The sequence below is a fragment of the Vicugna pacos genome, unplaced genomic scaffold (assembly GCF_048564905.1).
Source record: "Vicugna pacos unplaced genomic scaffold, VicPac4 scaffold_19, whole genome shotgun sequence".
Taxonomy (NCBI): domain Eukaryota; kingdom Metazoa; phylum Chordata; class Mammalia; order Artiodactyla; family Camelidae; genus Vicugna; species Vicugna pacos.
The window spans coordinates 14,184,264-14,256,352 of NW_027328740.1; the positions used below are offsets into that span (position 1 = coordinate 14,184,264).

Below are 72,089 nucleotides of genomic sequence, written 5' to 3' on the forward strand. Positions count from 1 at the left end.
GGAGGGGCTGCATCCGACGAGAGGTTCCTAAGGTAAATGTGATTCTACCCACTAGCGTCCCATGGGCCTTTCTTCTTCCCTCTTTCCTTTTGTTCAGAGCTCTATGCACCGTACCAATGGAGGGAAGTGTGTCCCTTTTCAGTTGATGGTTTCACACGTCTTTAAACTTTCTAACAGTTCACAGTACACAGGGACCCACTAAAGGAGACTTATGTTCCTATAATATCCGTACACCCGGAATACATATGCGTCGCCTGATTTCTGCTGAAACACCCACACTCTCAGGACATGGATCCATTGGATTCATGGGGGCTGAAATTCCAAGAAATGAAACCAACCCCAATGTGCACTTTGCTGTCGGTCTCTTTTGCACTTAGTACACTTTGGCAGAGCTACTTGCCTTTGTTATAGGCTTCTTACATTTCTTCTCTACGTAGCCTAGAATATGGCATTCCTTCATCCTGTTGGAAGACATACAAGTCTACATCACGGACTAGGAATCCATTTGATTCCAAATCGGCATTAGTGTTAGGTCACGATATGCTCTTATGAATCAAAATTTACGAATATGAATGCACGCTTCTGATTTCCGAATACAAGTGTGCTGAGTACATGCAAGCCACGATACTGGGTCGATGCGTTCTGAATGACCCTTGACCTCACCTTGAGTATTTTCTTTTGAATAATCATGGTTCCCTTTGTATATGTCAGCCAACCATACCATTTTGGTGCTTGTTTGTTGGTTTGATTCTTTGTTGGTCTTCTTCTCGCTTGTTTTGCAAACACGTCAGGCCATGCATCTCTCCTTTCGCTTCAAACAGAGTCAAATAAGCTGATTCACTTAAGAGAGTGCTTCCAATCACCTATGATTTCCTGCTTCCCTCTCCCATCTTTAGGGTTTTGATGTCCTCCTTAAGTTCTTCTTCTTTCTTCTCTGCCACACATGCTCTTCTTGCATTTCCAATAATGGTTTCTTCTTTCCATTCCATCTTGCTGCTTTTCTATTCAGGGGAGTTTTCTCAACCTTTCTTTTAGAAAAACTTTTGAACTGCTGAATTCTTTTAAGATTTGCCGGTCTGTAGAATTCTCTAGCTCTGCCGTTATTTGAAATGGTGTTCATGTGGCATAGGCTACCCTAGGTGGCAGCATTTGGCCATTCAGGATATGGTCTGTGTCCTGGCACTCCTCCCTGTCCTGCAATATTGCTGCCGAGATATCAGCTGAAACCCCTCTGGAGGTTTCCTTGTGACTATGTTGTTTCCTCCAGGTGCATTTTAAATCACTCGGATATTCGTGAACTTTGTTGATTTGAATCATACAGCTGCTGGTAGGTCTATTGGGATTCCACCTCCTTCGGATGCTGTGTAATTCCTGAATTCGCATAGATGATTCTTTCTTGGCTTTCAGCAAGTTTCAGTCTGATTTTTCTACAGATAAATTTTCAGACACTTTTTGTTACTTTATCTCTTGCTTTTCCATCTGGGACTCATGATTTCTATTCTTTCATGCCCTGTCTTAACCCAGGGTTCAACTGCAATGTTTTCATTTGTTTGCACTTGCTTTCCTATGTCTGCTTCTGACCGAGGTTTTTCTCTTCCCCTGTCTTCACAGTCATTCACGCGTCCCTCTGCATTATCTAGTCTGCTAAGGACTGAATTTTAGCCCTGATATTATCACAACCATTGAGTTTCCTGATATTTTTGGCTCGTGTTGAGACTTTCTCTTCCCCTTTTCTGGTATTCTGCCTTTTGTGATTCTGAGACACTGGTGTTCTTCAGTGTTTTCCTGACCTTCATTTTCAACACTTGTTCTGGATAGCGTTTTGCAGACTAGTTGTTTGAAAGCTTATCTTTTGCGCCTTCAATATCTTTGGAACTGAAAATGGTACTTCCTGTTTCTTTTACTGTTCTTCTTCATCTCTACTGGTCAGGTAATATCAGGTATCTAATGTAGACTTCTAGGGCTTTGTTAATTGAAAATTTTAGACTCTTGTCTCTACGCAATTCCATGGGATTTCTGTGAGGACAATTTCTCCTAGGCATTGATGCCATAACCTGTACCTGTGTGTGTTGTTTGGTATATCTCCAATTGCTGGTGTTGCATTAGTTGTGATGAACAACCCATACTACTTCGATTAGCATAACTTCATTTTGATTATACTTATCTCACACTTCTGAAAGTGCACAGGACACTTCCTCTTGTGGAAATGAAGCTTCTAAAAGTTCTCAGCTCTGCATTCTTCTCTATGTCATTTTGGAGTGTTTCCAAAACAGCAAACTGAGAGTGCTCTTCTGCTTTTTATTGCCACGGGAATGTCCCAATGAAATCAGTTCTTTCCAGAGCTTCTCTGTCTACAGAAACACCAGTGGAAGCATATCTATGGATGTCACATATCAGGGCCTGCTGGAATGATCCCGCAGACCTTCCTTGTTGTCCTAGGTGCCGTACCGTGCCGGTGCCATCCAAAATGTAGCATCCGCTTTTGGGAGATAGTGCTGAAGGGAATGCTTCCTCTTCTCGCGCTGTGGACTTGGACCACTCTTCCTTGTCCTCTCATCCTTGTGGCACGGGTGCACGAAGGCAACCACAGAGTTTTTGCGCATCCTGTGACTCAAACCAAACCATAATCCCAGCCCAGGTTATGAATGTAGCATATCCTAAGGCTTTTCATTCTGATTTCAAATTCAAGGCCTCCTGGATCCCTCAGACCAGATGCACGATATCTCTGATTCAGCCCCACACGTGCTCTATTGGCAAAATTCCCAATTGGTCCCTGGTCCTGCAGATGTACTGGGTGTGGCCATGGGACATATCGGTAATCGCAACCGCGCGACCAGTGTGGTTGATTTATTATTGGTACACAGTTCGGTTTGCTCTCTTGATTCGACCCACCACATCCCACAACGCACTCCAGATCCCTGAGACTCAGCGTGTGCCATCATCCGTAGCTCTATGCCTCACTGACCATTGCCTCTGCTACCTCAAATTTGGCAGCTTGGATCTTGGTCTCAGAATTAACTGTGGGGATATTTTGCGCTGGTTTCTTTGAGTTCTCTCAGCCAAGCATCTGCTGTGCACTCTTGTAAATCTCAGCACATCACCTTCAAACCCATGTCTCCTGTCCGCTTGAGAGTGTGCGTCCAAGTTAAACAGAGTTTCACCCTTGTTGCTCCATCACCAGGGGTCCGAACCTGCACTGGTTTCCATTCCCTGCTTTGCCTTCTCCTGCTTCCAGGTGTCCTGAGGCCTCATCCTGTCTTTGGGAGTAACAGACCTCTCTTCAGCCAGTGTCCTATGCTAAGGGCTGGGTGAGTGGATGTTTCCATTGCTCTGTACATGGGAGCGAGTGAGTGCAGGTTGCACTTCTTCTCTGCCAACTGGGCATCGATGAATCAACACTATCCAGATACATTTCACAGAAATGTGATATTTGCTTAGCTCTTTGTTTCTATACAGCCGTGGTGGGAGGGATTGTCCGAAGACAACTATTTTGACATTGTGTTGATATCCCATTTGCAGACTTTAAGAAGTTTAACAGAACTCATTTACATGTTTTGGGAGTTATACGAAAATGGAGTTATTTTTTGAAACACACTAAATCGACCTAGAAGCCAGACTTGTCAATTTTGGTAACATTTTGTCAGCTCTACGGAAAAGCTAGACAGATAGAATGCAAACTAGCAGTCCAAACTGTTCAAGGGGTCATGTCAGCTCTTTAAGGTTGATGCCTCCGAAACCAACAGGAACCATGAAATAACTTTTGGAAACATGGAATAACCCCCAACCTTGGATACACTTGTGCATGTGGTGCCCTGTATCCCAATGACACCTACTGGCCAATGTTGGCATTTCAAGGGGTAACATCCCTCTCTAGGAAAATACAAGAGGAAACAAACCAAATATATACATTTAGGTTTGAATCCAAAAGCACCTAGAGGCATTCTAGCTAGGAGAATCCTGCTGCAGTTATGCTAGTCTATTGAGAACCAGGTGTTTTTCTATCAGTGTTGAGAACGCTTAATCATCCGATCCTGTAGTTTAAAGCCATTTAACGCAACCAAGTCTGCACCCCCATGATATAGTGCCCCCGGGGGCTTGACTCAAGTGAAAGACCATCCACATAAGCTGTGTCTTTAATGTCATTGGCGACTTTTACAGTTCAGTTCACTTTCTGACTTGTACTATTTACCTTCACTGTCTTGAAAAACTGAAGCCTAATACAGATTCATGTTCAGTCAAAGATTCCCCTCACTTACCACACTCCCTTCACCCCAGGGAAGACATAAACACAACATTTGCTGAATCTAGCGGAAGGACATCGTTTCTAGGTGTGAGCTAAGTATTCAGTTTTATCTATTACAGCCGAGACTATTTGACCTTTAAGGTGTTCACTGTTGTTCACAGAGAGTGAAGCTGGAGGAACTCTGATTCTAGGAGGGGCTTGCTCTTCTCGTAATGGCTTCATTGCAGCTCAGGTACTGATCCTTCAAAATGGATGCCTGAGTGGAGGGGAGGCAAGGGCAAGTGCTCACTAGCTAGGCCCAAACCTGGGAAAAGGCTTACCTGGGCTTGTTGAATTTTGGTCTGAATGGCTTGGGAATGCCCCTTGGGACGTGTGGATTCTCACGACCTCTTCCAAGAACAGGAGCGTTTTGATCATCTCTGCCATTTCTTCTCCTTCAGACGTCAGGGACCTTGGACCCGTTATTGGAGAAGAGAATTGAGGAACTTCCTCAAGTCCACGTTGGCACTCCGTATGTTTCTGCCTGTATCAGTGAGTTTCAATATGTCTCATGAATGTCTTTTGAGCCTGGTATCCTCTACAGCTGTCTCCACGCCAGTATTCTCCATTGTAGCAGAACATCTCTCATCCATGTGTTCGCATCTCTCCTCAATCCGTGCAGCCAGCTTATCGGCCAGCTTCTCTTCGTGTCTCCCCTAAAGTCGACTTCACCAGGACTGGGCAAGTCTGAAAGTACCTCGGAGCCTGACCAGTAAGCTGATGACAGGCAGATCTTCCACTGTCTGCCCTTTCAGGTTCTGGAAACTGACCTGTGACCTCAGGTCTTTGGGCAGCAGCAGTATCTCGAACTGACACAGCTTCCCGGACCAAAGACCTAAGCCAAGCTCCACAGAGGGCGGCAGCCCCTCCATCACACTGATCCACCCACAGAACTCTGCCCGGTTACCTAGGATCCAACAGCCACAACAAGCCTCGCGGTAAACACCAACATTCCACCTGGAATCCAACCGCTAACTGCCATCCCCAATGGCTGCTGCATCTTGTCAGTGTTGGGGGAGGGGCTGCATCCGACGAGAGGTTCCTAAGGTAAATGTGATTCTACCCACTAGCGTCCCATGGGCCTTTCTTCTTCCCTCTTTCCTTTTGTTCAGAGCTCTATGCACCGTACCAATGGAGGGAAGTGTGTCCCTTTTCAGTTGATGGTTTCACACGTCTTTAAACTTTCTAACAGTTCACAGTACACAGGGACCCACTAAAGGAGACTTATGTTCCTATAATATCCGTACACCCGGAATACATATGCGTCGCCTGATTTCTGCTGAAACACCCACACTCTCAGGACATGGATCCATTGGATTCATGGGGGCTGAAATTCCAAGAAATGAAACCAACCCCAATGTGCACTTTGCTGTCGGTCTCTTTTGCACTTAGTACACTTTGGCAGAGCTACTTGCCTTTGTTATAGGCTTCTTACATTTCTTCTCTACGTAGCCTAGAATATGGCATTCCTTCATCCTGTTGGAAGACATACAAGTCTACATCACGGACTAGGAATCCATTTGATTCCAAATCGGCATTAGTGTTAGGTCACGATATGCTCTTATGAATCAAAATTTACGAATATGAATGCACGCTTCTGATTTCCGAATACAAGTGTGCTGAGTACATGCAAGCCACGATACTGGGTCGATGCGTTCTGAATGACCCTTGACCTCACCTTGAGTATTTTCTTTTGAATAATCATGGTTCCTTTGTATATGTCAGCCAACCATACCATTTTGGTGCTTGTTTTTTGGTTTGATTCTTTGTTGGTCTTCTTCTCGCTTGTTTTGCAAACACGTCAGGCCATGCATCTCTCCTTTCGCTTCAAACAGAGTCAAATAAGCTGATTCACTTAAGAGAGTGCTTCCAATCACCTATGATTTCCTGCTTCCCTCTCCCATCTTTAGGGTTTTGATGTCCTCCTTAAGTTCTTCTTCTTTCTTCTCTGCCACACATGCTCTTCTTGCATTTCCAATAATGGTTTCTTCTTTCCATTCCATCTTGCTGCTTTTCTATTCAGGGGAGTTTTCTCAACCTTTCTTTTAGAAAAACTTTTGAACTGCTGAATTCTTTTAAGATTTGCCGGTCTGTAGAATTCTCTAGCTCTGCCGTTATTTGAAATGGTGTTCATGTGGCATAGGCTACCCTAGGTGGCAGCATTTGGCCATTCAGGATATGGTCTGTGTCCTGGCACTCCTCCCTGTCCTGCAATATTGCTGCCGAGATATCAGCTGAAACCCCTCTGGAGGTTTCCTTGTGACTATGTTGTTTCCTCCAGGTGCATTTTAAATCACTCGGATATTCGTGAACTTTGTTGATTTGAATCATACAGCTGCTGGTAGGTCTATTGGGATTCCACCTCCTTCGGATGCTGTGTAATTCCTGAATTCGCATAGATGATTCTTTCTTGGCTTTCAGCAAGTTTCAGTCTGATTTTTCTACAGATAAATTTTCAGACACTTTTTGTTACTTTATCTCTTGCTTTTCCATCTGGGACTCATGATTTCTATTCTTTCATGCCCTGTCTTAACCCAGGGTTCAACTGCAATGTTTTCATTTGTTTGCACTTGCTTTCCTATGTCTGCTTCTGACCGAGGTTTTTCTCTTCCCCTGTCTTCACAGTCATTCACGCGTCCCTCTGCATTATCTAGTCTGCTAAGGACTGAATTTTAGCCCTGATATTATCACAACCATTGAGTTTCCTGATATTTTTGGCTCGTGTTGAGACTTTCTCTTCCCCTTTTCTGGTATTCTGCCTTTTGTGATTCTGAGACACTGGTGTTCTTCAGTGTTTTCCTGACCTTCATTTTCAACACTTGTTCTGGATAGCGTTTTGCAGACTAGTTGTTTGAAAGCTTATCTTTTGCGCCTTCAATATCTTTGGAACTGAAAATGGTACTTCCTGTTTCTTTTACTGTTCTTCTTCATCTCTACTGGTCAGGTAATATCAGGTATCTAATGTAGACTTCTAGGGCTTTGTTAATTGAAAATTTTAGACTCTTGTCTCTACGCAATTCCATGGGATTTCTGTGAGGACAATTTCTCCTAGGCATTGATGCCATAACCTGTACCTGTGTGTGTTGTTTGGTATATCTCCAATTGCTGGTGTTGCATTAGTTGTGATGAACAACCCATACTACTTCGATTAGCATAACTTCATTTTGATTATACTTATCTCACACTTCTGAAAGTGCACAGGACACTTCCTCTTGTGGAAATGAATCTTCTAAAAGTTCTCAGCTCTGCATTCTTCTCTATGTCATTTTGGAGTGTTTCCAAAACAGCAAACTGAGAGTGCTCTTCTGCTTTTTATTGCCACGGGAATGTCCCAATGAAATGAGTTCTTTCCAGAGCTTCTCTGTCTACAGAAACACCAGTGGAAGCATATCTATGGATGTCACATATCAGGGCCTGCTGGAATGATCCCGCAGACCTTCCTTGTTGTCCTAGGTGCCGTACCGTGCCGGTGCCATCCAAAATGTAGCATCCGCTTTTGGGAGATAGTGCTGAAGGGAATGCTTCCTCTTCTCGCGCTGTGGACTTGGACCACTCTTCCTTGTCCTCTCATCCTTGTGGCACGGGTGCACGAAGGCAACCACAGAGTTGTTGCGCATCCTGTGACTCAAACCAAACCATAATCCCAGCCCAGGTTATGAATGTAGCATATCCTAAGGCTTTTCATTCTGATTTCAAATTCAAGGCCCCCTGGATCCCTCAGACCAGATGCACGATATCTCTGATTCAGCCCCACACGTGCTCTATTGGCAAAATTCCCAATTGGTCCCTGGTCCTGCAGATGTACTGGGTGTGGCCATGGGACATATCGGTAATCGCAACCGCGCGACCAGTGTGCTTGATTTATTATTGGTACACAGTTCGGCTTGCTCTCTTGATTCGACCCACCACATCCCACAACGCACTCCAGATCCCTGAGACTCAGCGTGTGCCATCATCCGTAGCTCTATGCCTCACTGACCATTGCCTCTGCTACCTCAAATTTGGCAGCTTGGATCTTGGTCTCAGAATTAACTGTGGGGATATTTTGCGCTGGTTTCTTTGAGTTCTCTCAGCCAAGCATCTGCTGTGCACTCTTGTAAATCTCAGCACATCACCTTCAAACCCATGTCTCCTGTCCGCTTGAGAGTGTGCGTCCAAGTTAAACAGAGTTTCACCCTTGTTGCTCCATCACCAGGGGTCCGAACCTGCACTGGTTTCCATTCCCGGCTTTGCCTTCTCCTGCTTCCTGGTGTCCTGAGGCCTCATCCTGTCTTTGGGAGTAACAGACCTCTCTTCGGCCAGTGTCCTATGCTAAGGGCTGGGTGAGTGGATGTTTCCATTGCTCTGTACATGGGAGCGAGTGAGTGCAGGTTGCACTTCTTCTCTGCCAACTGGGCATCGATGAATCAACACTATCCAGATACATTTCACAGAAATGTGATATTTGCTTAGCTCTTTGTTTCTATACAGCCGTGGTGGGAGGGATTGTCCGAAGACAACTATTTTGACATTGTGTTGATATCCCATTTGCAGTCTTTAAGAAGTTTAACAGAACTCATTTACATGTTTTGGGAGTTATACGAAAATGGAGTTATTTTTTGAAACACACTAAATCGACCTAGAAGCCAGACTTGTCAATTTTGGTAACATTTTGTCAGCTCTACGGAAAAGCTAGACAGATAGAATGCAAACTAGCAGTCCTAACTGTTCAAGGGGTCATGTCAGCTCTTTAAGGTTGAAGCCTCCGAAACCAACAGGAACCATGAAATAACTTTTGGAAACATGGAATAACCCCCAACCTTGTATACACTTGTGCATGTGGTGCCCTGTATCCCAATGACACCTACTGGCCAATGTTGGCATTTCAAGGGGTAACATCCCTCTCTAGGAAAATACAAGAGGAAACAAACCAAATATATACATTTAGGTTTGAATCCAAAAGCACCTAGAGGCATTCTAGCTAGGAGAATCCTGCTGCAGTTATGCTAGTCTATTGAGAACCAGGTGTTTTTCTATCAGTGTTGAGAACGCTTAATCATCCGATCCTGTAGTTTAAAGCCATTTAACGCAACCAAGTCTGCACCCCCATGATATAGTGCCCCCGGGGGCTTGACTCAAGTGAAAGACCATCCACATAAGCTGTGTCTTTAATGTCATTGGCGACTTTTACAGTTCAGTTCACTTTCTGACTTGTACTATTTACCTTCACTGTCTTGAAAAACTGAAGCCTAATACAGATTCATGTTCAGTCAAAGATTCCCCTCACTTACCACACTCCCTTCACCCCAGGGAAGACATAAACACAACATTTGCTGAATCTAGCGGAAGGACATCGTTTCTAGGTGTGAGCTAAGTATTCAATTTTATCTATTACAGCCGAGACTATTTGACCTTTAAGGTGTTCACTGTTGTTCACAGAGAGTGAAGCTGGAGGAACTCTGATTCTAGGAGGGGCTTGCTCTTCTCGTAATGGCTTCATTGCAGCTCAGGTACTGATCCTTCAAAATGGATGCCTGAGTGGAGGGGAGGCAAGGGCAAGTGCTCACTAGCTAGGCCCAAACCTGGGAAAAGGCTTACCTGGGCTTGTTGAATTTTGGTCTGAATGGCTTGGGAATGCCCCTTGGGACGTGTGGATTCTCACGACCTCTTCCAAGAACAGGAGCGTTTTGATCATCTCTGCCATTTCTTCTCCTTCAGACGTCAGGGACCTTGGACCCGTTATTGGAGAAGAGAATTGAGGAACTTCCTCAAGTCCACGTTGGCACTCCGTATGTTTCTGCCTGTATCAGTGAGTTTCAATATGTCTCATGAATGTCTTTTGAGCCTGGTATCCTCTACAGCTGTCTCCACGCCAGTATTCTCCATTGTAGCAGAACATCTCTCATCCATGTGTTCGCATCTCTCCTCAATCCGTGCAGCCAGCTTATCGGCCAGCTTCTCTTCGTGTCTCCCCTAAAGTCGACTTCACCAGGACTGGGCAAGTCTGAAAGTACCTCGGAGCCTGACCAGTAAGCTGATGACAGGCAGATCTTCCACTGTCTGCCCTTTCAGGTTCTGGAAACTGACCTGTGACCTCAGGTCTTTGGGCAGCAGCAGTATCTCGAACTGACACAGCTTCCCGGACCAAAGACCTAAGCCAAGCTCCACAGAGGGCGGCAGCCCCTCCATCACACTGATCCACCCACAGAACTCTGCCCGGTTACCTAGGATCCAACAGCCACAACAAGCCTCGCGGTAAACACCAACATTCCACCTGGAATCCAACCGCTAACTGCCATCCCCAATGGCTGCTGCATCTTGTCAGTGTTGGGGGAGGGGCTGCATCCGACGAGAGGTTCCTAAGGTAAATGTGATTCTACCCACTAGCGTCCCATGGGCCTTTCTTCTTCCCTCTTTCCTTTTGTTCAGAGCTCTATGCACCGTACCAATGGAGGGAAGTGTGTCCCTTTTCAGTTGATGGTTTCACACGTCTTTAAACTTTCTAACAGTTCACAGTACACAGGGACCCACTAAAGGAGACTTATGTTCCTATAATATCCGTACACCCGGAATACATATGCGTCGCCTGATTTCTGCTGAAACACCCACACTCTCAGGACATGGATCCATTGGATTCATGGGGGCTGAAATTCCAAGAAATGAAACCAACCCCAATGTGCACTTTGCTGTCGGTCTCTTTTGCACTTAGTACACTTTGGCAGAGCTACTTGCCTTTGTTATAGGCTTCTTACATTTCTTCTCTACGTAGCCTAGAATATGGCATTCCTTCATCCTGTTGGAAGACATACAAGTCTACATCACGGACTAGGAATCCATTTGATTCCAAATCGGCATTAGTGTTAGGTCACGATATGCTCTTATGAATCAAAATTTACGAATATGAATGCACGCTTCTGATTTCCGAATACAAGTGTGCTGAGTACATGCAAGCCACGATACTGGGTCGATGCGTTCTGAATGACCCTTGACCTCACCTTGAGTATTTTCTTTTGAATAATCATGGTTCCCTTTGTATATGTCAGCCAACCATACCATTTTGGTGCTTGTTTGTTGGTTTGATTCTTTGTTGGTCTTCTTCTCGCTTGTTTTGCAAACACGTCAGGCCATGCATCTCTCCTTTCGCTTCAAACAGAGTCAAATAAGCTGATTCACTTAAGAGAGTGCTTCCAATCACCTATGATTTCCTGCTTCCCTCTCCCATCTTTAGGGTTTTGATGTCCTCCTTAAGTTCTTCTTCTTTCTTCTCTGCCACACATGCTCTTCTTGCATTTCCAATAATGGTTTCTTCTTTCCATTCCATCTTGCTGCTTTTCTATTCAGGGGAGTTTTCTCAACCTTTCTTTTAGAAAAACTTTTGAACTGCTGAATTCTTTTAAGATTTGCCGGTCTGTAGAATTCTCTAGCTCTGCCGTTATTTGAAATGGTGTTCATGTGGCATAGGCTACCCTAGGTGGCAGCATTTGGCCATTCAGGATATGGTCTGTGTCCTGGCACTCCTCCCTGTCCTGCAATATTGCTGCCGAGATATCAGCTGAAACCCCTCTGGAGGTTTCCTTGTGACTATGTTGTTTCCTCCAGGTGCATTTTAAATCACTCGGATATTCGTGAACTTTGTTGATTTGAATCATACAGCTGCTGGTAGGTCTATTGGGATTCCACCTCCTTCGGATGCTGTGTAATTCCTGAATTCGCATAGATGATTCTTTCTTGGCTTTCAGCAAGTTTCAGTCTGATTTTTCTACAGATAAATTTTCAGACACTTTTTGTTACTTTATCTCTTGCTTTTCCATCTGGGACTCATGATTTCTATTCTTTCATGCCCTGTCTTAACCCAGGGTTCAACTGCAATGTTTTCATTTGTTTGCACTTGCTTTCCTATGTCTGCTTCTGACCGAGGTTTTTCTCTTCCCCTGTCTTCACAGTCATTCACGCGTCCCTCTGCATTATCTAGTCTGCTAAGGACTGAATTTTAGCCCTGATATTATCACAACCATTGAGTTTCCTGATATTTTTGGCTCGTGTTGAGACTTTCTCTTCCCCTTTTCTGGTATTCTGCCTTTTGTGATTCTGAGACACTGGTGTTCTTCAGTGTTTTCCTGACCTTCATTTTCAACACTTGTTCTGGATAGCGTTTTGCAGACTAGTTGTTTGAAAGCTTATCTTTTGCGCCTTCAATATCTTTGGAACTGAAAATGGTACTTCCTGTTTCTTTTACTGTTCTTCTTCATCTCTACTGGTCAGGTAATATCAGGTATCTAATGTAGACTTCTAGGGCTTTGTTAATTGAAAATTTTAGACTCTTGTCTCTACGCAATTCCATGGGATTTCTGTGAGGACAATTTCTCCTAGGCATTGATGCCATAACCTGTACCTGTGTGTGTTGTTTGGTATATCTCCAATTGCTGGTGTTGCATTAGTTGTGATGAACAACCCATACTACTTCGATTAGCATAACTTCATTTTGATTATACTTATCTCACACTTCTGAAAGTGCACAGGACACTTCCTCTTGTGGAAATGAATCTTCTAAAAGTTCTCAGCTCTGCATTCTTCTCTATGTCATTTTGGAGTGTTTCCAAAACAGCAAACTGAGAGTGCTCTTCTGCTTTTTATTGCCACGGGAATGTCCCAATGAAATGAGTTCTTTCCAGAGCTTCTCTGTCTACAGAAACACCAGTGGAAGCATATCTATGGATGTCACATATCAGGGCCTGCTGGAATGATCCCGCAGACCTTCCTTGTTGTCCTAGGTGCCGTACCGTGCCGGTGCCATCCAAAATGTAGCATCCGCTTTTGGGAGATAGTGCTGAAGGGAATGCTTCCTCTTCTCGCGCTGTGGACTTGGACCACTCTTCCTTGTCCTCTCATCCTTGTGGCACGGGTGCACGAAGGCAACCACAGAGTTGTTGCGCATCCTGTGACTCAAACCAAACCATAATCCCAGCCCAGGTTATGAATGTAGCATATCCTAAGGCTTTTCATTCTGATTTCAAATTCAAGGCCCCCTGGATCCCTCAGACCAGATGCACGATATCTCTGATTCAGCCCCACACGTGCTCTATTGGCAAAATTCCCAATTGGTCCCTGGTCCTGCAGATGTACTGGGTGTGGCCATGGGACATATCGGTAATCGCAACCGCGCGACCAGTGTGCTTGATTTATTATTGGTACACAGTTCGGCTTGCTCTCTTGATTCGACCCACCACATCCCACAACGCACTCCAGATCCCTGAGACTCAGCGTGTGCCATCATCCGTAGCTCTATGCCTCACTGACCATTGCCTCTGCTACCTCAAATTTGGCAGCTTGGATCTTGGTCTCAGAATTAACTGTGGGGATATTTTGCGCTGGTTTCTTTGAGTTCTCTCAGCCAAGCATCTGCTGTGCACTCTTGTAAATCTCAGCACATCACCTTCAAACCCATGTCTCCTGTCCGCTTGAGAGTGTGCGTCCAAGTTAAACAGAGTTTCACCCTTGTTGCTCCATCACCAGGGGTCCGAACCTGCACTGGTTTCCATTCCCGGCTTTGCCTTCTCCTGCTTCCTGGTGTCCTGAGGCCTCATCCTGTCTTTGGGAGTAACAGACCTCTCTTCGGCCAGTGTCCTATGCTAAGGGCTGGGTGAGTGGATGTTTCCATTGCTCTGTACATGGGAGCGAGTGAGTGCAGGTTGCACTTCTTCTCTGCCAACTGGGCATCGATGAATCAACACTATCCAGATACATTTCACAGAAATGTGATATTTGCTTAGCTCTTTGTTTCTATACAGCCGTGGTGGGAGGGATTGTCCGAAGACAACTATTTTGACATTGTGTTGATATCCCATTTGCAGTCTTTAAGAAGTTTAACAGAACTCATTTACATGTTTTGGGAGTTATACGAAAATGGAGTTATTTTTTGAAACACACTAAATCGACCTAGAAGCCAGACTTGTCAATTTTGGTAACATTTTGTCAGCTCTACGGAAAAGCTAGACAGATAGAATGCAAACTAGCAGTCCTAACTGTTCAAGGGGTCATGTCAGCTCTTTAAGGTTGAAGCCTCCGAAACCAACAGGAACCATGAAATAACTTTTGGAAACATGGAATAACCCCCAACCTTGTATACACTTGTGCATGTGGTGCCCTGTATCCCAATGACACCTACTGGCCAATGTTGGCATTTCAAGGGGTAACATCCCTCTCTAGGAAAATACAAGAGGAAACAAACCAAATATATACATTTAGGTTTGAATCCAAAAGCACCTAGAGGCATTCTAGCTAGGAGAATCCTGCTGCAGTTATGCTAGTCTATTGAGAACCAGGTGTTTTTCTATCAGTGTTGAGAACGCTTAATCATCCGATCCTGTAGTTTAAAGCCATTTAACGCAACCAAGTCTGCACCCCCATGATATAGTGCCCCCGGGGGCTTGACTCAAGTGAAAGACCATCCACATAAGCTGTGTCTTTAATGTCATTGGCGACTTTTACAGTTCAGTTCACTTTCTGACTTGTACTATTTACCTTCACTGTCTTGAAAAACTGAAGCCTAATACAGATTCATGTTCAGTCAAAGATTCCCCTCACTTACCACACTCCCTTCACCCCAGGGAAGACATAAACACAACATTTGCTGAATCTAGCGGAAGGACATCGTTTCTAGGTGTGAGCTAAGTATTCAATTTTATCTATTACAGCCGAGACTATTTGACCTTTAAGGTGTTCACTGTTGTTCACAGAGAGTGAAGCTGGAGGAACTCTGATTCTAGGAGGGGCTTGCTCTTCTCGTAATGGCTTCATTGCAGCTCAGGTACTGATCCTTCAAAATGGATGCCTGAGTGGAGGGGAGGCAAGGGCAAGTGCTCACTAGCTAGGCCCAAACCTGGGAAAAGGCTTACCTGGGCTTGTTGAATTTTGGTCTGAATGGCTTGGGAATGCCCCTTGGGACGTGTGGATTCTCACGACCTCTTCCAAGAACAGGAGCGTTTTGATCATCTCTGCCATTTCTTCTCCTTCAGACGTCAGGGACCTTGGACCCGTTATTGGAGAAGAGAATTGAGGAACTTCCTCAAGTCCACGTTGGCACTCCGTATGTTTCTGCCTGTATCAGTGAGTTTCAATATGTCTCATGAATGTCTTTTGAGCCTGGTATCCTCTACAGCTGTCTCCACGCCAGTATTCTCCATTGTAGCAGAACATCTCTCATCCATGTGTTCGCATCTCTCCTCAATCCGTGCAGCCAGCTTATCGGCCAGCTTCTCTTCGTGTCTCCCCTAAAGTCGACTTCACCAGGACTGGGCAAGTCTGAAAGTACCTCGGAGCCTGACCAGTAAGCTGATGACAGGCAGATCTTCCACTGTCTGCCCTTTCAGGTTCTGGAAACTGACCTGTGACCTCAGGTCTTTGGGCAGCAGCAGTATCTCGAACTGACACAGCTTCCCGGACCAAAGACCTAAGCCAAGCTCCACAGAGGGCGGCAGCCCCTCCATCACACTGATCCACCCACAGAACTCTGCCCGGTTACCTAGGATCCAACAGCCACAACAAGCCTCGCGGTAAACACCAACATTCCACCTGGAATCCAACCGCTAACTGCCATCCCCAATGGCTGCTGCATCTTGTCAGTGTTGGGGGAGGGGCTGCATCCGACGAGAGGTTCCTAAGGTAAATGTGATTCTACCCACTAGCGTCCCATGGGCCTTTCTTCTTCCCTCTTTCCTTTTGTTCAGAGCTCTATGCACCGTACCAATGGAGGGAAGTGTGTCCCTTTTCAGTTGATGGTTTCACACGTCTTTAAACTTTCTAACAGTTCACAGTACACAGGGACCCACTAAAGGAGACTTATGTTCCTATAATATCCGTACACCCGGAATACATATGCGTCGCCTGATTTCTGCTGAAACACCCACACTCTCAGGACATGGATCCATTGGATTCATGGGGGCTGAAATTCCAAGAAATGAAACCAACCCCAATGTGCACTTTGCTGTCGGTCTCTTTTGCACTTAGTACACTTTGGCAGAGCTACTTGCCTTTGTTATAGGCTTCTTACATTTCTTCTCTACGTAGCCTAGAATATGGCATTCCTTCATCCTGTTGGAAGACATACAAGTCTACATCACGGACTAGGAATCCATTTGATTCCAAATCGGCATTAGTGTTAGGTCACGATATGCTCTTATGAATCAAAATTTACGAATATGAATGCACGCTTCTGATTTCCGAATACAAGTGTGCTGAGTACATGCAAGCCACGATACTGGGTCGATGCGTTCTGAATGACCCTTGACCTCACCTTGAGTATTTTCTTTTGAATAATCATGGTTCCCTTTGTATATGTCAGCCAACCATACCATTTTGGTGCTTGTTTGTTGGTTTGATTCTTTGTTGGTCTTCTTCTCGCTTGTTTTGCAAACACGTCAGGCCATGCATCTCTCCTTTCGCTTCAAACAGAGTCAAATAAGCTGATTCACTTAAGAGAGTGCTTCCAATCACCTATGATTTCCTGCTTCCCTCTCCCATCTTTAGGGTTTTGATGTCCTCCTTAAGTTCTTCTTCTTTCTTCTCTGCCACACATGCTCTTCTTGCATTTCCAATAATGGTTTCTTCTTTCCATTCCATCTTGCTGCTTTTCTATTCAGGGGAGTTTTCTCAACCTTTCTTTTAGAAAAACTTTTGAACTGCTGAATTCTTTTAAGATTTGCCGGTCTGTAGAATTCTCTAGCTCTGCCGTTATTTGAAATGGTGTTCATGTGGCATAGGCTACCCTAGGTGGCAGCATTTGGCCATTCAGGATATGGTCTGTGTCCTGGCACTCCTCCCTGTCCTGCAATATTGCTGCCGAGATATCAGCTGAAACCCCTCTGGAGGTTTCCTTGTGACTATGTTGTTTCCTCCAGGTGCATTTTAAATCACTCGGATATTCGTGAACTTTGTTGATTTGAATCATACAGCTGCTGGTAGGTCTATTGGGATTCCACCTCCTTCGGATGCTGTGTAATTCCCGAATTCGCATAGATGATTCTTTCTTGGCTTTCAGCAAGTTTCAGTCTGATTTTTCTACAGATAAATTTTCAGACACTTTTTGTTACTTTATCTCTTGCTTTTCCATCTGGGACTCATGATTTCTATTCTTTCATGCCCTGTCTTAACCCAGGGTTCAACTGCAATGTTTTCATTTGTTTGCACTTGCTTTCCTATGTCTGCTTCTGACCGAGGTTTTTCTCTTCCCCTGTCTTCACAGTCATTCACGCGTCCCTCTGCATTATCTAGTCTGCTAAGGACTGAATTTTAGCCCTGATATTATCACAACCATTGAGTTTCCTGATATTTTTGGCTCGTGTTGAGACTTTCTCTTCCCCTTTTCTGGTATTCTGCCTTTTGTGATTCTGAGACACTGGTGTTCTTCAGTGTTTTCCTGACCTTCATTTTCAACACTTGTTCTGGATAGCGTTTTGCAGACTAGTTGTTTGAAAGCTTATCTTTTGCGCCTTCAATATCTTTGGAACTGAAAATGGTACTTCCTGTTTCTTTTACTGTTCTTCTTCATCTCTACTGGTCAGGTAATATCAGGTATCTAATGTAGACTTCTAGGGCTTTGTTAATTGAAAATTTTAGACTCTTGTCTCTACGCAATTCCATGGGATTTCTGTGAGGACAATTTCTCCTAGGCATTGATGCCATAACCTGTACCTGTGTGTGTTGTTTGGTATATCTCCAATTGCTGGTGTTGCATTAGTTGTGATGAACAACCCATACTACTTCGATTAGCATAACTTCATTTTGATTATACTTATCTCACACTTCTGAAAGTGCACAGGACACTTCCTCTTGTGGAAATGAAGCTTCTAAAAGTTCTCAGCTCTGCATTCTTCTCTATGTCATTTTGGAGTGTTTCCAAAACAGCAAACTGAGAGTGCTCTTCTGCTTTATATTGCCACGGGAATGTCCCAATGAAATCAGTTCTTTCCAGAGCTTCTCTGTCTACAGAAACACCAGTGGAAGCATATCTATGGATGTCACATATCAGGGCCTGCTGGAATGATCCCGCAGACCTTCCTTGTTGTCCTAGGTGCCGTACCGTGCCGGTGCCATCCAAAATGTAGCATCCGCTTTTGGGAGATAGTGCTGAAGGGAATGCTTCCTCTTCTCGCGCTGTGGACTTGGACCACTCTTCCTTGTCCTCTCATCCTTGTGGCACGGGTGCACGAAGGCAACCACAGAGTTGTTGCGCATCCTGTGACTCAAACCAAACCATAATCCCAGCCCAGGTTATGAATGTAGCATATCCTAAGGCTTTTCATTCTGATTTCAAATTCAAGGCCCCCTGGATCCCTCAGACCAGATGCACGATATCTCTGATTCAGCCCCACACGTGCTCTATTGGCAAAATTCCCAATTGGTCCCTGGTCCTGCAGATGTACTGGGTGTGGCCATGGGACATATCGGTAATCGCAACCGCGCGACCAGTGTGGTTGGTTTATTATTGGTACACAGTTCGGCTTGCTCTCTTGATTCGACCCACCACATCCCACAACGCACTCCAGATCCCTGAGACTCAGCGTGTGCCATCATCCGTAGCTCTATGCCTCACTGACCATTGCCTCTGCTACCTCAAATTTGGCAGCTTGGATCTTGGTCTCAGAATTAACTGTGGGGATATTTTGCGCTGGTTTCTTTGAGTTCTCTCAGCCAAGCATCTGCTGGGCACTCTTGTAAATCTCAGCACATCACCTTCAAACCCATGTCTCCTGTCCGCTTGAGAGTGTGCGTCCAAGATAAACAGAGTTTCACCCTTGTTGCTCCATCACCAGGGGTCCGAACCTGCACTGGTTTCCATTCCCGGCTTTGCCTTCTCCTGCTTCCTGGTGTCCTGAGGCCTCATCCTGTCTTTGGGAGTAACAGACCTCTCTTCGGCCAGTGTCCTATGCTAAGGGCTGGGTGAGTGGATGTTTCCATTGCTCTGTACATGGGAGCGAGTGAGTGCAGGTTGCACTTCTTCTCTGCCAACTGGGCATCGATGAATCAACACTATCCAGATACATTTCACAGAAATGTGATATTTGCTTAGCTCTTTGTTTCTATACAGCCGTGGTGGGAGGGATTGTCCGAAGACAACTATTTTGACATTGTGTTGATATCCCATTTGCAGTCTTTAAGAAGTTTAACAGAACTCATTTACATGTTTTGGGAGTTATACGAAAATGGAGTTATTTTTTGAAACACACTAAATCGACCTAGAAGCCAGACTTGTCAATTTTGGTAACATTTTGTCAGCTCTACGGAAAAGCTAGACAGATAGAATGCAAACTAGCAGTCCTAACTGTTCAAGGGGTCATGTCAGCTCTTTAAGGTTGAAGCCTCCGAAACCAACAGGAACCATGAAATAACTTTTGGAAACATGGAATAACCCCCAACCTTGGATACACTTGTGCATGTGGTGCCCTGTATCCCAATGACACCTACTGGCCAATGTTGGCATTTCAAGGGGTAACATCCCTCTCTAGGAAAATACAAGAGGAAACAAACCAAATATATACATTTAGGTTTGAATCCAAAAGCACCTAGAGGCATTCTAGCTAGGAGAATCCTGCTGCAGTTATGCTAGTCTATTGAGAACCAGGTGTTTTTCTATCAGTGTTGAGAACGCTTAATCATCCGATCCTGTAGTTTAAGGCCATTTAACGCAACCAAGTCTGCACCCCCATGATATAGTGCCCCCGGGGGCTTGACTCAAGTGAAAGACCATCCACATAAGCTGTGTCTTTAATGTCATTGGCGACTTTTACAGTTCAGTTCACTTTCTGACTTGTACTATTTACCTTCACTGTCTTGAAAAACTGAAGCCTAATACAGATTCATGTTCAGTCAAAGATTCCCCTCACTTACCACACTCCCTTCACCCCAGGGAAGACATAAACACAACATTTGCTGAATCTAGCGGAAGGACATCGTTTCTAGGTGTGAGCTAAGTATTCAATTTTATCTATTACAGCCGAGACTATTTGACCTTTAAGGTGTTCACTGTTGTTCACAGAGAGTGAAGCTGGAGGAACTCTGATTCTAGGAGGGGCTTGCTCTTCTCGTAATGGCTTCATTGCAGCTCAGGTACTGATCCTTCAAAATGGATGCCTGAGTGGAGGGGAGGCAAGGGCAAGTGCTCACTAGCTAGGCCCAAACCTGGGAAAAGGCTTACCTGGGCTTGTTGAATTTTGGTCTGAATGGCTTGGGAATGCCCCTTGGGACGTGTGGATTCTCACGACCTCTTCCAAGAACAGGAGCGTTTTGATCATCTCTGCCATTTCTTCTCCTTCAGACGTCAGGGACCTTGGACCCGTTATTGGAGAAGAGAATTGAGGAACTTCCTCAAGTCCACGTTGGCACTCCGTATGTTTCTGCCTGTATCAGTGAGTTTCAATATGTCTCATGAATGTCTTTTGAGCCTGGTATCCTCTACAGCTGTCTCCACGCCAGTATTCTCCATTGTAGCAGAACATCTCTCATCCATGTGTTCGCATCTCTCCTCAATCCGTGCAGCCAGCTTATCGGCCAGCTTCTCTTCGTGTCTCCCCTAAAGTCGACTTCACCAGGACTGGGCAAGTCTGAAAGTACCTCGGAGCCTGACCAGTAAGCTGATGACAGGCAGATCTTCCACTGTCTGCCCTTTCAGGTTCTGGAAACTGACCTGTGACCTCAGGTCTTTGGGCAGCAGCAGTATCTCGAACTGACACAGCTTCCCGGACCAAAGACCTAAGCCAAGCTCCACAGAGGGCGGCAGCCCCTCCATCACACTGATCCACCCACAGAACTCTGCCCGGTTACCTAGGATCCAACAGCCACAACAAGCCTCGCGGTAAACACCAACATTCCACCTGGAATCCAACCGCTAACTGCCATCCCCAATGGCTGCTGCATCTTGTCAGTGTTGGGGGAGGGGCTGCATCCGACGAGAGGTTCCTAAGGTAAATGTGATTCTACCCACTAGCGTCCCATGGGCCTTTCTTCTTCCCTCTTTCCTTTTGTTCAGAGCTCTATGCACCGTACCAATGGAGGGAAGTGTGTCCCTTTTCAGTTGATGGTTTCACACGTCTTTAAACTTTCTAACAGTTCACAGTACACAGGGACCCACTAAAGGAGACTTATGTTCCTATAATATCCGTACACCCGGAATACATATGCGTCGCCTGATTTCTGCTGAAACACCCACACTCTCAGGACATGGATCCATTGGATTCATGGGGGCTGAAATTCCAAGAAATGAAACCAACCCCAATGTGCACTTTGCTGTCGGTCTCTTTTGCACTTAGTACACTTTGGCAGAGCTACTTGCCTTTGTTATAGGCTTCTTACATTTCTTCTCTACGTAGCCTAGAATATGGCATTCCTTCATCCTGTTGGAAGACATACAAGTCTACATCACGGACTAGGAATCCATTTGATTCCAAATCGGCATTAGTGTTAGGTCACGATATGCTCTTATGAATCAAAATTTACGAATATGAATGCACGCTTCTGATTTCCGAATACAAGTGTGCTGAGTACATGCAAGCCACGATACTGGGTCGATGCGTTCTGAATGACCCTTGACCTCACCTTGAGTATTTTCTTTTGAATAATCATGGTTCCCTTTGTATATGTCAGCCAACCATACCATTTTGGTGCTTGTTTGTTGGTTTGATTCTTTGTTGGTCTTCTTCTCGCTTGTTTTGCAAACACGTCAGGCCATGCATCTCTCCTTTCGCTTCAAACAGAGTCAAATAAGCTGATTCACTTAAGAGAGTGCTTCCAATCACCTATGATTTCCTGCTTCCCTCTCCCATCTTTAGGGTTTTGATGTCCTCCTTAAGTTCTTCTTCTTTCTTCTCTGCCACACATGCTCTTCTTGCATTTCCAATAATGGTTTCTTCTTTCCATTCCATCTTGCTGCTTTTCTATTCAGGGGAGTTTTCTCAACCTTTCTTTTAGAAAAACTTTTGAACTGCTGAATTCTTTTAAGATTTGCCGGTCTGTAGAATTCTCTAGCTCTGCCGTTATTTGAAATGGTGTTCATGTGGCATAGGCTACCCTAGGTGGCAGCATTTGGCCATTCAGGATATGGTCTGTGTCCTGGCACTCCTCCCTGTCCTGCAATATTGCTGCCGAGATATCAGCTGAAACCCCTCTGGAGGTTTCCTTGTGACTATGTTGTTTCCTCCAGGTGCATTTTAAATCACTCGGATATTCGTGAACTTTGTTGATTTGAATCATACAGCTGCTGGTAGGTCTATTGGGATTCCACCTCCTTCGGATGCTGTGTAATTCCCGAATTCGCATAGATGATTCTTTCTTGGCTTTCAGCAAGTTTCAGTCTGATTTTTCTACAGATAAATTTTCAGACACTTTTTGTTACTTTATCTCTTGCTTTTCCATCTGGGACTCATGATTTCTATTCTTTCATGCCCTGTCTTAACCCAGGGTTCAACTGCAATGTTTTCATTTGTTTGCACTTGCTTTCCTATGTCTGCTTCTGACCGAGGTTTTTCTCTTCCCCTGTCTTCACAGTCATTCACGCGTCCCTCTGCATTATCTAGTCTGCTAAGGACTGAATTTTAGCCCTGATATTATCACAACCATTGAGTTTCCTGATATTTTTGGCTCGTGTTGAGACTTTCTCTTCCCCTTTTCTGGTATTCTGCCTTTTGTGATTCTGAGACACTGGTGTTCTTCAGTGTTTTCCTGACCTTCATTTTCAACACTTGTTCTGGATAGCGTTTTGCAGACTAGTTGTTTGAAAGCTTATCTTTTGCGCCTTCAATATCTTTGGAACTGAAAATGGTACTTCCTGTTTCTTTTACTGTTCTTCTTCATCTCTACTGGTCAGGTAATATCAGGTATCTAATGTAGACTTCTAGGGCTTTGTTAATTGAAAATTTTAGACTCTTGTCTCTACGCAATTCCATGGGATTTCTGTGAGGACAATTTCTCCTAGGCATTGATGCCATAACCTGTACCTGTGTGTGTTGTTTGGTATATCTCCAATTGCTGGTGTTGCATTAGTTGTGATGAACAACCCATACTACTTCGATTAGCATAACTTCATTTTGATTATACTTATCTCACACTTCTGAAAGTGCACAGGACACTTCCTCTTGTGGAAATGAAGCTTCTAAAAGTTCTCAGCTCTGCATTCTTCTCTGTCATTTTGGAATGTTTCCAAAACAGCAAACTGAGAGTGCTCTTCTGCTTTTTATTGCCACGGGAATGTCCCAATGAAATGAGTTCTTTCCAGAGCTTCTCTGTCTACAGAAACACCAGTGGAAGCATATCTATGGATGTCACATATCAGGGCCTGCTGGAATGATCCCGCAGACCTTCCTTGTTGTCCTAGGTGCCGTACCGTGCCGGTGCCATCCAAAATGTAGCATCCGCTTTTGGGAGATAGTGCTGAAGGGAATGCTTCCTCTTCTCGCGCTGTGGACTTGGACCACTCTTCCTTGTCCTCTCATCCTTGTGGCACGGGTGCACGAAGGCAACCACAGAGTTGTTGCGCATCCTGTGACTCAAACCAAACCATAATCCCAGCCCAGGTTATGAATGTAGCATATCCTAAGGCTTTTCATTCTGATTTCAAATTCAAGGCCCCCTGGATCCCTCAGACCAGATGCACGATATCTCTGATTCAGCCCCACACGTGCTCTATTGGCAAAATTCCCAATTGGTCCCTGGTCCTGCAGATGTACTGGGTGTGGCCATGGGACATATCGGTAATCGCAACCGCGCGACCAGTGTGGTTGATTTATTATTGGTACACAGTTCGGCTTGCTCTCTTGATTCGACCCACCACATCCCACAACGCACTCCAGATCCCTGAGACTCAGCGTGTGCCATCATCCGTAGCTCTATGCCTCACTGACCATTGCCTCTGCTACCTCAAATTTGGCAGCTTGGATCTTGGTCTCAGAATTAACTGTGGGGATATTTTGCGCTGGTTTCTTTGAGTTCTCTCAGCCAAGCATCTGCTGTGCACTCTTGTAAATCTCAGCACATCACCTTCAAACCCATGTCTCCTGTCCGCTTGAGAGTGTGCGTCCAAGTTAAACAGAGTTTCACCCTTGTTGCTCCATCACCAGGGGTCCGAACCTGCACTGGTTTCCATTCCCTGCTTTGCCTTCTCCTGCTTCCTGGTGTCCTGAGGCCTCATCCTGTCTTTGGGAGTAACAGACCTCTCTTCGGCCAGTGTCCTATGCTAAGGGCTGGGTGAGTGGATGTTTCCATTGCTCTGTACATGGGAGCGAGTGAGTGCAGGTTGCACTTCTTCTCTGCCAACTGGGCATCGATGAATCAACACTATCCAGATACATTTCACAGAAATGTGATATTTGCTTAGCTCTTTGTTTCTATACAGCCGTGGTGGGAGGGATTGTCCGAAGACAACTATTTTGACATTGTGTTGATATCCCATTTGCAGTCTTTAAGAAGTTTAACAGAACTCATTTACATGTTTTGGGAGTTATACGAAAATGGAGTTATTTTTTGAAACACACTAAATCGACCTAGAAGCCAGACTTGTCAATTTTGGTAACATTTTGTCAGCTCTACGGAAAAGCTAGACAGATAGAATGCAAACTAGCAGTCCTAACTGTTCAAGGGTTCATGTCAGCTCTTTAAGTTTGAAGCCTCCGAAACCAACAGGAACCATGAAATAACTTTTGGAAACATGGAATAACCCCCAACCTTGGATACACTTGTGCATGTGGTACCCTGTATCCCAATGACACCTACTGGCCAATGTTGGCATTTCAAGGGGTAACATCCCTCTCTAGGAAAATACAAGAGGAAACAAACCAAATATATACATTTAGGTTTGAATCCAAAAGCACCTAGAGGCATTCTAGCTAGGAGAATCCTGCTGCAGTTATGCTAGTCTATTGAGAACCAGGTGTTTTTCTATCAGTGTTGAGAACGCTTAATCATCCGATCCTGTAGTTTAAAGCCATTTAACGCAACCAAGTCTGCACCCCCATGATATAGTGCCCCCGGGGGCTTGACTCAAGTGAAAGACCATCCACATAAGCTGTGTCTTTAATGTCATTGGCGACTTTTACAGTTCAGTTCACTTTCTGACTTGTACTATTTACCTTCACTGTCTTGAAAAACTGAAGCCTAATACAGATTCATGTTCAGTCAAAGATTCCCCTCACTTACCACACTCCCTTCACCCCAGGGAAGACATAAACACAACATTTGCTGAATCTAGCGGAAGGACATCGTTTCTAGGTGTGAGCTAAGTATTCAATTTTATCTATTACAGCCGAGACTATTTGACCTTTAAGGTGTTCACTGTTGTTCACAGAGAGTGAAGCTGGAGGAACTCTGATTCTAGGAGGGGCTTGCTCTTCTCGTAATGGCTTCATTGCAGCTCAGGTACTGATCCTTCAAAATGGATGCCTGAGTGGAGGGGAGGCAAGGGCAAGTGCTCACTAGCTAGGCCCAAACCTGGGAAAAGGCTTACCTGGGCTTGTTGAATTTTGGTCTGAATGGCTTGGGAATGCCCCTTGGGACGTGTGGATTCTCACGACCTCTTCCAAGAACAGGAGCGTTTTGATCATCTCTGCCATTTCTTCTCCTTCAGACGTCAGGGACCTTGGACCCGTTATTGGAGAAGAGAATTGAGGAACTTCCTCAAGTCCACGTTGGCACTCCGTATGTTTCTGCCTGTATCAGTGAGTTTCAATATGTCTCATGAATGTCTTTTGAGCCTGGTATCCTCTACAGCTGTCTCCACGCCAGTATTCTCCATTGTAGCAGAACATCTCTCATCCATGTGTTCGCATCTCTCCTCAATCCGTGCAGCCAGCTTATCGGCCAGCTTCTCTTCGTGTCTCCCCTAAAGTCGACTTCACCAGGACTGGGCAAGTCTGAAAGTACCTCGGAGCCTGACCAGTAAGCTGATGACAGGCAGATCTTCCACTGTCTGCCCTTTCAGGTTCTGGAAACTGACCTGTGACCTCAGGTCTTTGGGCAGCAGCAGTATCTCGAACTGACACAGCTTCCCGGACCAAAGACCTAAGCCAAGCTCCACAGAGGGCGGCAGCCCCTCCATCACACTGATCCACCCACAGAACTCTGCCCGGTTACCTAGGATCCAACAGCCACAACAAGCCTCGCGGTAAACACCAACATTCCACCTGGAATCCAACCGCTAACTGCCATCCCCAATGGCTGCTGCATCTTGTCAGTGTTGGGGGAGGGGCTGCATCCGACGAGAGGTTCCTAAGGTAAATGTGATTCTACCCACTAGCGTCCCATGGGCCTTTCTTCTTCCCTCTTTCCTTTTGTTCAGAGCTCTATGCACCGTACCAATGGAGGGAAGTGTGTCCCTTTTCAGTTGATGGTTTCACACGTCTTTAAACTTTCTAACAGTTCACAGTACACAGGGACCCACTAAAGGAGACTTATGTTCCTATAATATCCGTACACCCGGAATACATATGCGTCGCCTGATTTCTGCTGAAACACCCACACTCTCAGGACATGGATCCATTGGATTCATGGGGGCTGAAATTCCAAGAAATGAAACCAACCCCAATGTGCACTTTGCTGTCGGTCTCTTTTGCACTTAGTACACTTTGGCAGAGCTACTTGCCTTTGTTATAGGCTTCTTACATTTCTTCTCTACGTAGCCTAGAATATGGCATTCCTTCATCCTGTTGGAAGACATACAAGTCTACATCACGGACTAGGAATCCATTTGATTCCAAATCGGCATTAGTGTTAGGTCACGATATGCTCTTATGAATCAAAATTTACGAATATGAATGCACGCTTCTGATTTCCGAATACAAGTGTGCTGAGTACATGCAAGCCACGATACTGGGTCGATGCGTTCTGAATGACCCTTGACCTCACCTTGAGTATTTTCTTTTGAATAATCATGGTTCCCTTTGTATATGTCAGCCAACCATACCATTTTGGTGCTTGTTTGTTGGTTTGATTCTTTGTTGGTCTTCTTCTCGCTTGTTTTGCAAACACGTCAGGCCATGCATCTCTCCTTTCGCTTCAAACAGAGTCAAATAAGCTGATTCACTTAAGAGAGTGCTTCCAATCACCTATGATTTCCTGCTTCCCTCTCCCATCTTTAGGGTTTTGATGTCCTCCTTAAGTTCTTCTTCTTTCTTCTCTGCCACACATGCTCTTCTTGCATTTCCAATAATGGTTTCTTCTTTCCATTCCATCTTGCTGCTTTTCTATTCAGGGGAGTTTTCTCAACCTTTCTTTTAGAAAAACTTTTGAACTGCTGAATTCTTTTAAGATTTGCCGGTCTGTAGAATTCTCTAGCTCTGCCGTTATTTGAAATGGTGTTCATGTGGCATAGGCTACCCTAGGTGGCAGCATTTGGCCATTCAGGATATGGTCTGTGTCCTGGCACTCCTCCCTGTCCTGCAATATTGCTGCCGAGATATCAGCTGAAACCCCTCTGGAGGTTTCCTTGTGACTATGTTGTTTCCTCCAGGTGCATTTTAAATCACTCGGATATTCGTGAACTTTGTTGATTTGAATCATACAGCTGCTGGTAGGTCTATTGGGATTCCACCTCCTTCGGATGCTGTGTAATTCCTGAATTCGCATAGATGATTCTTTCTTGGCTTTCAGCAAGTTTCAGTCTGATTTTTCTACAGATAAATTTTCAGACACTTTTTGTTACTTTATCTCTTGCTTTTCCATCTGGGACTCATGATTTCTATTCTTTCATGCCCTGTCTTAACCCAGGGTTCAACTGCAATGTTTTCATTTGTTTGCACTTGCTTTCCTATGTCTGCTTCTGACCGAGGTTTTTCTCTTCCCCTGTCTTCACAGTCATTCACGCGTCCCTCTGCATTATCTAGTCTGCTAAGGACTGAATTTTAGCCCTGATATTATCACAACCATTGAGTTTCCTGATATTTTTGGCTCGTGTTGAGACTTTCTCTTCCCCTTTTCTGGTATTCTGCCTTTTGTGATTCTGAGACACTGGTGTTCTTCAGTGTTTTCCTGACCTTCATTTTCAACACTTGTTCTGGATAGCGTTTTGCAGACTAGTTGTTTGAAAGCTTATCTTTTGCGCCTTCAATATCTTTGGAACTGAAAATGGTACTTCCTGTTTCTTTTACTGTTCTTCTTCATCTCTACTGGTCAGGTAATATCAGGTATCTAATGTAGACTTCTAGGGCTTTGTTAATTGAAAATTTTAGACTCTTGTCTCTACGCAATTCCATGGGATTTCTGTGAGGACAATTTCTCCTAGGCATTGATGCCATAACCTGTACCTGTGTGTGTTGTTTGGTATATCTCCAATTGCTGGTGTTGCATTAGTTGTGATGAACAACCCATACTACTTCGATTAGCATAACTTCATTTTGATTATACTTATCTCACACTTCTGAAAGTGCACAGGACACTTCCTCTTGTGGAAATGAAGCTTCTAAAAGTTCTCAGCTCTGCATTCTTCTCTATGTCATTTTGGAGTGTTTCCAAAACAGCAAACTGAGAGTGCTCTTCTGCTTTTTATTGCCACGGGAATGTCCCAATGAAATCAGTTCTTTCCAGAGCTTCTCTGTCTACAGAAACACCAGTGGAAGCATATCTATGGATGTCACATATCAGGGCCTGCTGGAATGATCCCGCAGACCTTCCTTGTTGTCCTAGGTGCCGTACCGTGCCGGTGCCATCCAAAATGTAGCATCCGCTTTTGGGAGATAGTGCTGAAGGGAATGCTTCCTCTTCTCGCGCTGTGGACTTGGACCACTCTTCCTTGTCCTCTCATCCTTGTGGCACGGGTGCACGAAGGCAACCACAGAGTTGTTGCGCATCCTGTGACTCAAACCAAACCATAATCCCAGCCCAGGTTATGAATGTAGCATATCCTAAGGCTTTTCATTCTGATTTCAAATTCAAGGCCCCCTGGATCCCTCAGACCAGATGCACGATATCTCTGATTCAGCCCCACACGTGCTCTATTGGCAAAATTCCCAATTGGTCCCTGGTCCTGCAGATGTACTGGGTGTGGCCATGGGACATATCGGTAATCGCAACCGCGCGACCAGTGTGGTTGATTTATTATTGGTACACAGTTCGGCTTGCTCTCTTGATTCGACCCACCACATCCCACAACGCACTCCAGATCCCTGAGACTCAGCGTGTGCCATCATCCGTAGCTCTATGCCTCACTGACCATTGCCTCTGCTACCTCAAATTTGGCAGCTTGGATCTTGGTCTCAGAATTAACTGTGGGGATATTTTGCGCTGGTTTCTTTGAGTTCTCTCAGCCAAGCATCTGCTGTGCACTCTTGTAAATCTCAGCACATCACCTTCAAACCCATGTCTCCTGTCCGCTTGAGAGTGTGCGTCCAAGTTAAACAGAGTTTCACCCTTGTTGCTCCATCACCAGGGGTCCGAACCTGCACTGGTTTCCATTCCCTGCTTTGCCTTCTCCTGCTTCCTGGTGTCCTGAGGCCTCATCCTGTCTTTGGGAGTAACAGACCTCTCTTCGGCCAGTGTCCTATGCTAAGGGCTGGGTGAGTGGATGTTTCCATTGCTCTGTACATGGGAGCGAGTGAGTGCAGGTTGCACTTCTTCTCTGCCAACTGGGCATCGATGAATCAACACTATCCAGATACATTTCACAGAAATGTGATATTTGCTTAGCTCTTTGTTTCTATACAGCCGTGGTGGGAGGGATTGTCCGAAGACAACTATTTTGACATTGTGTTGATATCCCATTTGCAGTCTTTAAGAAGTTTAACAGAACTCATTTACATGTTTTGGGAGTTATACGAAAATGGAGTTATTTTTTGAAACACACTAAATCGACCTAGAAGCCAGACTTGTCAATTTTGGTAACATTTTGTCAGCTCTACGGAAAAGCTAGACAGATAGAATGCAAACTAGCAGTCCTAACTGTTCAAGGGGTCATGTCAGCTCTTTAAGGTTGAAGCCTCCGAAACCAACAGGAACCATGAAATAACTTTTGGAAACATGGAATAACCCCCAACCTTGGATACACTTGTGCATGTGGTGCCCTGTATCCCAATGACACCTACTGGCCAATGTTGGCATTTCAAGGGGTAACATCCCTCTCTAGGAAAATACAAGAGGAAACAAACCAAATATATACATTTAGGTTTGAATCCAAAAGCACCTAGAGGCATTCTAGCTAGGAGAATCCTGCTGCAGTTATGCTAGTCTATTGAGAACCAGGTGTTTTTCTATCAGTGTTGAGAACGCTTAATCATCCGATCCTGTAGTTTAAAGCCATTTAACGCAACCAAGTCTGCACCCCCATGATATAGTGCCCCCGGGGGCTTGACTCAAGTGAAAGACCATCCACATAAGCTGTGTCTTTAATGTCATTGGCGACTTTTACAGTTCAGTTCACTTTCTGACTTGTACTATTTACCTTCACTGTCTTGAAAAACTGAAGCCTAATACAGATTCATGTTCAGTCAAAGATTCCCCTCACTTACCACACTCCCTTCACCCCAGGGAAGACATAAACACAACATTTGCTGAATCTAGCGGAAGGACATCGTTTCTAGGTGTGAGCTAAGTATTCAATTTTATCTATTTCAGCCGAGACTATTTGACCTTTAAGGTGTTCACTGTTGTTCACAGAGAGTGAAGCTGGAGGAACTCTGATTCTAGGAGGGGCTTGCTCTTCTCGTAATGGCTTCATTGCAGCTCAGGTACTGATCCTTCAAAATGGATGCCTGAGTGGAGGGGAGGCAAGGGCAAGTGCTCACTAGCTAGGCCCAAACCTGGGAAAAGGCTTACCTGGGCTTGTTGAATTTTGGTCTGAATGGCTTGGGAATGCCCCTTGGGACGTGTGGATTCTCACGACCTCTTCCAAGAACAGGAGCGTTTTGATCATCTCTGCCATTTCTTCTCCTTCAGACGTCAGGGACCTAGGACCCGTTATTGGAGAAGAGAATTGAGGAACTTCCTCAAGTCCACGTTGGCACTCCGTATGTTTCTGCCTGTATCAGTGAGTTTCAATATGTCTCATGAATGTCTTTTGAGCCTGGTATCCTCTACAGCTGTCTCCACGCCAGTATTCTCCATTGTAGCAGAACATCTCTCATCCATGTGTGCGCATCTCTCCTCAATCCGTGCAGCCAGCTTATCGGCCAGCTTCTCTTCGTGTCTCCCCTAAAGTCGACTTCACCAGGACTGGGCAAGTCTGAAAGTACCTCGGAGCCTGACCAGTAAGTTGATGACAGGCAGATCTTCCACTGTCTGCCCTTTCAGGTTCTGGAAACTGACCTGTGACCTCAGGTCTTTGGGCAGCAGCAGTATCTCGAACTGACACAGCTTCCCGGACCAAAGACCTAAGCCAAGCTCCACAGAGGGCGGCAGCCCCTCCATCACACTGATCCACCCACAGAACTCTGCCCGGTTACCTAGGATCCAACAGCCACAACAAGCCTCGCGGTAAACACCAACATTCCACCTGGAATCCAACCGCTAACTGCCATCCCCAATGGCTGCTGCATCTTGTCAGTGTTGGGGGAGGGGCTGCATCCGACGAGAGGTTCCTAAGGTAAATGTGATTCTACCCACTAGCGTCCCATGGGCCTTTCTTCTTCCCTCTTTCCTTTTGTTCAGAGCTCTATGCACCGTACCAATGGAGGGAAGTGTGTCCCTTTTCAGTTGATGGTTTCACACGTCTTTAAACTTTCTAACAGTTCACAGTACACAGGGACCCACTAAAGGAGACTTATGTTCCTATAATATCCGTACACCCGGAATACATATGCGTCGCCTGATTTCTGCTGAAACACCCACACTCTCAGGACATGGATCCATTGGATTCATGGGGGCTGAAATTCCAAGAAATGAAACCAACCCCAATGTGCACTTTGCTGTCGGTCTCTTTTGCACTTAGTACACTTTGGCAGAGCTACTTGCCTTTGTTATAGGCTTCTTACATTTCTTCTCTACGTAGCCTAGAATATGGCATTCCTTCATCCTGTTGGAAGACATACAAGTCTACATCACGGACTAGGAATCCATTTGATTCCAAATCGGCATTAGTGTTAGGTCACGATATGCTCTTATGAATCAAAATTTACGAATATGAATGCACGCTTCTGATTTCCGAATACAAGTGTGCTGAGTACATGCAAGCCACGATACTGGGTCGATGCGTTCTGAATGACCCTTGACCTCACCTTGAGTATTTTCTTTTGAATAATCATGGTTCCCTTTGTATATGTCAGCCAACCATACCATTTTGGTGCTTGTTTGTCGGTTTGATTCTTTGTTGGTCTTCTTCTCGCTTGTTTTGCAAACACGTCAGGCCATGCATCTCTCCTTTCGCTTCAAACAGAGTCAAATAAGCTGATTCACTTAAGAGAGTGCTTCCAATCACCTATGATTTCCTGCTTCCCTCTCCCATCTTTAGGGTTTTGATGTCCTCCTTAAGTTCTTCTTCTTTCTTCTCTGCCACACATGCTCTTCTTGCATTTCCAATAATGGTTTCTTCTTTCCATTCCATCTTGCTGCTTTTCTATTCAGGGGAGTTTTCTCAACCTTTCTTTTAGAAAAACTTTTGAACTGCTGAATTCTTTTAAGATTTGCCGGTCTGTAGAATTCTCTAGCTCTGCCGTTATTTGAAATGGTGTTCATGTGGCATAGGCTACCCTAGGTGGCAGCATTTGGCCATTCAGGATATGGTCTGTGTCCTGGCACTCCTCCCTGTCCTGCAATATTGCTGCCGAGATATCAGCTGAAACCTCTCTGGAGGTTTCCTTGTGACTATGTTGTTTCCTCCAGGTGCATTTTAAATCACTCGGATATTCGTGAACTTTGTTGATTTGAATCATACAGCTGCTGGTAGGTCTATTGGGATTCCACCTCCTTCGGATGCTGTGTAATTCCTGAATTCGCATAGATGATTCTTTCTTGGCTTTCAGCAAGTTTCAGTCTGATTTTTCTACAGATAAATTTTCAGACACTTTTTGTTTCTTTATCTCTTGCTTTTCCATCTGGGACTCATGATTTCTATTCTTTCATGCCCTGTCTTAACCCAGGGTTCAACTGCAATGTTTTCATTTGTTTGCACTTGCTTTCCTATGTCTGCTTCTGACCGAGGTTTTTCTCTTCCCCTGTCTTCACAGTCATTCACGCGTCCCTCTGCATTATCTAGTCTGCTAAGGACTGAATTTTAGCCCTGATATTATCACAACCATTGAGTTTCCTGATATTTTTGGCTCGTGTTGAGACTTTCTCTTCCCCTTTTCTGGTATTCTGCCTTTTGTGATTCTGAGACACTGGTGTTCTTCAGTGTTTTCCTGACCTTCATTTTCAACACTTGTTCTGGATAGCGTTTTGCAGACTAGTTGTTTGAAAGCTTATCTTTTGCGCCTTCAATATCTTTGGAACTGAAAATGGTACTTCCTGTTTCTTTTACTGTTCTTCTTCATCTCTACTGGTCAGGTAATATCAGGTATCTAATGTAGACTTCTAGGGCTTTGTTAATTGAAAATTTTAGACTCTTGTCTCTACGCAATTCCATGGGATTTCTGTGAGGACAATTTCTCCTAGGCATTGATGCCATAACCTGTACCTGTGTGTGTTGTTTGGTATATCTCCAATTGCTGGTGTTGCATTAGTTGTGATGAACAACACATACTACTTCGATTAGCATAACTTCATTTTGATTATACTTATCTCACACTTCTGAAAGTGCACAGGACACTTCCTCTTGTGGAAATGAAGCTTCTAAAAGTTCTCAGCTCTGCATTCTTCTCTATGTCATTTTGGAGTGTTTCCAAAACAGCAAACTGAGAGTGCTCTTCTGCTTTTTATTGCCACGGGAATGTCCCAATGAAATCAGTTCTTTCCAGAGCTTCTCTGTCTACAGAAACACCAGTGGAAGCATATCTATGGATGTCACATATCAGGGCCTGCTGGAATGATCCCGCAGACCTTCCTTGTTGTCCTAGGTGCCGTACCGTGCCGGTGCCATCCAAAATGTAGCATCCGCTTTTGGGAGATAGTGCTGAAGGGAATGCTTCCTCTTCTCGCGCTGTGGACTTGGACCACTCTTCCTTGTCCTCTCATCCTTGTGGCACGGGTGCACGAAGGCAACCACAGAGTTGTTGCGCATCCTGTGACTCAAACCAAACCATAATCCCAGCCCAGGTTATGAATGTAGCATATCCTAAGGCTTTTCATTCTGATTTCAAATTCCAGGCCCCCTGGATCCCTCAGACCAGATGCACGATATCTCTGATTCAGCCCCACACGTGCTCTATTGGCAAAATTCCCAATTGGTCCCTGGTCCTGCAGATGTACTGGGTGTGGCCATGGGACATATCGGTAATCGCAACCGCGCGACCAGTGTGGTTGGTTTATTATTGGTACACATTTCGGTTTGCTCTCTTGATTCGACCGACCACATCCCACAACGCACTCCAGATCCCTGAGACTCAGCGTGTGCCATCATCCGTAGCTCTATGCCTCACTGACCATTGCCTCTGCTACCTCAAATTTGGCAGCTTGGATCTTGGTCTCAGAATTAACTGTGGGGATATTTTGCGCTGGATTCTTTGAGTTCTCTCAGCCAAGCATCTGCTGTGCACTCTTGTAAATCTCAGCACATCACCTTCAAACCCATGTCTCCTGTCCGCTTGAGAGTGTGTGTCCAAGTTAAACAGAGTTTCACCCTTGTTGCTCCATCACCAGGGGTCCGAACCTGCACTGGTTTCCATTCCCTGCTTTGCCTTCTCCTGCTTCCAGGTGTCCTGAGGCCTCATCCTGTCTTTGGGAGTAACAGACCTCTCTTCGGCCAGTGTCCTATGCTAAGGGCTGGGTGAGTGGATGTTTCCATTGCTCTGTACATGGGAGCGAGTGAGTGCAGGTTGCACTTCTTCTCTGCCAACTGGGCATCGATGAATCAACACTATCCAGATACATTTCACAGAAATGTGATATTTGCTTAGCTCTTTGTTTCTATACAGCCGTGGTGGGAGGGATTGTCCGAAGACAACTATTTTGACATTGTGTTGATATCCCATTTGCAGTCTTTAAGAAGTTTAACAGAACTCATTTACATGTTTTGGGAGTTATACGAAAATGGAGTTATTTTTTGAAACACACTATATCGACCTAGAAGCCAGACTTGTCAATTTTGGTAACATTTTGTCAGCTCTACGGAAAAGCTAGACAGATAGAATGCAAACTAGCAGTCCAATCTGTTCAAGGGGTCATGTCAGCTCTTAACGGTTGAAGCCTCCGAACACAACAGGAACCATGAAATAACTATTTAAAATATGAAATAACCCCCAACCTTGGATATACTTGTGCATGTGATGCCCTTTACTCCCAATGACACCTACTGGCCAATGTTGGCATTTCAAGGAGTAACATCCCTCTCTAGGAAATTACTAGAGAAAACAAAACAAATATATACATTTAGGTTTGAATCCAAAAGCACCTTGAGGCATTAGAGCTATGAGAACCCTGCCTCAGCTATGGTAGTCTATTGAGAACCAGGTGTTCTTCTATCAGTGATGAGAACGCTTAATCTTCCGATCATGTTTGGTAAAGCCATTTAACGCAACCAAGTTGCACCCGCATGATATAGTGCCCACGGGGGCTTGACTCAAGTGAAAGACGATCCACATAAGCTGTGTCTTTAATATCATTGGCGACTTTTACAGTACAGTTCACTTTCTGACTTGTACTATTTACCTATACTGTCTGGAAAAACTGAGGCCTAATACAGATTCAAGTTCAGTCAAAGATTCCCCTCACTTACCACACTCCCTTCACCCCAGGGAAGACATAAAAACAACATTTGCTGAATCTAGCGGAAGGCCATCGTTTCTAGGTTTGAGCTAAGTATTCAATTCCTATCTATTTCAGACGAGACTATTTGACCTTTAAGGAGTTCACTGTTGTTCACAGATTGTGAAGCTGGTGGAACTCTGATTCTAAGAGGGGCTTGCTCTTCTCGTAATGGCTTCATTGCAGCTCAGGTACTGATCCTTCAAAATGGATGCCTGAGTGGAGGGGATGGAAGGGCAAGTGCTTGCTAGCTAGGCCCATCCTGGGAAAAGTTTTACCTGGGCTTGGTGAATTCTGGTCTGAATGGCTTGGGAATGCCCCTTGGGACGTGTGGATTCTCACGACCACTTCCAAGAACAGTAGCGTTTTGATCATCTGTGCCATCTCTTCTCTTTCAGACGTCAGAAACGTTGGACCCGTTCTTGGAGAAGAGAATTGAGGAACTTCCTCAAGTCTACGTTGGCACTCCGTATGTTTCTGCCACTATCAGCGAGGTTAAATATGTCTCATGAATGTCTTTTGAGCCTGGTATCCTCTACAGCTGTCTCCACGCCAGTATTCTCCATTGTAGCAGAACATCTCTCATCCATGTGTTCGCATCTCTCCTCAATCCGTGCAGCCAGCTTACCGGCCAGCTTGTCTTCGTGTCTCCCCTAAAGTCGACTTCACCAGGACTGGGCAAGTCTGAAAGTACCTTGGAGCCTGACTAGTAAGCTGATGACAGGCAGATCTTCCACTGTCTGCCCTTTCAGGTTCTGGAAACTGACCTGTGACCTCAGGTCTTTGGGCAGCAGCAGTATCTCGAACTTACACAGCTTCCCGGACCAAACACTTAAGCCAAGCTCCACAGAGGGCGGCAGCCCCTCCATCAAACTGATCCACCCACAGACCTCTGTCCGGTTACCTAGGATCCAACAGCCACAACAAGCCTCGCGGTACACACCAACATTCCACCTGGAATCCAACCGGTAACTGAAATCCCCAATGGCTGCTGCATCTTGTCAGTGTTGGGGGAGGGGCTGCATCCGACGAGAGGTTCCTAAGGTAAATGTGATTCTACCCACTAGCGTCCCATGGGCCTTTCTTCTTCCCTCTTTCCTTTTGTTCAGATCTCTATGCACAGTAACAATGGAGGGAATTGTGTCCCTTTTCAGTTGATGGTTTCACACGTCTTTAAACTTTCTAACAGTTCACAGTACACAGAGACCCAATAAAGGAGACTTATGTTCCTATAATATCCGTACACCCGGAATACAGATGCGTCACCTGATTTCTGCCGAAACACCCGCACTCTCAGGACATGGATCCATTGGTTTCATGGGGGCTGAAATTCCAAGAAATTAAACCAACCCGAATGTGCACATTGCTGTCAGTCTCTTTTGCTCTTAGTACACTTTGGCAGAGCTACTTCCTTTGTTATAGGCTTCTTACAATTCTTCTCTACGTAGCCTAGAATATGGCATTCCTTCATTCTTTTGGAAGACATACAAGTCTACATCACGGACTAGGAATTCATTTGATTCCAAATCGGCATTAGGGTTAGGTCACGATATGTTGTTATGAATCAAAATTTACGAATATCAATGCACGCCTCCGAATACAAGTGTGCTGAGTACATGCAAGCCGCGATAATGGGTCGATGCATGCTGAATGATCCTTGACATCACCTTAAGTATTTTCTTTTGAATAATCATGGTTCCCTTGGTAAATATCAGCCAACCGTACCATTTTGGTGTTTCTTTGTTGGTTTGATTCTTTGTTGGTCTGCTTCTCGCTTGTATTGCAAACACGACAGGCCATGCATCTCTCCTTAAGCTTGAAACAGAGAGTCAAATATGCTGATTCACTTAAGAGAGTGCTTCTAATCACCTATGATTTCCTGCTTCCCTCTCCCATCTTTAGGGTTTTGATGTCCTCCTTGCCTTCTTCTTTTTTCTTCTTTGCCACTCATGCTCTTCTTGCATTTCCAATAATGGTTTCTTCTTTCCATTTCATCTTGCTGATTTTCTATTCAGGGTAGATTTCTCAACCATTCTTGTAGGATAAGTTTTGAACTGCTGAATTCTTTTAAGATATGCCGGTTTGTGGAATTTTCTAGATCTGCCGTTGTTAGGAATGGCGGTCATGTGGCATAGGCTCCCCTAGGTGGCAGCATTTGGCCATTCAGGATATGGTTTGTGTCATGGCACTCCTCCCTCTCCTGCAATATTGCTGCGGAGATATCAGCTGAATCCCCTCTTGAGGTTCCCATGTGACTATGTTGTTTCCTCCAGGTGCATTTTAAATCACTGTGATATTCGTGAGCTTTGTTGATTTGAATCATACAGCTGCTGGTAGGTCTATTGGGATTCCACCTCCTTTGGATGCTGTGTAATTCCTGAATTCGCATACATGATTCTTTCTTGGCTTTCAGGAAGTTTCTGTCTGATTTTTCTACAGATAAATTTTCAGACATTTTTTGTTTCCTTATCTCTTGCTTTTCCATCTGGGACCCTTATGAATTCTAGTCTTTCATGCCCTGTCTTAACCCAGGGTTCAACAGCAATGTTTACATTGCTTTGCACTTGCTTTCCTATGTCTGCTTCTGACCGAGGTTTTTCTGATCCCATGTCTTCACAGTCATTCACGCGTCAATCTGCATTATCTAGTCTGATTACGACTAAATTTTAGCCCTGATATTATCACATCCATTGAGTTTCCTGATATTTTTTGGCTCGTCTTTAGACTTTCTCTTCCCATTTTCCGGTATTCTGCCTTATGTGATTCTGAGTCACTGTTGTTTTTCAGTGATTTCCTGACCTCCATTTTCAACACATGGTCTGGATAGCGTTTTGCAGTCTAGTTGTTTGAAAGCTTATCTTTTGGGCCTTCAATATCTTTGGAACTGAAAATGGTACTTCCTGTTTCTTTTACTGTACTTCTTCACCTCTACTGTTCAGGTAATATCAGGTATGTAATGTGGACTTCTAGGGCTTTGTTAAGTGAAAATTTTAGACTTTTGGCTCTACGCAATTCCATGGGATTTCTGTGCGGACAATTTCTCCTAGACATTGATGCCATATCGTGTTCCTGTGTGTGTTGTCTGTTATATCTCCAATTGCTGTTGTTGCATTACTTTTGATGAAAAACCAATACTATTTCGATTTGCATAACATCATTTTGATAATGCTTATCTCACAATTCTGAAAGTGCGCAGGACACTTCCTCTTGTGGAAATGAAGCTTCTAAAGGTTCTCAGCTCTGCATTCTGCTCTATGTCATTTTGGAGTGTTTCCAAAACAGCAAACTGAGAGTGTGCTTGTGCTTTGTAGTTCCACGGGAATGTCCCAATGAAAGCAGTTCTTCTCAGAGCTTCTCTGTCTACAGAAACACCAGTGGAAGCATATCTATGGATGTCACATATCAGGGCCTGCTGGAATGATCCCGCAGACCTACCTTGGTGTCCTCGGTGCCGTACCGTGCTGGTGCCATCCAAAATATAGCATCCGCTTTAGGGAGATAATGCTGTAGGTAATTCTTCCTCTTCTAACGCTGTGGACTTGGACCACTCTTCCTTGTCCTCTCATCCTTGTGGCACGGGTGCACGAAGGCAACCACACAGCTGTTGCGTATCCTGTGCCTCAAACCAAACCATAATCCCAGCCCAGGTTATGAATGTAGCAGATCATAAGTCTTTTCATTCTTATTTCAAAACCAAGGCCCCCTGGATCCCTCAGACTAGATGAACGATATCTCTGATTCAGCCCCACACGTGCTCTATTATCAAAATGCCCAATTGGTCCCTGGTCCTGCAGATGCACTGGGTGTGGCCATGGGACATATCGGTAATCTCAACCACATGACCAGTTTTGATGCTTTATCATTGGTACACATTTTGGTTTGCTCTCTTGATTCGACCCACCACATCCCACAATGCACTCCAGATCCCTGAGACTCAGCGTGTGCCATCATTCGTAGCCCTATCCCTCACAGAACGTTGCCTCTGCTACCTCAAATTTGGCAGCTGGGATCTTAGTCTCAGAATCAACTGTGCGGATATTTTGCGCTGGTTACTTTGAGTTCTGTCAGCCAAGCATCTGCTGTGCACTCTTGTAAATCTCAGCACATCACCTTCTATCCCATGTCTCCTGTCCGCTTGAGAGTGTGCGTCCAAGTTAAACAGAGTTTCACCCTTGTTGCTCCATCACCAGTGGTCAGACCCTCACTGGATTCCATTTCCTGCTTTGCTTTCTCCTGCTTCCAGGTGTCCTGAGGCCTCATCCTGTCTTTGGAAGTAACAGACCTCTCTTCGGCAAGTGTCCTGTGCCAAGGGCTGGGTGAGTGGGAGTTTCCATTGCTCTGTTCATGGGAGTGAGTGAGTGCAGGTTGCACTTCTTCTCTGCCAACTGGGCATCGATGAATCAACACTATCCAGATACATTTCACAGAAATGTGATATTTGCTAAGATCTTTGTTTCTATACAGCCGTGGTGGGAGGGATGGTCCGAATACACCTGTTTTGACATTGTGTTGATATCTCATTTGCTGTCTTTAAGAAGTTTAAAAGAATTAATTTACATGTTTTGGGAGTTATACGAAAATGAAGTTATTTTTTGAAACACACTCAATCGACCTAGAAGCCAGACTTGTCAATTTTGGTAACATTTTGTCAGCTCGACGGAAAACCTAGACAGATAGAATGCAAATTGGCAGTCCAAACTGTTAAAGGGTTCATGTCGGCTCTTTACTGTTGAAGCCTCCGAAACCAACAGGAACCATGAAATAACTATTGGAAACTTGAAATAACCCCCAAACTTGGATACACTTGTGCATTCCTGCCCTTTACTCCCAATGACACCTACTGGCCAATATTGGCATTTCAAGGGGTAACATCCCTCTCTTGGAAAATACAAGAGGAAAAAACCAAATATATACATTTAGGTTTGAATCCAAAAGCACCTAGAGGCATTCTAGCTAGGAGAACCCTGCTTCAATTATGCTGGTCTATGGAGAACCAGGTGTTCTTCTATCAGTGATGAGAACGCTTAATCATCCGATCATGTTGGGTAAAGCCATTTAACGCAACCAAGTCTGCACCCGCATGATATAGTGCCCCCGGGGGCTTGACTCAAGTGAAAGACGATCCACATAAGCTGTGTCTTTAATATCATTGGCGACTTTTACAGTAGAGTTCTCTTTTTGACTTGTACTATTTACCTATACTGTCTTGAAAAACTGAGGCCTAATACAGATTCAAGTTCAGTCAAAGATTCCCCTCACTTACCACACTCCCTTCACCCCAGGGAAGACATAAACACAACATTTGCTGAATCTAGCGGAAGGACATCGTTTCTAGGTGTTAGCTAAGTATTCAATTCCTATCTATTTCAGCCAAGCTTTTTGGACCTTTAAGGAGTTCACTGTTGTTCACAGAGTGTGAAGCTGGAGGAACTCTGATTCTAGGAGGGGCTTGTTTTACTCTTAATGGCTTCATTGCAGCTCAGCTACTGATCCTTCAAAATGGATGCCTGTGTGGAGGGGAGGGAAGGCAAGTGCTTGCTAGCTAGGCCCAAACCTGGGAAAAGGCTTACCTGGGCTTGGTGAATTCTGGTCTGAATGGCTTGGGAAGGCCCCTTGGGAAGTGTGGATTCCCATGACCTCTTCCAAGAACAGGAGCGTTTTGATCATCTCTGCCATCTCTTCTCTTGCAGACGTCAGGGACCTTGGACCCGTTCTTGGAGAAGAGAATTGAGAAACTTCCTCAAGTCCACATTGGCACTCCGTATGTTTCTGCCAGTATCAGCGAGGTTCAATATGTCTCATTAATGTCTTTTGAGCCTGGTATCCTCTACAGCTGTCTCCACGCCAGTATTCTCCATTGTAGCAGAACATCTCTCATCCATGTGTTCGCATCTCTCCTCAATCCGTGCAGCCAGCTTATCGGCCAGCTTCTCTTCGTGTCTCCCCTAAAGTTGACTTCAGCAGGACTGGGCAAGTCTGAAAGTACCTCGGACTCTCACCAGTAAGCTGATGACAGGCAGATCTTCCACTGTCTGCCCTTTCAGGTTCTGGAAACTGACCTGTGACCTCAGGTCTTTGGGCAGCAGCAGTATCTCGAACTTACACAGCTTCCCGGACCAAACACTTAAGCCAAGCTCCACAGAGGGCGGCAGCCCCTCCATCACACTGATCCACCCACAGACCTCTGTCCGGTTACCTAGGATCCAACAGCCACAACAAGCCTCGCGGTACACACCAACATTCCACCTGGAATCCAACCGCTAACTGCCATCCCCAATGGCTGCTGCATCTTGTCAGTGTTGGGGGAGGGGCTGCATCCGACGGGAAGTTCCTAAGGTAAATGTGATTCTACCCACTAGCGTCCCATGGGCCTTTCTTCTTCCCTCTTTCCTTTTGTTCAGATCTCTATGCACAGTACCAATGGAGGGAAGTGTGTCCCTTTTCAGTTGATGGTTTCACACGTCTTTAAACTTTCTAACAGTTCACAGTACACAGAGACCCACTAAAGGAGACTTATGTTCCTATAATATCCGTACACCCGGAATACATATGTGTCGCCTGATTTCTGCTGAAACACCCGCACTCTCAGGACATGGATCCATTTTTTTCCTGGGGGCTGAAATTCCAAGAAATGAAACCAACCCCAACGTGCACTTTACTCTCGGTCTCTTTTGCTCTTAGTACACTTTGGCAGAGCTACTTGCCTTTGTTATAGACTTCTTACAATTCTTCTCTACGTAGCGTAAAATATGGCATTCCTTCATCCTGTTGGAAGACATACAAGTCTACATCACGGATTACGAATCCATTTGATTCCAAATCGGCCTTAGGGTTAGGTCACGATATGCTCTTATGAATCAAAATTTACTAATATGAATGCACGTCTCTTATTTCCGAATACAAGTGTGCTGAGTACATGCAAGCCCCGATACTGGGTCGATGCATGCTTAATGATCCTTGACATCACCTTAAGAATTTTCTTTTGAATAGTCATGTTTCCCGTGGTAAATGTCAGCCAACCGTACCATTTTGGTGCTTGTTTTTAGGTTTGATTCTTTGTTGGTCGGCTTCTAGCTTTTTTCGCAAACAAGTCAGGCCATGCATCTCCCCTTTCTCTTCAAACAGAGAGTCAAATATGCTGATTAACTCAAGAGAGTGCTTCCAATCACCTATGATTTCCTGCTTACCTCTCCCATATTTAGGGTTTTGATGTCCTACTTACCTTCTTCTTATTGCTTCTTTGCCACTCATTCTCTTCTTGCATTTCCAATAATGGTTTCTTCTTTCCATTTCTTCTTGCTGCATTTCTATTCAGGGTAGATTTCTCAACCATTCTTTCAGGATAAATTTTAAACTGCTGAATTCTTTTAAGAATTGCCAGTCTGTGAAATTCACTAGATCTGCAGTTATTAGAAATGGCGGTCATGTGGCATAGGCTACCCTAGGTGGCAGCATTTGGCCATTCAGGTTATGGTCTGTGTCCTGACACTCCTCCCTGTCCTGCAATATTGCTGCCGAGATATCAGCTGAAACCTCTCTGGAGGTTCCCTTGTGACTATGTTGTATCCTCCAGGTGCAATTTAAATCACTGGGATATTCGTGAACTTTGTTGATTTCAATCATACAGCTGCTGGTATGTCTATTGGGATTCCACCTCCTTTGGATGCTGTGAAATTCCTGAATTCGCATAGATGATACTTTCTTGGCTTTCAGCAAGTTTCAATCTGATTTTTCTACAGATAAATTTTCAGACATTTTTTGTTTCTTTATCTCTTGCTTTTCCATCTGGGACTCTTATGAATTCTAGTCTTTCATGTCCTGTCTTAACCCATGGTTCTACAGCAATGTTTACATTGGTTTGCACTTGCTTTCCTATGTCTGCTTCTGACCGAGGTTTTTCTGTTCCCCTGTCTTCACAGTCATTCACGCGTCCCTCTGCATTATCTAGTCTGCTTTTGACTAAATTTTAGCCCTGATATTATCACATCCATTGAGTTTCCTGATATTTTTTGGCTCGTTTTTAGAGTTTCTCTTCCCCTTTTCCGGTATTCTGCCTTTTGTGATTCTGAGACACTGTTGTTTTTCAGTGTTTCCCTGACCTCCAATTTCAACACTTGGCCTGGATAGCGTTTTGCAGTCTAGTTGTTTAAAAGCTTATCTTTTGGGCCTTCAATATCTTTGGAACTGAAAATGGTACTTCCTGTTTCTTTTACTGTTCTTCTTCATCTCTACAGGTCAGGTAATATCAGGTATTTAATGTAGACTTCTAGGGCTTGGTTAAGTGAAAATTTTAGACTCTTGGCTCTACGCAATTCCATGGGATTTCTGTGAGGAAAATTTCTCCTAGACATTGATGCCATATCGTGTTCCTGTGTGTGTTGTCTAGTATATCTCCTATTGCTGGTGTTGCATTAGTTTTGATGAAAAACCCATCCTATTTCGATTAGTATAACTTCATTTTGATTATGTTTATCTCACAATTCTGAAAGTGCGCAGGACACTTCCTCTTGTGGAAATGAAGCTTCTAAAGGTTCTCAGCTCTGCATTCTGCTCTATGTCATTTTGGAGTGTTTCCAAAACAGCAAACTGAGAGTGCGCTTGTGATTTGTAGAGCCTCGGGAATGTCATAATGAAAGCAGATCTTCTCAGAGCTTCTCTGTCTACAGAAACACCAGTGGAAGCATATCTATGGATGTCACATATCAGGGCCTGCTGGAATGATCCCGCAGACCTACCTTGTTGTCCTCGGTGCCGTACCGTGCAGGTGCCATCCAAAATGTAGCATCTGATTTTGGAAGGTAGTGCTGAAGGAAATGCTTCCTCTTCTCATGCTGTGGTCTTGGACCACTCTTCCTTGTCCTCTCATCATTGTGGCACGGGTTCACGAAAGCAATCACAGAGGTGTTGCGCATCCTGTGCCTCAAACCAAACCATAATCCCAGCCCAGGTTATGAATGTAGCAGATCCTAAGGCTTTTCATTCTGATTTCAAATCCAAGGCCCCTTGGAACACTCAGAACAGATGCACGATAGCTCTGATTCAGCCTCACACGTGCTCTATTGGCAAAATGCCCAATTGGTCCCTGGTCCTGCAGATGCAATTGGTGTGGCCATGGGACATATCGGTAATCTCAACCGCCTGACCAGTATGGTTGCTTTATCATTTGTACACAGTTCGGTTTGCTCTCTTGATTCGACCCACCACATCCCACAATGCACTCCAGATCCCTGAGACTCAGCATGTGCCATCATCCGTAGCCCTATCCCTCACTGACCGTTGCCTCTGCTACCTCAAATTTGGCAGCTGGGATCTTGGTCTCAGAATCAACTGTGGGGATATTTTGCGCTGGTTTTTGAGTCCTGTCAGCCAAACATCTGCTGTGCACTCTTGTAAATCTCAGCACATCACCTTCTATCCCATGTCTTCTGTCTGCTTGATAGTGTGCGTCCAAGATAAACACAGTTTCACCCTTGTTGCTCCATCATCAGGGGTCAGACCCTGCACTGGATTCCATTCCCTGCTTTGCCTTCTCCTGCTTCCAGGTGTCCTGAGGCCTCATCCTGTCTTTGGAAGTAACAGACCTCTCTTCCGCATGTGTCCTGTGCCAAGGGCTGGGTGAGTGGGAGTTTCCATTGCTCTGTTCATGGGAGCGAGTGAGTGCAGGTTGCACTTCTTCTCTGCCAACTGGGCATCGATGAATCAACACTATCCAGACACATTTCACAGAAATGTGATATTTGCTTAGCTCTTTGTTTCTATACAGCCGTGGTGGGAGGGATGGTCCGAATACACCTGTTTTGACATTGTGTTGATATCTCATTTGCAGTCTTTAAGAAGTTTAAAAGAATTCATTTACATGTTTTGGGAGTTATATGAAAATGAAGTTATTTTTTGAAAGACATTCAATCGACCTAGAAGCCAGACTTGTCAATTTTGGTAACATTTTGTCAGCTCGACGGAAAACCTAGACAGATAGAATGCAAATTAGCAGTTCAAACTGTTAAAGGGGTCATGTCAACTCTTTAGTGTTGAAGCCTCCGAAACCAACAGGAACCATGAAATAACTATTGGAAACTTGAAATAACCCCCAACCTTGGATACACTTGTGCATTCGTGCCCTTTACTCCCAATGACACCTACTGGCCAATGTTGGCATTTCAAGGGGTAACATCCCTCTCTAGGAAAATACAAGAGGAAAGAAACCAAATATATACATTTAGGTTTGAATCCAAAAGGACCTAGAGGCATTAGAGCTAGGAGAACCCTGCTGCAGTTATTCTAGTCTATTGAGAACCAGGTGATCTTCTATCAGTGATGAGAACACTCAATCATCCGATCATGTTGGGTAAAGCCATTTAACGCAACCAAGTCTGCACCCGCATGATATAGTGCCCCCGGGGGCTTGACTCAAGTGAAAGACTATCCACATAAGCTGTGTCTTTAATATCATTGGCGACTTTTACAGTACAGTTCTCTTTCTGACTTGTACTATTTACCTATACTGTCTTGAAAAACTGAGGCCTAATACAGATACAAGTTCAGTCAAAGATTCCCCTCACTTACCACACTCCCTTCACCCCAGGGAAGACATAAACACAACATTTGCTGAATCTAGCGGAAGGACATCGTTTCTAGGTGTGAGCTAAGTATTCAATTCCTATCTATTTCAGCCAAGCTTATTGGACCTTTAAGGAGTTCACTGTTGTTCACAGAGTGTGAAGATGGAGGAACTCTGATTCTTGGAGGGGCTTGCTCTTCTCTTACTGGCTTCATTGCAGCTTAGCTACTGATCCTTCAAAATGGATGCCTGTGTGGAGGGGAGGGAAGGGCAAGTGCTTGCCAGCTAGGCCCAAACCTGGGAAAAGGCTTACCTGGGCTTGGTGAATTCTGGTCTGAATGGCTTGGGAAGGCCCCTTGGGACGTGTGGATTCTCACGACCTCTTCCAAGAACAGGAGCGTTTTGATCATCTCTGCCATCTCTTCTCTTGCAGACGTCAGGGACCTTGGACCCGTTCTTGGAGAAGAGAATTGAGGAACTTCCTCAAGTCCACGTTGGCACTCCGTATGTTTCTGCCAGTATCAGCGAGTTTCAATATGTCTCATGAATGACTTTTGAGCCTGGTATCCTCTACAGCTGTCTCCACGCCAGTATTCTCCATTGTAGCAGAACATCTCTCATCCATGTGTTCGCATCTCTCCTCAATCCGTGCAGCCAGCTTTTCGGCCAGCTTCTCTTCGTGTCTCCCCTAAAGTCGACTTCACCAGGACTGAGCAAGTCTGAAAGTACCTCGGAGCCTCACCAGTAAGCTGATGACAGGCAGATCTTCCACTGTCTGCCCTTTCAGGTTCTGGAAACTGACCTGTGAACTCAGGTCTTTGGGCAGCAGCAGTATCTCGAACTTACACAGCTTCCCGGACCAAAGACCTAAGCCAAGCTCCACAGAGGGCGGCAGCCCCTCCATCACACTGATCCACCCACAGAACTCTGCCCGGTTACCTAGGATCCAACAGCCACAACTAGCCTCGCGGTACACACCAACATTCCACCTGGAATCCAACGGGTAATTGTCATCCCCAATGTCTGCTGCATTTTGTCACTGTTGGGGGAGGAGCTGCATCCGACGAGAGGTTCCTAAGGTAAATGTGATTCTACCCACTAGCGTCCCATGGGCCTTTCTTCTTACCTATTTCCTTTTGTTCAGATCTGTATGTACAGTACCAATGGAGAGAAGTGTGTCGCTTTTCAGTTGATGGTTTCACACGTCCTTAAACTTTCTAACAGTTCACAGTACACAGAGACCCACTAAAGGAGACTTATGTTCCTATAATATCCGTACACCCAGAATACATATGCGTCGCCTGATTTCTGCTGAAACACCCGCACTCTCAGGACATGGATCCATTTCTTTCATGGAGGCTGAAATTCCAAGAAATGAAACCAACCCCAATGCGCAATTTACTGTCTGTCTCTTTTGCTCCTAGTACACTTTGGCAGAGCTACTTGCCTTTGTTATAGGCTTCTTAAATTTCTTCTCTACGTAGCGTAGAATATGGCATTACTTCATCCTGTTGGAATACATACAAGTCTACATCACGGACAAGGAATCCATTGGATTCGAAATCGGCATTTGGGTGGGGTCACGATATGCTCTTATGAATCAATATTTACGAATATGAATGCTCGCCTCTGATTTCAGAATACAAGTGTGCTGAGTACATGCAAGCCGCGATACAGGGTCGATGCGTGCTGAATGAACCTTGACATCACCTTAAGTATTTTCTTTTGATTAATCATGTTTCCCTTGTTATATGTCAGCTAACCGTTCCTTTTAAGGGTTGTTTGTTGGCTTGATTCTTGGTTGGTCTTCTTCTCGCTTGTTTTGCAAAGACTTCAGGCCATGCATCTCTCCTTTCGCTTCAAACAGAGAGTCAAATAAGCTGATTCATTTAAGATAGTGCTTCCAATCACCTATGATTTCCTGCTTCCCTCTCCCATCTTTAGGGTTTTGATGTCCTCCTTGCTTTCTTCTTGTTTCTCTTTGCCACTCATGCTCTTCTTGCATTTCCAATAATGGTTTCCTTCTTTCATTTTCATCTTGCTGCTTTTCTATTCAGAGGAGTATTCTCAACCTTCCTTTTAGAAGAAGTTTTGAACTGCTGAATTCTTTTAAGATTTGCCAGTCTGTGGAATTCTCTAGCCCTGCCGTTATTATAAATGGTGGTCATGGGGCATAGGCTACCCTAGGTGGTAACATTTGGCCATTCAGGATATGGTCTGTGTCCTGGCACTTCTCCCTGTCCTGCAATATTGCTGCCGAGATATCAGCTGAAACCTCTGAGGAGGTTCCCTTGTGACTGTGTTGTTTCCTCCAGGTGCATTTTAACCACTGGGATATTCATGAACTTTGTTGGTTTGAATCATACAGCTGCTGGTAGGTCTATTGGGATTCCACCTCCTTCGGATGCTGTGTAATTCCTGAATTCGCATAGATGATTCTTTCTTGGCTTTCAGCATGTTTCTGTCTGAGTTTTCTACAGATAAATTTTCAGACATTTTTTGTTTCTTTATCTCTTGCGTTTCCATTTGTGACTCTTATGAATTCTAGTCTTTCATGCCCTGTCTTAACCCAGGATTCAACAGCAATGTTTTCATTGGTTTGCACTTGCTTTCCTGTATCCGCTTCTGACCGAGGGATTTCTGTTCCCCTGTCTTCACAGTCATTCATGCGTCCCTCTGCATTTTCTTGTCTGCTATGGACTGAATTTTAGCCCTGATAATATCACATCCATTGAGTTTTCTGATATTTTTTGGCTCGTTTTTAGACTTTCTCTTCCCCTTTTCTGGTATTCTGCCTTTTGTGATTCTGACACACTGTTGTTTTTCAGTGTTATCCTGACCGCCATTTTCAACATTTTGTCTGGATAGCGTTTTGCAGTCTAGTTGTTTGAAAGCTTATCTTTTGCGCCTTCAATATCTTTGGAACTGAAAATGGTACTTCCTGTTTCTTTTACTGTACTTCTTCATCTCTTCTGGTCAGGTAATATCAGGTATCTAATGTACAATTCTAGGGCTTTGTTAAGTGAAAATTTAAGACTCTTGGCTGTACGCAATTCCATGGGATTTCTGTGAGGACAATTTCTCCTAGGCATTGATGCCATAACCTGTACCTGTGTGTGTTGTTTGGTATATCTCCAATTGCTGTTGTTGCATTTGTTTTGATGAACAACACATACTAATTCGATTAGAATATCTTCATTTTAATTACGCTTATCTCACAATACTGAAAGTGCACAGGACACTTCCTCTTGTGGAAATGAGGCTTCTAAAGGTTCTCAGCTCTGCATTCTGCTCTATGTCATATTGGAGTGTTTCCAAAACAGCAAACTGAGAGTGCGCATGTGCTTTGTAATGCCACGGGAATGTCCCAATGGAAGCAGTTCTTCCCAGGGTTTCTCTGTCTACTGAAACAACATTGGAAGCACATCCATGGATGTCACACATCAGGGCCTGCTGGAATGATCCCGCAGACCTACCTTGGTGTCCTCGGTGCCGTACCGTGCCGGTGCCATCCAAAATGTAGCATCCGCTTTTGGGAGATAGTGCTGAAGGGAATGCTTCCTCTTCTCACGCTGTGGAATTGGATCACTCTACCTGGTCCTCTCATCCTTGTGGCACGGGTGCACGAAGGCAACCACAGAGCTGTTGCGCATCCTGTGCCTCAAACCAAACCATAATCCCAGCCCAGGTTATGAATGTAGAAGATCCTAAGGCTTTTCATTCTGATTTCAAACCCAAGGCCTCCTGGAACCCTCAGACCAGATGCACGATAGCTCTGATACAGCCCCAAACATGCTCTATTGGCAAAATGCCCAATTTGTCCCTGGTCCTGCAGATGCACTGTGTGTGGCCATGGGACATATCGGTAATCTCAACCGCGCGACCAGTGTGGTTGATCTATCCTTGGTACACAGTTCGGTTTGCTCTCTTGATTCGACCCACCACATCCCACAACGCACTCCAGATCCCTGAGACTCAGCGTGTGCCATCATCCGTAGCCCTATCCCTCACTGACCGTTGCCTCTGCTACCTCAAATTTGGCAGCTGGGATCTTAGTCTCAGAATCAACTGTGGGGATATTTTGCGCTGGTTACTTTGAGTTCTGTCAGCCAAGAATCTGCTGTGCACTCTTGTAAATCTCAGGACATCACCTTCTATCCCATGTCTCCTGTCTGCTTGAGAGTGTGCGTCCAAGTTAAACAGAGTTTCACCATTGCTGCTCCATCACCAGGGGTCAGACCCTGCACTGGTTTCCATCCCTTGCTTTTCATTCTCCTGCTTCCAGGTGTTCTGAGGCCTCATCCTGTCTTTGGAAATAACAGACCTCCCTTCGGCCAGTATCCTGTGCCAAATGCTGGGTGAGTTGGTGCTTCCATTCCTCTGTACATGGGAGTGAGTGAGTGCAGGTTGCACTTCTTCTCTGCCAACTGGGCATCGATGAATCAACACTATCCAGATACATTTCACAGAAATGTGATATTTGTTTAGATCTTTGTCTCTATACAGCCATGGTGGGAGGGATTGTCCGAAGACACCTGTTTTGACATTGTTTTGATATCTCATTTGCAGACTTTAAGTAGTTTAACAGAATACATTTACATGTTTTGAGGTTATACGAAAATGAAGTTATTTTTTAAACACACTCAATCGACCTAGAAGCCAGACTTGTCAATTTTGGTAACATTTTGTCAGCTCTACGGAAAAGCTAGACAGATAAATTGCAAAATAGCAGTCCAAACTGTTAAAGGGTCATGTCAGCTCTTTACTGTTGAAGCCTCCGAAACCAACAGGAACCATGAAATAACTAATGGAAACATGAAATAACCCCCAAGCTTGGATTCCCTTGTGCATGTGGTGCCCTTTACTCCCAATGACACCTACTGGCCAATGTTGGCATTTCAAGGGTCACATCCATCTCTAGGAAAATACAAGAGGAAAGAAACCAAATATATACATTTAGGTTTGAATCCAAAAACACCTAGAGGCATTCTAGCTAGGAGAACCCTGCTGCAATTATGCTAGTCTATGGAGAACCTGGTGTTCTTCAATCAGTGATGAGAACGCTTAAGCATCCGATCATGTTGGGTAAAGCACTTGAATGCAACCAAGTCTGCACCACCATGATATAGTGCCCCCGGGGGCTTGACTCAAGTGAAAGACGATCCACATAAGCTGTGTGTTTAATTTCATTGGCCGCTTAAACAGTACAGTTCACATTCTGGCTTGTACTATTTACCTATACATTCTTGAAAAACTGAGGCCTAATACAGATTCAAGTTCAGTCAAAGATTCCCCTCACTTACCACAATCCCTTCACCCCAGTGAAGACATACACAACATTTGCTGAATCTAGCGGAAGGCCATCGTTTCTATGTGTGAGCTAAGTATTCAATTCCTATCTATTTCAGCCGAGACTTTTTGAACTTTAAGGAGTTCACTGTTGTTCACAGAGTGTGAAGCTGGAGGAACTCTGATTCTAGGAATGGCTTGTTCTTCTAGTAATGGCTTCATTGCAGCTCAGGTACTGATCTTTCAAAATGGATGCCTGAGTGTAGGGGAGGGAAGGTCACGTGCTTGCTAGTGAGGCCCAAACCTAGGAAAAGGCTTACCTGGGTTTGGTGAATTCTGGTTTGAATGGCTCGGGAAGGCCCCTTGGGACGTGTGGATTCTCATGACCTCTTCCAAGAACAGGAGCGTTTTGATCATCTCTGCCATCTCTTCTCTTGCAAACGTCAGGGACCTTGGACCCGTTCTTGGAGAAGAGAATTGAGGAAATTCCTCAAGTCCACGTTGGCACTCCGTATGTTTCTGCCTGTATCAGTGAGTTTCAATATGTCTCATGAATGTCTTTTGAGCCTGGTATCCTCTACAGCTGTCTCCACGCCAGTATTCTCCATTGTAGCAGAACATCTCTCATCCATGTGTTCGCATCTCTCCTCAATCCGTGCAGCCAGCCTTTCGGCCAGCTTCTCTTCGTGTCTCCCCTAAAGTCGACTTCAATAAGACCGGGGAAGTCTGACAGTACCTCGGAGCCTGACCAGTAAGCTGATGACAGGCAGATCTTCCACTGTCTGCCCTTTCAGGTTCTGGAAACTGACCTGTGAACTCAGGTCTTTGGGCAGCAGCAGTATCTCGAACATACACAGCTTCCCTGATCAAACAACTAAGCCAAGCTCCACAGAGGGCGGCAGCCCCTCCATCACACTGATCCACCCACAGATATCTGCCCGGTTACCTAGGATCCAACAGCCACAACAAGCCTCGCGGTACACACCAACATTCCACCTGGAATCCAACCGGTAACTGACATCTCCAATGGCTGCTGCATCTTGTCAGTGTTGGGGGAGGGGCTGCATCTGACGAATGGTTACTAAGTCAAATGTGATTCTACCCACTAGAGTCCCATGCGCCTTTCTTCTTCTCTCTTTCCTTTTGTTCAGATCTGTATTCACAGAACCAATGGAAGGAAGTGTGTCCCTTTTCTGTTGATGGTTTCACACTTCTTTAACTTTCTAACAGTTCACAGTACACAGAGACCCACTAAAGGAGACTTATGTTCCTATAATATCCGTACACCCGGAATACATATGCGTCACCTGATTTCTGCCGAAACACCCGCACTCTCAGGACATGGATCCATTTGTTTCATGGGGGCTGAAATTCCAAGTAATATAACCAACACCAATGTGCACTTTGCTGTCGGTCTCTTTTGCTCTTAGTACACTTTGGCAGAGCTACTTGCCTTTGTTATAGGCTTCTTACATTTCTTCTCTACGTAGCGTAGAATATGGGATTCCTTCATTCTTTTGGAAGACATGCAAGTCTGCATCACGGACTAGGAATCCATTAGATTCCAAATCGGCATTTGGGTTAAGTCACGATATGCTCTTATGAATCAAAATTTACGAATATGAATGCACGCCTCTGATTTCCGAATACAAGTGTGCTGAGTACATGCAAGCCGCGATACTGGGTCGATGCGTGCTGAATGATCCTTGACATCACCTTGAGTATTTTCTTTTGAATAATCATGGTTCCCTTGTTATATGTCAGCCAACCGTACACTTTTGGTGCTTGTTTGTCGGTTTGATTTCTGTTGGTCTGCTTCTTGCTTGTTTTGCAAACACGTCAGGCCATGCATCCCTCCTTTCACTTCAAACCAAGAGTAAAATAAGCTGATTCACTTAAGAGAGTGCTTCCGATCACCTATGATTTCCTGCTTCCCTCTCCCATTTTTATGGTTTTGATGTCCTCCTTACCTTCTTCTTGTTTCTTCTTTGCAAGTCATGCTCTTCTTGCATTTCCAATAATGGTTTCTTCTTTCCATTTCATCTTGCTGGTTTTCTATTCAGGGTAGTTTTCTCAAACATTCTTGTAGGATAAGTTTTGAACTGCTGTATTCTTTTAAGATTTGCCGGTTTGTGGAATTCTCTAGTTCAGCTGTTATTAGAAATGTTGTTCATTTGGCATAGGCTACCATTTGTGGCAGCATTTGGCCATTCAGGATATGGTCTGTGTCCTGGCACTCCTCCCTGTCCTGCAATATTGCTGCCGAGATATCATCAGAAACCCCTCTGGAGGATCCCTTGTGACTATGTTGTTTCCTCCAGGTGCATTTTAAATCACTGGGATATTCGTGAACTTTGTTGATTTGAATCATACAGCTGCTGGTAGGTCTATTGTGATTCCACCTCTTTTGGATGCTGTGTAATTCCTGAACTCGCTTAGATGATTCTTTCTTGGCTTTCAGCAAGTTTCAGTCTGAATTTTCTACAGATATATTTTCAGACATTTTTGTTTCTTTATCTCTTGCTTTTCCATCTGGGACTCTTATGAATTCTAGTTTTTCATGCCGTGTCTTAACCCAGGATTCAACAGCAATGTTTTCATTGGTTTGCTCTTGATTTCCTTTGTCCGCTTCTGACCGAGGGGTTTCTGTTCCCCTGTCTTCACAGTCATTCACGCGTCCCTCTGCATTATCTAGTCTGCTTATGACTGAATTTTAGCCCTGATTTTATCACATCCATTGAGATTCCTGATATTTTTTGGCTCGTCTTTAGACTTTGTCTTCCCCTTTTCTGGTATTCTGCCTTTTGTGATACTGAGACACTGTTGTTTTTAGTGTTTTCCTGACCTACATTTTCAACAATTGGTCTGGATAGCGTTTTGCTGTCTAGTTGTTTGAAAGCTTATCTTTTGGTCCTTCTATATCTTTGGAACTGAAAATGGTACTTCCTGTTTCTTTTGCTGTACTTCTTCATCTCTACTCGTCAGGTAATATCAGTAATCTAATGTAGATTTGTAGGGCTTTGTTAAGTGAAAATTTTAGGCTCTTGGCTCTACGGAATTCCATGGAATTTCTGTGAGGACAATTTCTCCTAGACATTGATGCCATATTCTTTTCCTGTGTGTGTTGTCTGGTATATCTCCAATTGCTGGTGTTGCATTAGTTTTGATGAACAACCCATACTATTTCGATTAGCATAACTTCATTTTGATTACGCTTATCTCACAATTCTGAAAGTGTGCAGGACACTTCCTCTTGTGGAAATGAAGCTTCTAAAGGTTCTCAGCTCTGCATTCTGCTCTATGTCATTTTGGAGTGTTTCCAAAACAGCAAACTGAGAGTGCGCTTGTGCTTTGTAGTGCCACTGGAATGTCCCAATGAAAGCAGTTTTTCTCAGAGCTTCTCTGTCTACAGAAACAACAGTGGAAGCATATCTATGGTTGTCACACATCAGGGCCTGCTGGAATGATCCCGCAGACCTACTTTGGTGTCCTCGGTGCCGTACCGTGCCGGTGCCATCCAAAATGTAGCATCCGATTTTGGGAGATAGTGCTGAAGGAAATGCTTCCTCTTCTCATGCCGTGGTCTTGGACCACTCTTCCTTGTCCTCTCATCATTGTGGCACGGGTGCACGAAGGCAAACACAGAGCTTTTGCGCATCCTGTGCCTCAAACCAAACCATAATCCCAGCCCAGGTTATGAATGAAGCAGATCCTAAGGCTTTTCATTCTGATTTCAAACCCATGGCCCCCTGGACCCCTCAGACGAGATGCACGATAGCTCTGATTCAGCCCCACACGTGCTCTATTGGCAAAATTCCCAATTGTTCCCTGATCCTGCAGATGCACTGGTGTGGCCATGGGACATATCGGTAATCTCAACCGCGCGACCATTGTGGTTGCTTTATCATTGGTACACAGTTCGGTTTGCTCTCTTGATTCGACCCACCACATCCCACAAAGCACTCCAGATCCCTGAGACTCAGCGTGTGCCATCATCCGTAGCCCTATCCCTCACTGAGCGTTTCCTCTGCTACCTCAAATTTTGCAGCTGGGATCTTGGTCTCAGAATCAACTGTGGGGATATTTTGCGCTGGTTTCTTTGAGTTCTCTCAGCCAAACATCTGCTGTGCACTCTTGTAAATCTCAGCACATCACCTTCAATCCCATGTCTCCTGTCCGCTTGAGAGTGTGCGTCCAAATTAAACACAGTTCACCCTTGCTGCTCCATCACCAGGGGTCAGACCCTGCACTGGTTTCCATTCCCTGCTTTGCCTTCTCCTGCTTTCAGGAGTCCTGAGGCCTCATCCTGTCTTTGGAAATAACAGACCTCTCTTCGGCCAGTATCCTGTGCCAAATGCTGGGTGAGTTGGTGCTTCCATTCCTCTGTACATGGGAGTGAGTGAGTGCAGGTTGCACTTCTTCTCTGCCACCTGAGCATCGATGAATCTACACTATCCAGATACATTTCACAGAAATGTGATATTTGCTTAGCTCTTTGTTTCTATACAGCCGTGGTGGGAGGGATTGTCCGAAGACACCTGTTTTGACATTGTGTTCATATCTCATTTGCAGTCTTTTAGAAGTTTAGCAGAATTCATTTACATGTTTTAGGAGTTATACGAAAATGAAGTTACTTTTTGAAACACACTCAATCGACCTAGAAGCCAGACTTGTCAATTTTCTAACATTTTGTCAGCTCTACGGAAAACCTAGACAGATAGAATGCAAACTAGCAGTCCAAACTATTACAGGGGTCATGTCAGCTCTTTACGGTTGAAGCCTCTGAACCCAACAGGAACCATGAAATAACTATTGGAAATATGAAATAACCCCAACCTTGGATACACTTGTGCATGTGGTGCACTTTACTCCCAATGACACCTACTGGCCAATGTTGGCATTTCTAGGGGTAACATCCCTCTCTAGGAAAATACACTGGAAAACAAACCAAATAAATACATTTAGGTTTGAATCCAAAAGCACCTAGAGGGATTGTAGCTCAGGGAACCCTGCTGCAGCTATGCTAGGCTATTGAGAACCAGGTGTTCTCCTATCAGTGATGAGATAATTTAATCATCCGATCATGTTGGGTAAAGCAATTGAACGCAACCAAGTCTGCACCACATGATATAGTGCCCCCGGGGGCTTGACTCAAGTGAAAGAATGTCCACATAGCTGTGTCTTTCATGTCATTGGCGTCTTTTACAGTTCAGTTCACTATCTGATTCTAATATTTACCTAGAGTGTCTTGAAAAACTGAGGCCTAATACATATTCAAGTTCAGTCAAAGATTCCCCTCACTTACCACACTCCCTTCACCCCAGAGAAGACATAAACCCAGCATTTCCGGAATCTAGTGGAAGGCCATCGTTTCTTTGTGGGAGGTAAGTATTCAATCTCTATATATTTCAGTCGAGACTATTTGACCTTTAAGGAGATCACTGTTGTTCACAGAATGTGAAGCTGGTGGAACTCTGGTTCTAGGAGGGGCTTGCCATTCTCGTACTGGCTTCATTGCAGCTCAGGTTCTGATCCTTCAAATGGATGCCTGAGTAGAGGGGAGGGAAGGGCAAGTGCTTGATAGCTAGGCCCCAACCTGGGAAAAGGCTTACCTGGGCTTGGTGCATTTTGGTCTGAGTGGCTTGGAAATGCGCCTTGGGACGTGTGGATTCTCACGACCTCTTCCAAGAACATGAGCGTTTTGATCATCTCTGCCATCTCTTCTTTTGCAGACGTCAGGGATCTTGGACCCGTTCTTGGAGCAGAGAATCGAGGAACTTCCTCAAGTCCACGTTGGCACTCCGTAGGTTTCTGCCAGGATCAGCGAGGTTCAATATGTCTCATGAATATCTTTCGAGCCTGGTATCCTCTACAGCTGTCTCCAGGCCAGTATTCTCCACTGTAGCACAACATCTCTCATCAATGTGTTCGCATCTCTCCTCAATCCGTGCAGCCAGCTTATCGGCCAGCTTCTCTTCGTGTCTCCCCTAAAGTTGACTTCAACAGGACTGGGCAATTCTGATAGTACCTCGGAGCCTCACCAGTAAGCTGATGACAGGCAGATCTTGCACTGTCTGCCCTTTCAGGTTCTGGAAACTAACCCATGAGCTCAGGTCTTTGGGCAGCAGCAATATCTTGAACTGACACAGCTTCCCGGACCAAAGACCTAAGCCAAGCTCCACAGAGGGCGGCAGCCCCTCCATCACACTGATCCACCCACAGAACTCTGCCCGGTTACCTAGGATCCACCAGCCACAACAAGCCTCGCGGTACACACCAACATTCCACCTGGAATCCAACCGCTAACTGCCATCCCCAATGGCTGCTGCATCTTGTCAGTGTTGGGGGAGGGGCTGCACCCGACGAGAGGTTCCTAAGGTAAATGTGATTCTAACCACTAGCGTCCCATGGGCCTTTGTTCTTCCCTCTTCTCTTTTGTTCAGATCTCTATGCACAGTACCAACGGAGGGAAGTGTGTCCATTTTCAGTTGATGTTTTCACACGTCTTTAAACTGTCTAATAGTTCACAGTACACAGAGACCCACTACAGGAAACTATTGTTTCTGTAATATCCGGACACCCGGAATACATATCCGTCGGTTGATTTCTGCTGAAACCCCCGCATTCTCAGGACATGGATCCATTGGTTTCATGGGGGCTGAATTTCCTAGAAATGAAACCAACCCCAATGTGCACTTTACTGTCTGTCTCTTTTGCACTTAGTACACTTTTGCAGAGCTACTTGTCTTTGTGATAGGCTTATGCCATTTCTTCTCGACGTAGGGTAGAATATGTCGTTCATTCGTCCTGTTGGAAGACTTGCAAGTCTATATCACGGACTAGGAATTCATTTTACTCCAAATCGGCATTTGGGTAGGTCACAATATGCTCTTATGAATAAATATTTACGAGTATGAATGCACGCCTCTGATTTCCGAATACAAGTGTGCTGAGTACATTCAAGCCGCGATACTGGGTCGATGCGGGCTGAATGATCCTTGACATCACCTTGAGTATTTTCTTTTGAATAATCATGGTTCCCTTGGTATCTGTCAGCCAACCGTACCCTTTGGGTGCTTGTTTGTTGGTTTGATTCTTTGTTGGTCTGCTTCTCGTTTGTTTTGCAATCACGTCAGGCCATGCATCTCTCCGTTCGCTTCCAACAGAGAGTCATATAAGCTGATTCACTTAAGACAGTGCTTCCAATCACCTAGGATTTCCTGCTTCCCTCTCCCGTCTTTAGGGTATTGATGTCCTCCTTGCCTTCTTCTGGTTTCTTCTTTGCCACTCATGCTCTTCTTGCATTTCCAATAATGGTTTTCTTCTTTCCATTTCATCTTTCTGCTTTTCTATTCAGGGGAGAATTCTCAACCTTTCTTTTAGGATAAGGTTCGAACTGCTGAATTCTTTTAAGATTGGCCGGTCTGTGGAATTCTCTAGCTCTGCCGTTATTAGAAATGGCGGTCATGTGGCCTAGGCTACCCTAGATGTCAGCATTTGGCCATTCATGATATGGTCTGTGTCCTGGCACTCCTCCCTGTCCTGCAATATTTCTGCCGAGATATCAGCTGAAACCCCTCTGGAGGTTCCCTTGTGACTATGTTGTTTTCCTCCAGGCGCATTTTAAATCACTGGGATGCTCATGAACTTTGTTGATTTGACTCCTACAGCTGCTGGTAGGTCTATTGGGATTCCACCTCCTTTGAACGCTGTGTACTTCCTGAAATCGCATAAATGATTCTCTCTTGGCTTTCAACAAGTTTCAGTCTGAGTATTCTACAGATCACTTTTCAGACATTTTGTGTTTCTTTCTCTCTTGCTTTTCCATCTGGGACTCTTACGAATTCTAGTCTTTCATGCCTTATCTTACCCCAGGATTCAACAGCATTGTGTTCATTGGTTTGCACTTGCTTTCCTTTGTGTGCTTGTGAACAAGAGATTTCTGTTCCCCTGTCTTTACAGTCATTCACGCGTCCCTCTGCATTATCTATTGTGCTTAGGACTGAATTTTACCCCTGATATTATCTCATCCATTGAGTTTGCTGATATTATTTGGCTCGTCTTTCGACTTTCTCTTCCCCTTTTCTGGTATTCTGCCTTTTGTGATTCTGAGACACTGTTGTTCTTCAGGGTTTCCCTCACCTCCGTTTTCAATAATTGCTCTGGATTGCATTTTGCAGTCTAGTTGTTTGAAAGTTTATCTTTTTGGCCTTCAATCTCTGTGGAACTGAAAATGGTACTTCCTTCTTCTTTTACTGTACTTCTTCGTCTCTACTGTTCTGGTAATATCAGGTATCTAATGTAGACTTCTTTGGCTTTGTTATGTGAAAACTTTAGACTCTTGCCTCTACGCAATTCCATGGGATTCCTGTGAGGACTATTTCTCCATGACATTGATGCCATGTCCTGTTCCTGTGTGTGTTGTCTGGTACACCTCCAATTGCTGATGTTTCCTTTGTTGTGATGAACACCCCATACTGTTTCGATTAGCATACCCTCATTTTGTTTATGCTTATCTTAAATTTCTGAAAGTGCACAGGACACTTCCTCTTGTGGAAATGAAACTTCTAAAGGTTCTCAGCTCTGCATTCTGTTCTGTGTCATTTTGGAGTGTTTCCAAAACAGCCAACTGAGAGTGCGTTTGTGCTTTGTAGTGCCACGGGAATGTCCCAATTAAACCAGTTCTTCCCACAGATTCTCTGTTTACAGAAACACCATTGGAAGCAGATCTATGGATGTCACACATCAGGGCCTGCTGGAATGATCCCGCAGACTTACCTTGGTGTCCTCGGTGCCGTACCGTTCCGGTGCCATCGAAAATGTAGCATCAGCTTTTGGGAGATAATGCTGAAGGAAATGCTTCCTCTTCTCACGCTGTGCACTTGGACCACTCTTCTTTGTTCTCTCATCCTTGTGGCACCTGTGCACTAAGGAATACACAGAGCTGTTGCAAACCCTGTGCCTCAAACCAAACCATAATCCCAGCCCAGGTTATGAATGTAGCAGATCCTAAGGCTTTTTATTCTGATTTCAAACCCAAGGACCCCTGTATCCCTCAGACCAGAAGCACGATAGCTCTGATTCAGCCCCACACGTGCTCTATTGGCAAAATGCCCAATTGGTCCCTGGTCCTGCAGATGCACTGGGTGTCGCCATGGGACATATGCAAAAAATCAAAGGCACGTGATATTGAGGTTGCTTTCTCATAGGGTCACAGGTCGGTTTGCTCTCTTGATAGGTCCCACCACATCCCACAACGCACTCCAGATCCCTGAGACTCAGCGTGTGCCGTCATCTGTAGCCCTATCCCTCACTGACCGTTTCCTCTGCTACCTCAAATTTGGCAGCTCGGATCTTGGTCTCAGATTCAAATGTGGGTATATTTTGCACTGGTTTCTTTGAATTCTGTCATCCAAGCATCTGCTCTGCACTCTTCTAACACTCAGCACATCACATTCAATCCCAAGTCTCCTGTCCGCTTGAATTTGTGGGTCCAAGATAAACAGAGTTTCACCTTTGCTGCTCCATCACCAGGGATCAGACCCTGCACTTGCTTCCATTCCCTGCTTTGCCTTCTACAACTTTCAGGTGTTCTGTGGTCTCATCCTGTCTTTGGAACTAACAGACCTCTCTTCTGCAAGTGTCCTGTGCCAAGGGCTGTGTGAGTGGATGTTTCCATTTCTGTGTACATGGGAACGAGTGAGCGCAGGTTGAACAGCTTCTCTGCCAACTGGGCATCGATGAATCGACACTTTCCAGATACAGTTCATAGAAATGTGTTTTGTTTTGTTCTTTGTTTCCATACAGCCGTGTTGGGAGGGATTGTCCAAAGACTCCAGTTTTGACATTGTGTTGATATCTCATTTGCAGGCTTTAAAAATCTTAATAGAATTGATTTACATATTTTGGAAGTTATACGGAAATGAAGTTAGTTTTTGAAACTTTCTAAATTGACCTAGAAGTGAGACTTGTCATTTTTGGTAACATTTTGTCAGCTCCAAGGAAAACATAGACAGATAGAATCTAAACTAGCAGTCCAAACTGTTGAAGCAGTCATGTCAACTCTTTCCTGTTGAAGCCACCGAAACCAACAGGAAACATGAAATACCTATTGGAAAATAGCAATAACCCCCAACATTGGATTCACTTGTGCATGTTGTGCCCTTTACTCCCAATGACTCCTACTGGCCAGTGTTGGCATTTCTAGGTGTAACATCCCACTCTAGGAAAATACAAAAGAAATCAACCCAAATATATACATTTAGGTTTGAATCCAAAACCACCTAGAAGCATTATAGTTTTGAGAACCCTGTTGCAGCTATGTTAGGCTATTGAGAACCAGGTGTTTTTCTATCCGTGATGAGAACGCTTAATCTTCCGATCATGTTGGTTAAAGTCATTTAACGCAACCAAGTCTGCTCCCCCATGATATAGTGCCCCGGGGGCTTGAATCAAGTGAAGGACGGTCCACATAAGCTGAATCTTTAATGTCTTTGGCGAATTTTACATTTCAGCTCACTATCAGACTTATAATATTTACCTATACTGTCTTGAAAATATGAGGCCTAATACATATTCAAGTTCAGTCAAAGATTCCCCTCACTTACCACATTCCCTTCACCCCAGAGTAGACATAAACCCAGCATTTGCTGAATCTAGAGGAAGGACATCGTTTCTTTGTGTGAGCGAAGTATTCAATTCCTATCTATTTCAGTCGAGACTATTTGACCTTTAAGGAGTTCACTGTTGTTCACAGAGTGTGAAGCAGGAGGAACTCTGATTCTAGGAGGGGCTTGCATTTCTCTTACTGGCTCATTGCAGGTCAGGTACTGATCCTTCAAAATGGATGCCTGAGTGGAGATGAGGGAAGAGAAAGTGCTTGCTAGCAAGGCCCAAACCTGGAATAAGGCTTACCTGGGCTTGGTTCATTTTGGTCTGAATGGCTTGGAAATGCCCCTTGGGAAGTGTGGATTCTCACGACCTCTTCCAAGAACATGAGCGTTTTGATCATCTCTGCCATCTCTTCACTTTTAGACGTCAGGCATCTTGGACCCGTTCTTGGAGCAGAGAATTGAGGAACTTCCTCAAGTCCACGTTGGCACTCTGTATGTTTCTGCCAGTATCAGCAAGGTTCAATATGTCTCATGAATGTCTTTCGAACCTGGTATTGTCTACAGCTGTCTCCAGGCCAGTATTCTCCATTGTAGCACAATATTTCTAATCAGTGTGTTCGCATCTCTCCTCAGTCCGTGCAGCCAGCTTTTTGGCCAGCTTCTCTTCGTTTCTCCCATAAAGTCAACTTCAACATGACTGGGCAAGTCTGAAAGTACTTTGGAGCCTTACCAGTAAGCTGATGATAGGCTGATCTTCCACTGTCTGCCTTTCAGGTTCTGGAAACTTACCCGTGAACTCAGGTCTTAGGGGAAGAGCAGCAGAATCTCGAACTTACACAGCTTCCCAGACGAAAGAACTAAGCCATGCTCCACAGAGGGCGGCAGCCCCTCCATCACACTGATCCACCCACAGAACTCTGCCCGGTTACCTAGGATCCAACAGCCACAACAAGCCTCGCGGTACACACCAACATTCCACCTGGAATCCAACCGCTAACTGCCACCCCCAAAGCCTGCTGCCTCTTGTCAGTGTTAGGGGAGTGGCTGCATCCGACGAGAGGTTCCTAAGGTAAATGTGATTCTACCCACTAGCGTCCCATGGGCCTTTGTTCTCCCCTGTATCCTTTTGTTCTGATTTGTGTGCACAGTACCAAAGGAGGGAAGTGTGTCCATTTTCAGTTGATGGTTCCACACGTCTTTTAACTTTCTTACACTTCACAGTACACAGAGACCCAATAAAGAATCTTATGTTCCTGTAATACCCGTACATCCGGGATACATATACGTTGGTTGATTTCTGCTGAAACCCCCACAATCTCAGGACATGGATCCATTGGTTTCATTGGGGCTGAAACTCCAAGAGATGAAACCAACAACAATGTGCACTTTAATGTCTATCCCTTTTGCTCTTGGTACACTTTTGCAGAGCTACTTGTCTTTGTTATAGGCTTATGCCATTTCTTCTCTTTGTAGGGTATAATATGGCATTCATTCATCCTGTTGGAAGACTTGCAAGTATATATCACTGACTAGGAATCCATCTGATACCAAATCGGCATTTGGTTTAGGTCACAATATGCTCTTATGAATCAATATTTATGAATAGAAATGCACGCCTTCGATTTACAAAAACAAGTGTGTTGAATATATGCAAGCCGCGATACTAGGTCGATGCGTGCTAAATGATCCTTCACATCACCTTGAGTATTTTCTTTTGAATAATCATGGTTCCCTTTGTATATGTCAGTCAACCGTACCCTTTTGTTACTTGTTTGTCTGTTTGATTCTTTGTTGGCCTGCTTCTCGTTTGTTTAGCAAAATGTCATGCCATTCATCTCTCCGTTCGCTTCAAAGAGAGAGTCATATAAGCTGATTCACTTAAGAAAGTGCTTCCAATCACCTAGGATTTCCTGCTTCCCTCTCCCATCATTAGGGTTTTGATGTCCTCCTTGCCTTATTGTTTCTTCTTTGCCACTCAAGCTCTTCTTGCATTTCCAATAATGGTTTGCTTCTTTTCCATTTCATCTTGCTGCTTTTCTATTCAGGGGAATATTCTCAACCTTTCTTTTAGGAAAAGTTTCGAACTGCTGAATTCTTTTAAGATTTGCCGGTCTGTGGAATTCTCTATCTCTGCCATTATTAGAAATGGGGGTCATGTGTCATAGGCTACCAGAGATGGCAGCATTTTGCCATTCAGGATATGGTCTATGTCCTGGCACTCCTCCATGTCCTACAATATTGCTGCCAATATATCAGCTGAAACCCCTCTGGATGTACTCTGGTGACTATGTTGTTTTCCTCCAGGTGCAATTTAAATCACTGGGGTGCTCGTGAACTCTGTTGATTTGAATCATACCGCTGCTGGTAGTTCTATTGGGATTCCACCTCCTTTGGACACTGTGTACTTCCTGAATCCGAATAGATGATTCTTTCTTGGCTTTAAGCAAGTTTCAGTCAAATTTTTTTTTCAGATATCTTTTCAGATATTTTTTTCTCTTTATCTCTTGCTTTTCCATCTGGGACTCTTATGACTCCTTGTCTTTCATGCCTTTTCTTACCCAGGATTCGACAGCAATGTGTTCATTGGTTTGCACTTGCTTTTCTATGTGTGCTTGTGACCGAGGGATTTCTGTTCCCCTGTCTTCACAGACATTCACGCATCCCTTTGCATTATCTAGTCTGCTTAGGACTGAATTTTAGCCCTGATATTATCTCATCCACTGAGTTTTCTGATAGTTTTTGGCTCGTCTTGAGACTTTCTCTTCCCCTTTTCTGGTATTCTGCCTTTTGTGATTCTGAGACCCTGTTGTTCTTCAGTGTTTCCCTCACCTCTGTTTTCAATACTTGCTCTGGTAGCGTTTTGCAGTCTAGTTGTTTGAAAACTTATCTTTTGTGCCTTCATTCTCTTTGGAACTGAAAATGGTACTTCCTGTTTCTTTTACTGTACTTCTTCATCTCTACTGGTCAGGTAATATCAGGTATCTAATGCAGAATTCTATGTTTTGTTAAGTGAAAATTTTAGACTCTTGGCACTACGCAATTCCATGGGATTTCTGTGAGGACAATTTCTCCTAGACATTGATGCCATGTCCTGTTCCTGTGTGTGTTGTCTGGCATATTTCCAATTGCTGTTGTTTCCTTTGTTTGTGATTAACACCCCATACTATTTCGATTAGCATAACCACACATTTATTATGCTGATCTCTCAATTCTGAAAGTGCACAGGACACTTCCTCTTGTGGAATTAAAGCTTCTAAAGCTTCTCAGCTCTGCATTCGGCTCTATTTCATTTTGGAGTGTTACCAAAACAGCAAACTGAGAGTGTGCTTGTGCTCTCAAGTTCCATGGGAATGTCCCAATGAAACTAGTTCTTCCCAGAGCTTGTCTGTCTACAGAAACACCAGTGGAAACATACCTATGGATGTCATATATCAGTGCCTGCTGGAATGATCCCGCAGACCGACCTTGGTGTCCTTTGTGCCGTACCATTTCTGTGCCATCCAAAATGTAGCATCTGCTTTTGGGATATAATGCTGAGAGGAATGCTTCATCTTCTCATGCTGTGGACTTTGACCACTCTTCCTTGTCCTCTCATCCTTGTGGCCCGGATGCATGAAGACAACCACAGAGCTGTTGTGCATCCTGTGCCTCAAACCAAACCATCCCAACCCAGGTTATGAATGTAGAAGTACTACTTCCCAAAACAGTATATACATTCTTTTCCAGTGCAGATGGTACATTTTCTAGGATTGACTCAGGCAAAGAAAAAGCATCAACAAATTTAAGAAGATAAAAATTATTTTAGGCAACTTTTCTGAGTATAATACCATGAAACTAGAATTCTATCACTGAAAAATTGTGAGAAAATATGAAAACATGTACATTAAAAAATGTGATTCTATTCCAAGGCTGGGAGGTGATGAAGGAAAAGAAGTAATTAAAAAATATCTTGACAATTATGACAAAACACTACACAAAGTCTATGGAAAACAGTTAAAGCTGGCTTAAGAGGGAAGTTGAAAGTGACACGGCCCTCTTCAATGTAGAACAGCAATTACAAATAAATAATCTTACGTTCTATGTAAACTAATCATGAAAAGAAGATTAAAAAAAGCCAAAGGTCAGCACAAAGTGGGAAATAAGATCAAGGAAGAAAAATTGAATTACAGATTAGAAAATAGAAAAAATCAATCAAACTATTTTTTGAAATAGCAAACAAAATTGACAAAACTCTGGACAGACCCACCAACAAAAAAAGAGAGAGAACACAATTAACATAATAAATGAAAATGGAGAAACTAAAACGTGTACAACAAATTTGCATAATATCATAAGTGAATACCATGAGCAAATGTATGGAAACAAACTGGATAACCAGGAAATAATGGAGAAGTTTTTGGAAATATTCAGCCCACCTATATTGCATCAAGAAGAAATTAACCATTTGAACAGTCCGATCACCAGAAATCGAAAAAAATTATCAATAAAATAAAAAATCTCTGCAAACAAATTCAGACCCAAATAGCTTCACTTCGGAATTGGAACAAACATACAAAAAATAATACATATCAGTCCTCCTCAAACTCTTCCAAAAGATTGATATAGAGAGAGTATTCCCAAACTCACACTGTAAGGCCAACTTCAATCTGATACCAAAACCAGACAAAGACACTGCCCCAAGAGAAATCTATAGGCAAATATCATTGATAAACATAAATGTAAATGTCCTTAAGAAATTATTACATACTGAATCCAACAGCATGTAAAAAAAGATTATACACCGTAGTCAACTTAGGTTCATCCCAGGAAAAAAATGATGGTTTATCATACGTAAATCAATCAATCAATTGTGATACACCATATCAACAACAGAGAGGACAAAAAACCACATGAGCATCTCAGTAGATGCAGAGAAAGCATTTGATAAAATTTAACACCTATTTGCAATAAAAGTTCTTATCACAGTGGGAATAGAGGGACCATATCTCAACATAATAAAACCTAATTATGACAAATATATAGCCAGCAAAATACTCAATTGTGAAAAACTGAAACCTTCCCACAAAATCCTGAGACAAGACAAAGTTTCCCATTCTCACAATTTCAATTCAATATAGTCTTGGAATTCCTAGCCACAACGATCAGGCAAGAAAAAGAAATTAAATGTTCAGACTGGAAAAGAAGAGGTAAATTTTCACAATATGCACACATGACACTATATATAGAAAAATATAAAAGCTTCACAAAAATTTACTAAGGCTAAAAAAGGAACAGGGCAATGTACCCAGAGTAAGGTCAAATACCAATTTGATTTCTTTACACTACCATTGAATCAACAGGAAAACAAAGTGTAGAAACAACCGCTTTAATAACTGCACTGAAAATAATAAAATGCTTAAGAATAAATATGACCAGAGAGGTGAATGAATTATACATGGAGAACTAGAAAAGATTGATTGAAGAAATCAAAAAACATTTGAAGTATTGAAAAGATACCCAATGGTCTTGTAATGGAATAAACATTATGGTTAAAATGGTCACAATGCCCAAGGCAGTCCACAGACTTAATGTGATTTCCTATCAAATTATGCAAAACATTTCTTTTAAGGACTGAAACAAATGATGCTAAGATTTACATAGAGTCATAAAAGATCCATAATTTCCAAAGCAATATTAAAGAAAAAGAAAGAGGCTGGAAGAATTAACCACCAGGTCTCCATAGAGTATTGCAGAGTTATAATAATCAAAATGACATGACATTGATATAGAAATAGGCATATGGACCAATGGAACAGAATAGAGGGCCTAGGAAGAAATCTACAGGCCTATGTTCAATTAATCTTTGACAGAGTAGAAAGGAAAATGACAAAGAATGACGATCCCTTCACCAACTGGCATTGGGAAAACTGGATAGCAGCATGCAGAGCAATGGAGTTAGAACACTCCACCACTCCATACACAAGAATAAACTCAAAATGGCTTGAAGACTTAAATGAAAGGCAAGACACAGTTAAACTCCTAGAAGAAAACATAGGCAATACACTCTGAGATAAATCTCAGCAATGATCTCCTAGAAGAACCTACCTATGTAATTGATGTAAGAGCAAAATTAATAAATGGGACCTAATTAAACTTATAAGCTTTTGCACAGCAAAGGGAACCATAAAAAATGCAAAATGACAAACAACAGGATTAAAGAAAATATTTAGAAGTGATGCAACTGACAAAGTATTAATTTCTAAAATATAAAGACTTCATACATCCTAATAGTAATAAAAAATAAAAACAAGAAACCCAATCTGAAAATGGGCAGAAGCCCTAAACAAGCCATTCTCCAATAGAGACACACAAATGCCACATACAAATATGAAAAAGAAAATTGCTCACTATCATAATCAGAGAAGGGTTATTCAAAACTATAATGAAGTATCACCTCACAATAGTCACAATGGCCATCATTCAAAAGTCCACAAACTTTAAATGCTGGGGTAGCTGTGGAGAAAGTGAACCCTCCTACACTTTTGGAAGGAATGTAGTTTGGTGCAGTCATTGTGGAAACCAGGATGGGGATTCCTCAAAAGACTGAAAATAGACTTAAGATACGATCCAGCAATTCCACTTCTGGGTATATATCAAAGGGAACCCTAATTCAAAAAGATACCTGCGCCGCAATGTTCTTCACAGTGCTATAAACAACAGACACGACATGGAAGCAACATAATTCCCAAAAACAGATGACAGTATTCAGAAATTATGTCATATTTATACAATGGAATAATATTCTGCAATGAAAAATGATAAAACAATGACTTTTCCAGCAAAATGGATGTTCCCAAAAAGTGTCATCCTAATTGAAGTTAGAAAGAAAGAGAAAGAAAAATAATACAAGACATGACATATGTGGAACCTTAGAAAATATTTGGGTGAGAACACTATGATTTCATCTACAAAACTGAAACACACTTGCAGATCTACTAAACAATTTTATGATTACTGTGAAAAGGGGCTGTGAGAGGATATATTTGGGAGCTGTAGATTTAAAAATGTTATCCACTATATATAAAAATAGATTTTTTTCAAAATTTCTCCTGTAAGACACAGGGCAATAATTTAAATATCGTGAGGTAATGTTTAATAGGCACTCAATTATATGCATGTACGGGACACTGTGTTATACACCACAGATTGACACATTGTAAATGGCAGTAATTCAATGATAAATAAATTAAAAAATATGTAAATAAATAAATAAATAAATAAATAAATAATAAATAAAAATATATAATAATAAATGATATACAAAGATACACAATACTTAACTTTACATCTCAAGAATCTAGGAAACAACAGAAAGAATAAAGAAGAAAATTGAATGAATGGGAGTAAGACAAATAACAACAGAAACAATTGAAAAGATAAAAAAGAAAATATCTAAGTCTGTTTCTTTTCAACATAAACTGGACAAATTTAAGTTGGCTAAGAAAATAAAGACTCAAATAAAATTAGAAATTAAAGAGAAGATATTACCACTGATGTTGTAGAGATGCAAAGCATCAAAAGAAATTACCACTAGTCAACGATTTGAATGACTTAGAACAAAAGACAAATTCCCAGAAACATGTCTTCCAATCCTGAATCAAGAAGAAATTAGAAAGTAAAATAGAGCAAAAGAGTGTTTGAGTAAATCAATAATCCCAACTTCCCAAACCAGAAAAAATTTACAAGACTAATTTACTGGTGAATTCTGTCATATATTTGAAATCAAATATCACCAATTCTTCCCCAAATCATCCCAGAATTTGAAGGGTGTGAAAGATTCCAAACATGTTTTATGATGTGAGCTTTATTTGCACTAAAATGCTAGAAAGGACATTAGATGTAATATATACAATATTATCCCTGATGAACATATGTGCCAAAATTCTCAACAAAAAACAAGCAAAACGAATTCAACAACACATTTAATGTATCATACACATACATAAGTAAAGGGAATTATCCCTTGGTTTAACAATACTTCAAAATATTCAAATCAATAAAGGTGACATGCCACACTAATAGAATGAGAAATAAAACTCACAATCGTCTCAAAAGGTGCAGAAAGTGTATTGTATACAATGCAACATCCTTTTATGATACTCCCAACAAATTAAATTAATCCTGTCACTGGCACGATATCATTTACACACAAACACTGTATGGAGAGAAGCGAAGCAGTTCTCTGTTTATTGATTCTTAGAAGAAGGGTTTATATAGGACTTGCACAATGACTCACATATCATCTAAGTTATAACAATGATAATAGTCTTAAGCTATTTATGTCCCCATGCTCCTGCAGTAAGTGCAGGATGTTAAATGATCAAGGATTGTTTTAAAGTTCATCATGGAACTTCATTAAGTAGGCCACCTCTTATCCAGCCGGCTTTGCCTGACTTAGGTTGTCCTCCTCTGAGGATCTTACCCAGCATTGGCTATCCAGTCATCCATACTGGATACATTGAGTAGGCCATTTCTCATCCAGCCTGGATATGTGAATTCCTCACAGCTTATTTATCAGTTCAGCCCATGGGCTTATTCCCTAGAGCATTCAGACAGGGGCCTACAAACTCGACATCCCTTGACAGAAAAATGGATGATGAAAATTTGATGTATATATGCAATGGAATTAATATTTTGCATTCCTATCAACAGTGTGCACGGTGTTCCTTTTTCTCCACAATCTCACCAACATATATATATTTTCTTTTTGTTGAGAGCTTTCTGACAATTGTGAGGTCTTGTCTCATTTTTGGTTTATGACTTTCCTAATAATTTATAACTCTGAACATATTTTCATGTGTCATTTAGCCAACTGTATGTTTTCTACAGATAATTGATTCAGATCTATCTATTCAGTTCCTTATGGACATTTTCTTTTATTTGGATTCTTTGGTCTGTTCGTTTTTGTTTGGGGTAAGAGTTTGCCATATATTTTGGATATTAACACTTGATTGGAAAATATCACTTGAAAATATATTCTCCCATTGTGTTGGTTGACTTTTCATTTCATTGATCATTTCTTCTTCAGTGTAAATCTGTTTAGAGTGATCTAATCATATTTTGTTAGTTTTGCTTCTGCTTCCCTTGCCAGAGGAGACATATAAAGAATCAAATTAAGTCAAGTGTACTTCTTATGTTTTACCCTAGGATTCTTTGTTTTCAGGTTTATATTTTATATGTCCAGGAGTGGGATTGCTGGGTCATAGGATAGGTCTATTTTTATTATTTAAAGGAACTTCCATACTGTTTCCAAAGTGGTTGCACAAATTTTCATTCCCACCAGCAGCATTGGAGAGTCCCTTTTCTCCACAACCTCCCCAGTCTTTATTATTTGTAGATATTTGAATGACAGCCCTTCTCACTAGAGTGAGGTATAACATTATTTTATTTTTGTCTTGCCTTTGTATAATGATTAGCAATGTGTGCACATTTTTATGTTCCTGTTTGTCATCTGTGTGTCTTTTTTAGGGAATTGTCTTCTGCTCATTTTCTGGCTGAGATGTTTGTAGATTTTTGAAATGGAGTT

General features: G+C 43.6%; 4 long non-coding RNA genes across 4 annotated transcripts; all 4 read left to right on the forward strand.

The window, feature by feature from the left end:
* Positions 1-5,148: 5,148 nt before the first annotated feature.
* On the forward strand, positions 5,149-10,073 carry LOC140693036 (uncharacterized). Its single transcript, XR_012068687.1, has 3 exons — positions 5,149-5,329; positions 9,701-9,771; positions 9,980-10,073. It is a non-coding gene; the product is annotated as an uncharacterized lncRNA (long non-coding RNA).
* Positions 10,074-10,466: 393 nt separating this feature from the next.
* On the forward strand, positions 10,467-15,375 carry LOC140693038 (uncharacterized). The gene is made up of 3 exons (XR_012068689.1): positions 10,467-10,625; positions 14,998-15,068; positions 15,277-15,375. It is a non-coding gene; the product is annotated as an uncharacterized lncRNA (long non-coding RNA).
* Positions 15,376-15,761: 386 nt separating this feature from the next.
* On the forward strand, positions 15,762-20,656 carry LOC140693040 (uncharacterized). Its single transcript, XR_012068691.1, has 3 exons — positions 15,762-15,922; positions 20,295-20,365; positions 20,574-20,656. It is a non-coding gene; the product is annotated as an uncharacterized lncRNA (long non-coding RNA).
* A 21,499-nt stretch (positions 20,657-42,155) lies between these two features.
* Positions 42,156-47,310, forward strand: LOC140693035 (uncharacterized). Its single transcript, XR_012068686.1, has 3 exons — positions 42,156-42,400; positions 45,607-45,679; positions 47,056-47,310. It is a non-coding gene; the product is annotated as an uncharacterized lncRNA (long non-coding RNA).
* Positions 47,311-72,089: the final 24,779 nt, after the last annotated feature.